General features: G+C 33.2%; 1 protein-coding gene across 1 annotated transcript; it reads right to left on the bottom strand.

The window, feature by feature from the left end:
* Nucleotides 1-50,847: 50,847 nt before the first annotated feature.
* LOC107944233 (GATA transcription factor 12) lies at nucleotides 50,848-52,405 on the bottom strand. Its single transcript, XM_016878054.2, has 2 exons — nucleotides 51,855-52,405; nucleotides 50,848-51,716 (listed from the first exon to the last, which is right to left on the bottom strand). Exons 1-2 carry the CDS (start codon nucleotides 52,152-52,154, stop codon nucleotides 51,048-51,050), a joined length of 969 nt encoding a protein of 322 aa, XP_016733543.1. The 5' UTR covers nucleotides 52,155-52,405; the 3' UTR covers nucleotides 50,848-51,047.
* Nucleotides 52,406-72,089: the final 19,684 nt, after the last annotated feature.

The raw sequence follows: 72,089 nt of genomic DNA, 5'->3' as shown, positions 1-72,089 counted from the left end.
ATATGATAGTTGTGATAGTAAATCAGTGAACTGTTTAATCGGAGTTGTGATTGTAAATCAGCAAACTCTTAATGAAGTGTTCGTGATCGTAAATCAATGAACTGAAGCTGTGATTGTAAATAAACGAGCCTTAAAAATGACAGTTGTGATCGTAAATCAGCGGATTGTAAGATTCATAAAATGCTGTAAATAGAAGGTCGTGATTGTAAACCAACTAAAGCTTTTCAGAAAGTTCCTTATTTTTTGGGCAGATCGATCCATTTCAAGCATCGTTTCAAACATACAATGAAGAGTAGTAGCTTTAGCATCACAAAGACAATGTAATAAAATTGATTCCTCTATCTTCGTTCTTTCACGGTCAGTTTTAAATTCTTCCTCAATACGCCTATATTTATTATTTCTACTTAGAGTAGAGAGGCCAGAATTAGCAAGTTTAAAATAATCTTTGGCATTACTTAGAACTAGTTTAGCAAATTTAAATTTCTTGTGAAAAATAAGTGTTAAAGATTGTAAAAGATTGGAAATCAACAAGCTTTAAAGATGACAGTTGTGATCCTAAATCAACAAACAATTTAATTGAAGTTGCGATCGTAAATAGGTGAACTATTATTGAAGTATTCATGATTATAAATCAAGGAACTGAAGTCGTTATTGTAAATTAGCGAGCTTTGAAAATGAAAGTTGTGATCGTAAATCAGCGAAGTGTTTAAAGTGGAGTTGCGATCATAAATTAGCGAACTCTTAATGAAGTGTTCATGATCGTAAATTAATAAACTGAAGCCATGATAGTAAATCAACAAGGCTTAAAAATGACACATGCGATTATAAATCAACAAACCGTGAGATTTATATAATCTTGTAAGTAGAAGGTCGTGATTGAAAATTAGCTGAAGCTTTTTAGAATGTTCATTATTTTTTTTAGCAAATCGATCCATTTCAAGCCTCATTTCAGATGTAGGGTGAAGAGAAATAGATTTAGCCTCACAAAGACAATGTAACAAAATTGATTCATCTATCCTCCTTCTTTCAAGGTCAGTTTTGAATTCTTCCTCAACAAACCTATATACATCATCTTTAACATCTAACTTGGTCTGAAGGGTAGAGAGATCAGAATTAGTTAGTTGAAAATTTTCTATTGCCTTCCTTAAAACTAGTTAAGCAAATTTACATTCCTTGTGAACAAGAAGTGTTCATGATCATAAATCAATGAATTGAAGCTGTGATAGTAAATCAACGGGCTTTAAAAATTACAATTGTGATTGTCAATCAATGAACTCTTATTGAAGTGCTCATGATTGTAAATCAATGAACTGAAGTTGTAATCGTAACAAGTTTTAAAAATGATAGTTTTGATCGAAAATAAGCGGACCGTGAGATTCGTAAAATCTTGTAAGTATGTTGTGATTGTAAACCAGCTGAAGCTTTTTAGAAAGTTCCTTATTTTTCTAAGCGGATCGACCCATTTCAAGCCTCGCTCCAGACATAAGATGAAGAGCAGTAGCTTTAGCCTCATAAAGAAAATATAACAAAATTAATTCTTTTATCCTCCTTCTTTCTAGGTCGATTTTGAGTTCTTCCTTAACACGCCTATATTTATCATCTCTAGCATCTAACTTGCTCTAAAGAGCAGAAAGGTTAGAATTTGCTAGATGAAAATCATCTCTGGCCATGCTTAGAACTAATTCAGCAAATTTACATTTCTTATGAACCTAGAAGTGTTCAAGATCATAAATCAATGAACTAAAGTTGAGATTGGAAATCAACAAGCTTTAAAGGTGGCAGTTGTGATCGTAAAGCAGTGAACTATTTAATTAGAGTTACAATCATAAATTTGTGTACTCTTAATGAAGTGTTCAATGTCAAAAATCAGCGAGCTCTGAAAATGATAGTTGTGATCATAAATCAGCGAACTGTTTAAGTGGAGTTGCGATTGTAAATCGGTGAACTCTTAATTTATTTTTTATGACTGTAAATCAATGAACGGAAGCCGTGTTCGTAAATTAGTGAGCTTTAAAAATAACAGTTGTGATCGTAAATTAGTGGACCGTGAGATTTGTAAAATCTTTTAAATAGAAGGTTGTGATCAGAAATCTACTGAAGCTTTTTAGAATGTTCATTGTATTTTTAAGCAGATCAATCCATTTCAAGCCTCGTTTTAGACTTATGGCGAATAGAAGTAGCTTCAACCTCACAAAGACAATGTAACAAAATTGATTTATCTATCCTCCTTCTTTCAAGGTCAGTTTTGAGTTATTCCTCAACAAGTCTATATTCATCATCTCTAGCATCTAATTTGCTCTGAAGGGCAGAGAGGTCAGAATTAACTAGTTGAAAATCATCTTTGACCTTGCTTAGATCTAGTTCAGCAAATTTACATTCCTTGTGAATAAGTAGTGTTCATGATCATAAATGAATGAATTGAAGCTGTGATAGTAAATCGATGAGCTTTAAAAATGATAGTTGCGATCATAAATTGGTGAATTCTTAATGTAGCTTTTATTATCGTAAATCAATAAACTGATGTCGTGTTTGTAAATCAACAAGCTTTAAAAATGACAGTTGTGATCATAAATCAAAGGACGGTGAAATTTTGTAAAATCCTGCAAGTAGAAGGTCGTGATCGGAAATCTACTGAAGCTTTTCAGAATGTTCCTTATTTTTTGAGTAAATCGATCCACTTCAAACCTCATTTAAGGCATAAGGTGAAAAGAAGTAGATTCAGCCTCACAAAGACAATGTAACAAAATTGATTACTCTATCCTCCTTTTTTTAAGGTCAGTTTTGAGTTATTCCTCAACACGCCTATATTCATCATCTCTAGCATCTAACTTGGACTGAAGGGTAGAGAGGTTAGAAGTAGCTAGTTGAAAATTATCTCTAGCCATGCTTAGAACGAGTTTAGTGAATTTACATTCCTTGTGAAACAAGAAGCGTTCAAGATCGTAAATCAATGAACTAAAGTCATGATTGGAAATCAGCAAGCTTTAAAGATGATAATTACGATTGTAAGTCAGCGAACTGTTTAATCGGAGTTGCAATCGTAAATCGATGAACTCTTAATGAAGTGTTCATGATTGTAAATCAATGAGCTATAGCTGTGATCGTAAATCAACAAAGTTTAAAAATGACACATGTGATCGTAAATCAACGGGCCGTGAGATTCAAAAATCTTGTAAGTAAAAGGTCGTGATTGAAAATCAGCTAAAGGTTTTCAGAATGATCCTTGTTTTTTTGAGCAGATCGATCCATTTCAAGCCTCGTTTCAGTAGTATGGTGAAGATAAGTAGCTTCAGCTTCGCAAAGACAATGTAACAAAATCGATTCCTCTATCATTTATCTTTCAATGTCAATTTTGAGTTCTTCTTCAACACGCCTATATTCATCATCTCTAGCATCTAACTTGCTCTAAAAGAAAGAGAGGACAAAATTGGCTAGTTGAAAATCATTTCTAGCCATGCTTAAGACTAGTTCAACAAATTTACATTCATTGTCAACCAAAAAGTGCTCAAGATCGTAAATCAATGAACTAAAGTCATTATTGGAAATTAATGAGCTTTAAAGATGACAGTTGTGATAGTAAATCAGCGAACTGTTTAACTGGAGTTGTGATTGTAAATCGGCAAACTCTAAATGAAGTGTTCGTGATTGTAAATCAATGAACTGAAGCCGTGATTATAAATCAGTAAGCCTTAAAAATGACAGTTGTGATCATAAATCAACGGACTGTGAGATTCGTAAAATCCTATAAGTAGAAGGTCGTGATTGTAAGCCAACTAAAGCTTTTCAGAAAGTTTCTTTTTTTTAGCAGATCTATCCATTTCAAGCCTCGTTTCAGACATACAATGAAGAGTAGTAGCTTTAGCCTCATAAAGATAATGTAACAAAATTGATTCATTCCTTCTTTCAAAGTTAGGTTTGAGTTCTTCCTCAATACGACTATATTTATTATCTCTATTTAGAGTAGAGAGGTCAAAATTAGCAAGTTTAAAATCATCTCTGGCCTTACTTAGAACTAGTTTAGCAAATTTACATTTCTTGTGAAAAAAGAAGTGTTAAAGATCGTAAAAGATTGGAAATCAACAAGCTTTAAAGATGACAATTGTGATCGTAAATCAACAAACTATTTAATTGAAGTTACGATCGTAAATCGGTAACTATTATTAAAGTATTCATGATTATAAATCAAGGAACTGACGTCGTTATTGTAAATCAGCGAGCTTTGAAATTGACAGTTGTGATCGTAAATCAGTGAAGTATTTAAAGTGGAGTTGCAATCATAAATCAGTGAACTCTTAATGAAGTGTTCATGATCGTAAATCAATAAACTGAAGCCATGACCGTAAATTAACAAGGCTTAAAAATGACACATGTGATTATAAATCAGCGGACCATGAGATTCATATAATATTGTAAGTAGAAAGTTGTGATCGGAAATCAGCTGAAGCTTTTCAGAATGTTCATTATTTTTTTGAGCAAATCGATCCATTTCAAGCCTTATTTCAGATGCAGGGTGAAGAGAAATAGATTCAGCCTTACAAAGACAATGTGACAAAATTAATTCATCTATCCTCCTTCTTTTAAGGTCAATTTTGAGTTCTTCCTCAACAAGCCTATATACATCATCTCTGGCATCTAACTTGGTTTGAAAGGTAGAGAGGTCAGAATTAGCTAGTTGAAAATTATCTATTTCCTTCCTTAGAACTAGTTAAGCAAATTTACATTCCTTGTGAACAACAAGTGTTCTTGATCGTAAATCAATGAATTGAAGTTGTGATATTAAATCAACGTGATTTAAAAATTACAATTGCGATCGTCAATCAACAAACTCTTAATAAAGTACTCATGATCGTAAATCAGCAATCTTTAAAAATAACAGTTTTGATAAAAAATCAGCAGACTATGAGATTCGTAAAATCTTGTAAGTAGGTCGCGATTGTAAACTAGCTAAAGCTTTTCAGAAAGTTCCTTTTTTTCTAAGCAGATCGACCCATTTCAAGCCTCGTTCCAGACATACGATGAAGAGCAATAGCTTCAGCCTTACAAAGAAAATATAACAAAATTAATTTCCCTATCCTCCTTCTTTCAAGGTCAAATTTAAGTTCTTCCTTAACACGCCTATATTTATCATCTCTAGCATCTAACTTGCTCTAAAGAGCAGAGAGGTTAGAATTTGCTTGTTGAAAATCATCTTTAGCCATACTTAGAACTAGTTCAACAAATTTACATTTCTTGTGAACCTAGAAGTGTTCAAGATCATAAATCAATAAACTAAAGCTAAGATTGGAAATCAGTGAGGTTGAAAGATGGCAATTGTAATTGTAAATCAGTGAACTGTTTAATTGGAGTTACGATCGTAAATTTGTGTACTATTAATGAACTGTTTATTGTCGACAATCAGCGAGCTTTGAAAATGACAGTTGTGATCATAAATTAGCGAACTGTTTAAGTGGAGTTACGATTGTAAATTAACAAACTCTTAATTTATTTTTTATGACTGTAAATCAATGAACAGAAGCCGTGTTCGTAAATCAATGAGCTTTAAAAATAACAGTTGTTCTCGTAAATTAGCGGGCCGTGCGATTCATAAAATCCTTTAAGTAGAAGGTCGTGATCAGAAATCTACTGAAGCTTTTCAGAGTGTTCCTTGTATTTTTAAGTAGGTTAATCCATTTCAAGCCTCATTTTAGACATATGGTGAAGAGAAGTAGCTTCAACCTCACAAAGACAATGTAACAAAATTGATTCCTCTATCCTCCTTCTTTCAAGGTCAGTTTTAAGTTCTTCCTCTACACGTCTATATTCATCATCACTAGCATTTAATTTGGTCTGAAGGCCAAAGAGGTTAGAATTAACTAGTTGAAAATTATCTCTGGCCTTGCTTAGATCTAGTTCAGCAAATTTACATTCCTTGTGAACAAGTAGTGTTTATGATCGTAAATGAATGAATTGAAGATGTGATAGTAAATCGACGAGCTTTAAAAATGATAGTTGAGATCGTAAATTGGGGAACTCTTAATGTAGTTTTTATAATCATAAAAAAATGAACTGATGTCGTGTTTGTAAATCAACAAGCTTCAAAAATGATAGTTGTGATCATAAATTAATGGACGGTGAAATTTTGTAAAATCCTGTATGTAGAAGGTCGTGATCAGAAATCTGCAAAAACTTTTCAGAATGTTCCTTATTTTTTGAGCAAGTCGATCCACTTCAAACCTCATTTCAGACATAAGGTGAAGAGAAGTAAATTCAACCTCACAAAGACAATGTAACAAAATTGATTACACTATCGTCCTTCTTTCAAGGTCAGTTTTGAGTTATTCCTCAATATGCCTATATTCATCATCTCTAGCATCTAACTTGGTCTGAAGGGTAAATAGGTCAGAAGTAGATAGTTGAAAATTATCTCTAGCCATGCTTAGAATGAGTTTAGAAATTTTACATTCCTTGTGAAATAAGAAGTGTTCAAGATCGTAAATCAATGAAATAAAGTCATAATTGGAAATCAGCGAGCTTTAAAGATGACAATTGCGATTGTAAGTTAGGGAACTGTTTAATCAAAGTTACAATCGTAAATCGATGAACTCTTAATGAAGTATTCATGATCGTAAATCAAAGAACTAAAGCCGTTATTATAAATCATCAAGCTTTGAAAATGAAAGTTGTGATCGTAAATTAGCAAAGTGTTCAAGTGTAGTTGCGATCGTAAATCAACGAACTTATAATTAAGTTTTTATGATCGTAAATCAATGAATTGAAGCCTTAATTGTAAATCCCCGAGCTTTAAAAATGACAGTTGTGAACGTAAATCAGCAGACCGTGAGATTCGTATAATTTAATAGGTAGAAGGTCATGATCCAAAACCAGCCGAAGCTTTTCAGAATGTTCCTTATTTTTTTTAGTAGATCGGTCCATTTCAAGCCTCATTTCAGACGTACGGTGAAGAGAAGTAGCTTCAGCCTTACAAAGGAAATTTATCAAAATTGATTCCTCTATCCACCTTTTTTTAATGTCAATTTTGAGTTCTTCCTCAACACATCTATAATCATCATCTCTAGCATCTAACTTGCTCTAAAGGGTAGAGAGGTCAGAATAGCTAGTTGAAAATTATCTCTAGCCTTACCTAGAAAAGTGTAGAAAATTTACATTTCTTGTGAACAAGACGTGATCATAAATCAATGAACTGAAGCTCTGTCAAAATTAGCTAGTTTAAAATCATCTCCGTCCATGCTTAGAACTAGTTCAACAAATTTACATTCCATGTGAACTAATAAGTGTTCAAGATCATAATTCAATGAACTAAACCCAAGATTAGATATCAACAAGCTTTAAAGATGACAATTGCGATAATAAATATATGAACTTTTAATGTAGTGTTCATTTTCGTAAATCAAAGAATTAAAGTTGTGATTGTAAATTGGCAAACTTTGAAAATGATAGTTGTGATCATAAATTAGCTAAGTGCTTAAGTGGAGTTGTGATCGTAAGTTGATGAACTCTTAATGAAGTGTCCATTATAGTAAATCAATGAACTAAAGTTGTGATCTTAAATCAGTGAACTTTAAAAATGACAGTTGTAATCGTAAATCACTGGACTGTGAGTGTAATACCCTGAAAATTTTTACAGTAAAATATTATCCGTGATTTAGTAAAATAAGGAAATAAAGTGACAAAAAGGGAATTTTTGAGTGATGTCAATATTGAGAAGTATATTATGATATATTAATTCAAGAAAGGACTAAATTGCAAAGATAAGAAAAGTCTTATTGCACAAGAGTAAATACTCAAAATTTAAGGGGTTGAAGTGTAAATATAAAAAAGTTGAAGGACTAATGGTGCAAATATTTTAAGGGTGGAATGATCTAGAAACCAAGAAAAATTGATGAATTAGGGCCAAATTGAATAGGTAAAAAAATTATGAGGGACTAAATAGTAATTTTACCAAATTAAGTGATGACTCAAGGATGGAATTCTAAAAGATCATGAAGGGCAAAATGGTCAATTAGTAAGAGAGAATTCTAGAATGTAATGATTATGTTGATGATATTTTAAATTAATTAATTAGATAAATATTATTTTATTAATATTTTATGAGATGTTTATTATTATTATTATATTATTATTTATTTAGTATAAAAGGAAGGAAAGATGAAGAATTATCAACACATTTCCTTTCCCATGCAAACTAACGTAAGATAAGAAGAAGAAAAGAAGTTTGCTTTCTTTAGAATTTAGTCCTTCCACCAAAAATTCATTATTTTCACCTAAAAATTGAAAGAATTTCCATAGCCATCAAGAGAGAAAGATAGCAAGGAGATGATGGGGAGCAAGAATATCAAGTTGGATTCAAGAAATCGAAGCTGGAGGAGAGAGAAAAATCAAGTTAAAGATTGAAGTCAATAAGAAAAGGTAAGTATATCAAGATTTCAATATGTTTTTAAGTTTGTTATTATTGATAAAGCATGGAAATAATGTTATAGTAGAGTTTTCTTACATAAGGTCCTATGTTCTTGATATGTTAGTGAAGAAAAAATAAGAGAAAGTGATGAGAAATGGTGTAGAAAAAGAAAATAAGGATGTTATAACATGGTAATTAATATCTTGTACTAAAACAGTTTTGGACAGCAGCAGTAGTCTAACTTTGAAAAATCATAAAAAATTTTAGAAATCTAATTATAGGATGAATAAAATATGAAATTAAATCTTATTAAGTCTAGTTTCTTATAGAAGAAATTATGTAAGCAATGGAATTCTAAATCATGAGATATGATAAATTTTGTGAGACAAGGTCAGATTGATTTTGGGTTCCCCTGTTCTGAATTTTTAAAATCATAAAAAAATTGGATAAAAATAATTAGGGGCTTAAATTTATATGTTTAGAATTCTTAATGAGTCTATTTTCAATAGAAACAAATATGAACATCATTCGAATTCTGTACAAGGAGATAATTAATTTTTAGTGATGAGAGTCACAACTGTCAGACAGCAGAATAGGGGTAACTTTAAAGAATAAACTGTAATTATTGATTAAACCAAAAATTCTGAAAATTTTATGGTAATAATATATATGAGTCTAGTTTTAGGGAAAATTAGCGGATCTTAATTTGGAGTCCTATAGCTCCAGATATAAATAATTTAGTGACTATGACACAGATGGACAGCTTGAATATTCATAAAAGTAAATAATAAAGATTATAGATAATGTTACTTACAAGTGTGTTACATACATCAAGGATGTGGAATGGAGAGGAGGAGGAGGAAAACATATATAAATATTCATTAAGCATGGCTAATTTGCATATTTTAGGCTTAGGGACTAAATTGAATAAAAGTAAAACTTTATGGGTAATTTTGTAAAGATGTCAGAAATGACCAAATTGCATGAAATGGATTATTTTATTATTTAAATTACAAAATTGAATGAAATTATTAATTTAGTTCAAGATCGGGGGAAAACATGTTTTAGGGATTAAATTAAAAAGTGTTGAAATTATGGAAAATTCTGATATTTTATAGAATTCATGGACTGTTATCAATATATATGAGAATAATAGCTGTAAATAAGGATTAAATTACAAGAATTCTATTTTCCTGACCCTAAGGATGAAATCGTCATTAATTAAAAGTTTAGGGGCAAAATGGTAATTTTGCCTAGAGCATTAATTAAATGCATTAGAAGATGAAATGAATGAAAATGATGATCAAATTTATTTATAAAGATCCGGACGACTCAAATATGAGACTTGATTGTGGAAAAGAAAAGATATCGGATTAATGAAATTATAAACACAAACAAGCAATGAAGTAAGTTTGTGTAACTTGAATTGTATTTTAAATACTTGAAATATGTGGTTATGTGATGAAAATATGATTTGAATGTTCAATTCATGATATTTGATGAAATATTGATAATACTCAATATAAATTGAAAATAAATCCCAGTTGAATGAAAGGAAAATTCGATGGATCTCTGAAAAGGAATTGACGGTAAAAAGGATCTAGCCCGGACGGGTGATCCTATTCTGATATAGCCCTCCCGAAGAATACGTGTAAAATGGATTTAGCCCGGGCGGGTAATCCGAATTAGGGTCTGAATTTAGCCTGGACTGGTAATTCAGATCCAAGCTCATTAGAGTAATTGTCGTTGCAGGGGATTTAGCCTGGACTGGTAATCCCGACAATACTCTATGAGTTTATATTACAGGGGATTTAACCTGGACTGGTAATCCCACTGTAAGGATGAGGTTCGCGGGAGTGTGCTCTCTGATATGAAATGTGTAAGACCATGGTTGAAAGATACCATGGCAACCTGATATGAAATGTGTAAGACCATGGTTGAAAGATACCATGGCAACGTGATGTGAAATGAACAAGACCATGGTTGAAAGATACCATGGCAACAAGACAGAAAATGAGTAAGACCATAGTTGAAAGACACTATAGCATCATGTCAAAGATAAATAAGACCGTGGATGGGAGACGCTCTAACATCTGTTGAACAATTGATATTCAGGTAATATGTATCAGATGACGAATGGTTATATGAAATAATTATGAAGATAGATAAATGAAATAAGTATAAGCACATGGAATATAATTTATGTTAAGTTTGATATAAGCTATTACCGGAATAAATATACATAAAATATATGGAAATGATGGAGCATGAAATATTGATATAATGAAATGAATGATATATGCTTATGAAGAAACGGTCAGAGCATGATATGTTTCATGACATGTACATATATGATTATCTTTGATATGTTGATACAAGGAAATTATGTAAGTTGAGACTATTATTAAACTCAAGTGCGATATGTCGAGAAAATAGATATATCAATGTTGAATTTATATGAGATATGTGCAAGTATACTAACAATGTTGCTGTTTGATGCTTATACAAGTGTCAAACTGTTGACTGAATGGTAATATATTTATTTATATGATGCATTGAATCGGTAAGTATTTAAATTTTTTTAGTGATCTGTAAATGGTAGTAATGCTCCGAAACTCTGTTCTGGCAGCGGATACGGGTTAAGAGTGTTACAGTGAGATTCTTAAAAGCATGGAAGAAGAAGTTCGTATCGTAAATCAACCAAAACTTTTCAAAAAATTTCTTTTTTTTTCAGCCGATCGATCCATTTAAAGCCTGATTCTAAACGTTCGGTGAAGATAAGTAGTTTTAGCCTCACAAAGACAATGTAACAACGTTGATTCTTCTATCCTCTTTCTTTGAAGGTTAGTTTGAGTTCTTCCTCAACACGTCTATAATTATTACCTCTAGCATCTAACTTGCTCTGAAAGGCAGAGAGGTCAAATTAGCTTGTAACACCCCTAGCCCGTGTCCGATCGCCGGTATAGGCTATGAGGTATTACCAAGCTAAACATTTAATTTCAATCACATAATCTACCAACACAAGTATAAATCAAACTGAATACATACAGATTTATAAGTCATAAGTGCCATTTTCATACGGCCAAGATAATTACAATTTCAAAACATATTTTTTGTTTTTTGTGTCAACAGTCCAACCTATACATGCCATATCGAGTCCAAAATATAACTGTACCAAAAGATCGATAGAATGAAGAACTGCTGACGATCCCCGAGTCGATAGCCAAAATCAACAATCTATAAAACAAAGAAATAAGAAACAGAGTAAGCTTTCGAGGCTTAGTAAGTTTTAAGCAATTCATACTATTAATGCTCATCATTAAAATTGAACATTGAGTATCACAAAACTTGTATTCTAATTGTAATTCACTTGACCAAATATACATCAGTACATTAGTTACAAACCCCTTGGCCGAATATGTATGTATGTATACACAAGACTTCTTGCACATATTTCACTATTTACATAGATTATACTAATACCTTTAATCACATTCTTTCATATGGAGACTTACATTAACCAATTATATTATTGTCTAATCCTCAAATACCGAATTCATTCGCACACACATATATATATATATATTTTGTGCTTTGATGCTATGAAATCACTTAAAAAAAATCAATTCAAATATAAGCACATAGCACGAACCTTAACATGTAAAACATATAATATTTATGCAACGATGTTTACCACTGATATTCGAAGTCAAAATCTTATTTAACTTACTGGCATCGGTTCTGTCAAATCTTAGAGCTCGGAATAAATTACTAGCGCAAGCCTGCGGGTCTTTAACCCGGATATTTTCCCAGCACGTAGCCTGTGGACCTCAAGTCCGGATATATTTCTAGCATATAGCCTGCGGATCTCATGTCCGGATATATTTCTAGCATATAGCCTGCGGATCTCATGTCCGGATATTTCCAATCTCATACTCATTTGATCATAACACATGTCAGTCACCTTATCACTTAATAGTCGTATATTACATTCGAGTATAAACTCGATACGCACATCATCATTCACATTTCAGCTCAATGGTTATATCTCATATCGCTCATTCTATTCATCATTTAATCTTAAATTCAAAGTGGCCATCAAACTATAAGTCATATACATGCATTATCTATTATACATCTTAATTCAAGTGCAAGCCAAAGATCACAATTTACCTACTATACTCTTATAGTGGTATCGTCAATTATATGCTAAAGGAAACTACTTAAAACTTACCTCGGATATATTTGAACGGTTGCGAAATGGTTACTCGGTTACTTTCTCTTTTCCCTTATTCGAAGTTGCCCTCCTATGCTCTTGAGCTTTAATTCAAAAATTTTAAACTAATCATGAATCGACTATTCAAATATTATTTTCAGAATATAATACATATATATTCGAATTTCACACATACAGATTATAGTAAGCTTATAAGAAATCAATAAGCAATTAATTAGCAAAATTTTTTTATCAATGTTTACAATATAATCACAATTTCACTATAAGCTGACTTCCTGAGCAACAGTTATTAAATTATTTATAACTGGAGCTACGAAACTCTAAATCAGTTTTCGTAAATTTTCCTTGAAAATAGACTCATTTAAATTTTATCCATAAAATTTTCAGGATTTTTGGTTTGGCCAATCAAAACCAGAATTTTCTTAAAGTTTCCCCTATTTCACTGTTTGACTATACTGACCACTCTTCACTACGAATCAAATTTCTCATTGTACAGATTTCAAAATATGTTCTTGTTTATTTCATTTGAAACTAGACTCATTAAGGAGTCTAAGAATATAAATTTTATCTTATAAAATTTTTTGTACTATTTATAATGATTTTCTAAAAACAGAACAGGGGATTTCGGATTCATTCTGACACTGTCACTCACAACTTTAAATATCTCTCCATAGGAAATTCCTTTGCTTGCACTGTTTATTTTATAAGAAACTAGACTCATTGAGATTTGATTACATATTTTATTCAGTCTCTAATTCCACTCCAAAAATTTATGGTGATTTTCAAAAATCACGCTACTGCTGCTGCCCTAAGCAGATTATTACAATTTGGTCTTAAATTTCCAAGTCCAAACACTTAAGAACTTACCATTTGAGTTTAGAGCATATCATCATATATAATTAGCTCAACCTTCAGTAATTCAATTTGCTAATTAAAACATAGAAATTTATAACCAATTCAAAATTCCTTAACAATGGCCGAATATCAAAAGGGCTATCAAAGGACATAATCAACTAACTAACAAGCTTCAATTGTAATTCAAAACTTAAGTTCACATTCGGCCATTATAAGCAAAACAACCATTCAAAGCTCACTTAAATTATTTAACAAATAATACTAATGTTTAATACTATCTCCCAATTTGGTATGAGTTACCGAATGATATTAAACTCCTAATTCATGCACTAAAATCACATTCGGCACAAGCAAACTTCATTTCAATTATGCCACTCTTAAACTTATCTATAATACCCTAAGTTCATTTAGTAGCTAGGCAACAATTATACAAAAACAACAAGCATTTAACAACAATGTACTTAACCAATTCCTTAAGCATACATTCGGCAATATATATATTAATGACTAAAACACTTAGGCTGATTCTAAAGCATCCATAAATCTTCATAATAGCACATGTAACTAGCTCAAATCTCAAACCATCTAATATACTATCAAAATATATATAACATTACAACCATTCTCTTTAACATCTTCCATAGCCGAATGTTCATATCACCGTCAACTTCAAAATTTTGGCATGGGCTAAGTAAGGAACTTAGGATCTAGCTTAAACTATGCTAAGATTTAAAAAGAAAACTAACTTGAATTTCTTACCTTAATTTCCAGCTCAAAGGTGACCGAAAGACTTAAGCTATTTCCTCTCTTTCTCTCTTATTTTCGGCTAGAAGGAAGTAAAGATGAATTCTTTTTTTTTTCTTCACCCATTTTCTATCTTTAATAACCTTATTCTATATTATAAAACCATATAATAGAAATAATGCTAATATAATATATATATGTTATATAATAATTAACAACATGACCGGCCACTAACTAAAATGGACAATTTGACATGCAAGTCCATACTTTTATAACATGCATTAATAGACCCTTACACATTAACCTATCACATTTTAAAAATGTCTCATATAAGTCCTATTAAATAAATTCACATTCAAATGAAAAAATTAAAGATTGGAACTTTCACACATGCATGTTCACGCACAATAAGCATAGAAAATAACGGTTAATTATTTTTATGACTCGATTTTGTGGTCTCGAAACCACTTCCCGACTAGGGTCAATTTAGGGCTGTCACAACTCTCCCCCACATAAGAAATTTTCGTCCCCGAAAATCTTACCAGTGAATAAGTTAGGATATCGTTCTTTCATAGAGTTCTCGGGTTCCCAAGTAGTTTCTTCGATCCCGTGCTTGAGCCATAATACCTTTACTAACGGAACCTTTTTGTTTCACAACTCTTTTACCTCGCGAGCTAGGATACGAATCGGTTCTTCTTCATAACTCAAATCAGTTTGGATTTCAACCTCTCTTGGACTAATTATGTGCGATGGATTGGATCTATAACGTCGAAGCATCGAGACATGAAAAACGTTGTGAATCTTTTCAAGTTCAGGGGGCAAAATCAATCTGTAAGCGACTGGCCCAAGTCGTTTGGATATTTCGTATGGCCCGATGAACCTCGGACTCAATTTGCCTTTACGACCAAATCTGAGCACCTTTTTCCAAGGTGAAACTTTAAGAAACACTTTGTCTTCGACCTGAAATTCAATGTCTTTTTGTTTTAAATCCGCATACGATTTCTGACGATCTGAAGTTGCTTTCAGACTTTCCCAGATTACTTTTACTTTCTGCTCAGCATCTTTAACCAAATCAACCCCGAAAATTTTATTTTCACTAAGCTCGGTCCAAAACAACGGTGTACGGCATTTACGACCGTACAAAGCCTCGTAAGGTGCCATCTTAATGCTTGATTGAAAACTATTGTTGTAAGCGAATTCAATCAAAGACAAATATTGTTCCCATGAACCACTAAACTCAAGGATGCAACATCTCAACATATCCTCGAGTATCTGAATGACCCGCTCGAATTGGCCATCAGTCTGAGGATGAAAAGCGGTGCTAAAATGCAACTTGGTACCTAATGCTTCTTGCAACTTCTTCCAGAATCGCGATGTGAATCTCGGATCTCTATCCGACACAATAGAAATAGGTACCCCGTGTAACCTCACAATCTAAGAAACATACAACTCGGCTAGTTTGTCAAGTGAAAAATCCGTACGTACGGGAATAAAATAAGCCGACTTTGTCAGTCTATCAATAACAACCCAAATTGCATCTTTCTTGCTTGACGATAATGGCAACCCAGATACAAAATCCATCGTGACTCAATCCCATTTCCATTCGGGTATCATGATCGGTTGAAGTAATCCTGAAGGCACTTGATGTTCCACTTTCACTTGTTGACATACCAAACACTTGGAAACAAAGTCAGAAATGTCTCGTTTCATACCAGGCCACCACAACTGACGTTTTAGATCGTTGTACATTTTCGTGCTACCAGGATGGATCGACATTCGGCTATCATGAGCTTCGTTGAAAATCATCGAAATAAGTTCTGAATTTCTTGGAACACACAATCGACTTTTGAACCTCAAACAATCGTTGTCGTCAATTTGAAACTCTGAATCTACATTCGAAACACATTCAGCTCGTTTAGCCACCAATTCATCATCGACTTTCTGAGTTTTACATATTTGATGAGTCAATAATGGTTTGACTTTTAATTCTGCTACTAACACATTATCGGATGAAACAGACAAGTGAACATTCATCGCTCTCAAAGAAAATAGTGATTTGCGACTCAAAGCATCGGCAACCACGTTAGCCTTTCCAAGGTGATAGTCAATAACAAGATCATAATCTTTCAACAATTCAAGCCAACGTCTTTTTCTCAGATTCAAATCTTTTTGAGTCACTAAATATTTGAGGCTTTTATGATCTGAATATACATGACATCTTTCTCCGAACAAATAATGTCGCCATATTTTTAAAGCAAAAACTATGGCAGCTAATTCGAGATCATGAGTCGAATAGTTTTTCTCATGTGACTTCAATTGCGTCGATGCGTAAGCTACAACTCGACCCTCTTGCATCAATACACAACCCAACCCATGTAAGGATGCGTCACTATAAATAACAAACTCTTTACCAGATTCGGGCTGCACTAACACTGGAGCTTCCGTCAAAAGCATTTTCAGTTGGTCGAAACTTTTCTGGCACTTTTCTGACCATTTCAACTTAATATCTTTCTGAAGTAGCTTCGTCATTGGTGTAGCTATCATCGAGAAACCTTTTACAAACCGTCTGTAGTATCCAGCAAGTCCCCAAAAGCTCCGAACTTCAGTAATATTTCTCGGGGGCTTCCAATCAAGTATGGCCGAATTTTTGCTCGAATCAACTCGAATTCCCGATGCAGATACTACATGTCCCAAAAAGCTAATTTCTCTTAACCAGAGCTCACATTTACTGAACTTAGCATATAACTGTTTATCCCGTAAAATCTGCAACACTAATCTCAAGTGCTCAGCATGTTCGTTTTCATCTTGCGAATAGACCAAAATGTCGTCGATAAACACAAATACAAACCGATCTAAATACGGTCTGAAGATCCGATTCATCAAGTCCATAAATACCGCAGGGGCATTAGTGAGCCCAAACGGCATCACTAAGAACTCATAGTGACCGTATCTCATTTTGAAAGCAGTTTTAGGTATGTTTGAGTCTTGAACTCGCAACTGATAATAACCCAATCTCAAATCTATCTTGGAAAACACTGAGGCTCCCTTTAGTTGATCAAACAAATCATCAATTCGCGGTAACGGATATTTATTCTTTACTGTCACTTTATTCAACTGACGATAGTCAATGCACAATCTCATGGTTTCGTCCTTCTTTTTCACAAACAATACTGGTGCACCCCAAGGTGAGAAACTCGGTCGAGCAAAACCTCTATCCGTCAATTCTTGCAACTGGGTTTTCAATTCCTTCAATTCCATTGGTGCCATACGATACGGTGCTATCGAAATTGGTGTGGTACTAGGTACTAGTTCGATGTCGAATTCTACTTCACGAACAGGTGGTAACCCTAGCAATTCCTCAGGAAAAACATCTGGATACTCGCAAACCACTGATACTGATTCAAGCTTCTTTTCTAATTCTTTACTATCAAGTACGTACGCAAGATACGCCTTACACCCCTTTTTAACATATTTCTGAGCCAACATCGAGGATATAACTGTCGGTAACCCGTTCATATCAATAGACTCAACTCGGATTATTTCATCATTTGCGCATGTCAAATCCGTAGTCTTTCTTTTGCAATTCACCACTACATCATAGATGGTCAACCAATTCATACCGGGAATAACATCAAATTTATTAAACGGTAGAAGCACCAAATCAGCCGGAAAATAGGAACCTCGGATTATCAGGGGACATTTCCTGCACACTTTGTCGACTAGCACATATTGACCCAAGGGATTTGACACTCGGATTATGAACTCAGTAGACTCAACAGGTAGAGTCTTACTGGATGCTAAAGTTTGACATACATATGAATGAGTAGAACCAGGGTCAATCAAAGCAATCACATCAGTATCAAAGAGAGTAAAAGTATCGGTAATAACATCAGGCGAAGAAGCATCCTCGCGTGCGCGTATAGCATAAGCTCTAGCAGGAGCACGAGCCTCGGATCTAGTTGCAGCATCTCTAGACCCTCTCTAACCGCCACTAGCATTCCCTGAATTCCTAGGTGGTCTACCTCGTGCTGTAATACTCGGTTTCCCACTCTGGTTCACATTTTGCTCCGATAATCTCGGGCAGTCTTTAATAAAATGGTCGGCTGACCCGCATTTATAACAGGAGCGGTCATGAAATCTACAACTCCCCGAATGCCATTTACCACAATACTTACACTCTGTCCTGTCCCGACGATCATTTCTAACACTAGCAACTGAAGTGGCTCGTGTACTCATAGGGGGTCGATCGTGGTCTCGTCTGGAAAAACCCGAAGTATTCTTTGATCGGCCTGAATCATCTCGAAATTTCTTCGATGATTGCTGAAAAGACTTTCCTGAAGATCTTTTACGAAATTCTCCAACTTCGACATCAGCTTTCCTTTTTTCTTTATTAAGTTCTTCGGCTTTGCAAGCTCGTTCGACAAGTACTACGAACTCTCATATTTCAAGAATGCCAACAAACATCTTTATATCTTCATTTAGCCCATCTTCAAAACGTTTACACATAATAGCCTCAGACGATACACATTCCCGAGCATATCTACTGAGTCTGACAAACTTCCGTTCATAATCAGTAACTGACATGGAACCCTGTTTAAGTTCAAGAAATTCTTTTCGTTTCTGATCAATGAACCTCTGACTGATATATTTTTTTCGGAATTCAGTTTGGAAGAACTCCCACGTCACCCGTTCTCTGGGTACAACAGAAACCAATGTGTTCCACCAATAGAAAGCAGAATCACGTAGCAAGGATATAGCACATTTCAGGCATTCATTGGGTGTGCAAGATAGTTCATCAAGTACTCGAATAGTGTTGTCCAACCAAAATTCAGCTTGCTCGGCATCATCACTATCTATAGCTTTAAATTCAGTAGCCCCGTACTTTCGAATTCTGTCAACCGGGGGCTTATTTAACCTCGTCTGATCAGTTACCAGAGGTATCGTAGGTGCAGGGGGCGTATTATTCGGGAGTGGGGGTTGTGGGACAGCCGTATTAGTTCGAATGTATTGGTTGAACCACTCATTCATCACACTATAAAAAGCCCATCTAGCCTTATCGTTCTGATTGCTTACAATAGGTTGAGAGTCCATCGGCGCTGTCCCATTCGCGGGAGCAGGCGCTACACTCTCAACATCAGCAGCTACCGCCCGATTGGGATCGGGATCCATTATTATACGGAAACACATATTTAATTGTCAGAATTTATCATACTATCGTATTAATACTATATAGCATGTATAGCTAGACTCAAACACTCTACGTTAGTCCTAGAATCGACTAAACCGTAGCTCTGATACCAATAAAATGTAACACCCCTAGCCCGTGTCTGATCGCCGGTATAGGCTATGAGGTATTAACAAGCTAAACATTTAATTTCAATCACATAATCTACCAACACAAGTATAAATCGAACTGAATACATACATATTTATAACTCATAAGTTCCATTTTCATACGGCCAAGATAATTACAATTTCAAAACATATTTTTTTGTTTTTTGTGTCAACCGTCCAACCTATACATGCCATATCGAGTCCAAAATATAAATGTACCAAAAAGATCGATAGTATGAAGAACTGCTGACGATCCCCGAGTCGATAGCCAAAATCAACAATCTATAAAACAAAAAATAAGAAACAGAGTAAGCTTTCGAGGCTTAGTAAGTTTTAAGCAATTCATACTATTAATGCTCATCATTAAAATTGAACATTGAGTATCACAAAACTTGTATTCTAATTGTAATTCACTTGACCAAATATACATCAGTACATTAGTTACAAACCCCTTGGCCGAATATGTATGTATGTATACACAAGACTTCTTGCACATATTTCACTATTTACATAGATTATACTAATACTTTTAATCACATTCTTTCATACAGAGACTTACATTAACCAATTATATTATTGTCTTATCCTCAAATACCGAATTCATTCGCACACACATATATATATATTTCGTGCTTTGATGCTATTAAATCACTTAAAAAATCAATTCAAATATAAGCACATAACACGAACCTTAACATGTAAAATATATAATACTTACACAACGATGTTTACCACTGATATTCGAAGTCGAAATCTTATTTAACTTACTGGCATCGGGTCTGTCAAATCTTAGAGCTCGGAATACATTACTAGCACAAGCCTGCGGGTCTTTAACCCGGATATTTTCCCAGCACGTAGCCTACGGACCTCAAGTCCGGATATATTTCTAGCATATAGCCTGCGGATCTCATGTCCGGATATATTTCTAGCATATAGCCTGCGGATCTCATGTCCGGATATTTCCAATCTCATACTCATTTGATCATAACACATGTCAGTCACCTTATCACTTAATAGTCGTATATTACATTCGAGTATAAACTCGATACGCACATCATCATTCACATTTCAGCTCAATGGTTATATCTCATATCGCTCATTCTATTCATCATTTAATCTTAAATTCAAAGTGGCCATCAAACTATAAGTCATATACATGCATTATCTATTATACATCTTAATTCAAGTGCAAGCCAAAGATCACAATTTACCTACTATACTCTTATAGTGGTATCGTCAATTATATGCTAAAGGAAACTACTTAAAACTTACCTCGGATATATTTGAACGGTTGCGAAATGGTTACTCGGTTACTTTCTCTTTTCCCTTATTCGAAGTTGCCCTCCTATGCTCTTGAGCTTTACTTCAAAAAATTTTAAACTAATCATGAATCGACTATTCAAATATTATTTTCAGAATATAATACATATATATTCGAATTTCACACATACAAATTATAGTAAGCTTATAAGAAATCAATAAGCAATTAATTAGCAAATTTTTTTATCAATGTTTACAATATAATCACAATTTCACTATAAGCTGACTTCTTGAGCAACAGTTATTAAATTATTTATAACTGGAGCTACGAAACTCTAAATCAGTTTCTGTAAATTTTCCTTGAAAATAGACTCATTTATCTTTTATCCATAAAAGTTTTAGGATTTTTGGTTTGGCCAATCAAAACCAGAATTTTCTTAAAGTTTCCCCTATTTCACTGTTTGACTATACTGACCACTCTTCACTACGAATCAAATTTCTCATTGTACAGATTTAAAAATATGTTCTTGTTTATTTCATTTGAAACTAGACTCATTAAGGAGTCTAAGAATATAAATTTTATCTTATAAAATTTTTTGTACTATTTATAATGATTTTCTAAAAACAGAACAGGAGATTTTGGATTCATTCTGACACTGTCACACACAACTTTAAGTATCGCTCTATAGGAAATTCCTTTGCTTGTACTGTTTATTTTATAAGAAACTAGACTAATTGAGATTTGATTAAATATTTGATTCAGTCTCTAATTTCACTCCAACAATTTATGGTGATTTTCAAAAATCACGCTACTGCTGCTGCCCTAAGCAGATTATTACAATTTGCTCTTAAATTTCCAAGTCCAAACACTTAAGAACTTACCATTTGTGTTTAGAGCATATGATCATATATAATTAGCTCAACCTTCAGTAATTCAATTTACTAATTAAAACATAGAAATTTATAACCAATTCAAAATTCCTTAACAATGGCCGAATATCAAAAGGGCTATCAAAAGACATCATCAACTGACTAACAAGCTTCAATTGTAATTCAAAACTTAAGTTCACATTCGGCCATTATAAGCAAAACAACCATTCAAAGCTCACTTCAATTATTTAACAAATAATACTAATGTTTAATACTATCTCCCAATTTGGTATGAGTTGCCGAATGAAATTAAACTCCTAATTTATGCACTAAAATCACATTCGGCGCAAGCAAACTTTATTTCAATTATGCCACTCTTAAACTTATCTATAATACCCTAAGTTCATTTAGTAGCTAGGCAACAATTATACAAAAACAACAAGCATTTAACAACAATGTACTTAACCAATTCCTTAAGCATACATTCGGCAATATATATATTAATGACTAAAAACACTTAGGCCGATTCTAAAACATCCATAAATCTTCATAATAGCACATGTAACTAGCTCAAATCTCAAACCATCTAATATACTATCAAAATATATATAACATTACAACCATTCTCTTTAACATCATCCATAGCCGAATGTTCATATCACCATCAACTTCAAAATTTTGGCACGGGCTAAGTAAGGAACTTAGGATCTAGCTTAAACTATGCTAAGATTTAAAAAGAAAACTAACTTGAATTTCTTACCTGAATTTCCAGCTCAAAGGTGACCGAAAGACTTAAGCTATTTCCTCTCTTGCTCTCTTATTTTCGGCTAGAAGGAAGTAAAGATGAATTCTTCTTTTTTTTTTCTTCACCCATTTTCTATCTTTAATAACCTTATTCTTTATTATAAAACCATATAATAGAAATAATGCTAATATAATATATATATGTTATATAATAATTAACAACATGGCCAGCCACTAACTAAAATGGACAATTTGACATGCAAGTCCATACTTTTATAACATGCATTAATAGACCCTTACACATTAACCTATCACATTTTAAAAATGTCTCATATAAGCCCTATTAAATAAATTCACATTCAAATGAAAAAATTAAAGATTGGAACTTTCACACATGCATGTTTACGCACAATAAGCATAGAATATAACGGTTAATTATTTTTGTGACTCGATTTTGTGGTCTCGAAACCACTTCCCGACTAGGGTCAATTTGGGGCTGTCACAACTCTCCCCCACATAAGAAATTTTCGTCCCCGAAAATCTTACCAGTGAATAAGTTAGGATATCGTTCTTTCATAGAGTTCTCGGGTTCCCAAGTAGTTTCTTCGATCCCGTGCTTGAGCCAGAATACCTTTACTAACGGAACCTTTTTGTTTCGCAACTCTTTTACTTCGCGAGCTAGGATACGAATTGGTTCTTCTTCATAACTCAAATCAGTTTGGATTTCAACCTCTGTTGGATTAGTTATGTGCGATGGATTGGATCTATAACGTCGAAGCATCGAGACATGAAAAACGTTGTGAATCTTTTCAAGTTCAGGGGGCAAAATCAATCTGTAAGCGACTGGCCCAATTCATTCGGATATTTCGTATGGCCCGATGAATCTCGAACTCAATTTGCCTTTACGACCAAATCTGAACACCTTTTTCCAAGGTGAAACTTTAAGAAACACTTTGTCTCTGACCTGAAATTCAATGTCTTTTCATTTTAAATCCGCATACGATTTCTGACGATCTGAAGCTGCTTTCAGACTTTCACGGATTACTTTTACTTTCTGCTCAGCATCTTTAACCAAATCAACCCCGAAGATTTTACTTTCACTAAGCTCGGTACAAAACAACGGTGTATGGCATTTACGACCGTACAGAGCCTCGTAAGGTGCCATCTTAATGCTTGATTGAAAACTATTGTTGTAAGCGAATTCAATCAAAGACAAATATTGTTCCCATGAACCACTAAAATCAAGGATGCAACATCTCAACATATCCTCGAGTATCCGAATGACCCGCTCGAATTGGCCATCAGTCTGAGGATGAAAAGCGGTGCTAAAATTCAACTTGGTACCTAATGCTTCTTGTAACTTCTTCCAGAATCGCGATATGAATCTCGGATCTCTATCCGACACAATAGAAATAGGTACCCCGTGTAACCTCACAATATGAGAAACATACAACTCGGCTAGTTTGTCAAGTGAAAAATCCGTACGTACGGGAATAAAATGAGCCGACTTTGTCAGTCTATCAATAACAACCCAAATTGCATCTTTCTTGCTTGACGATAATGGCAACCCAGATACAAAATCCATCGTGACTCAATCCCATTTCCATTCGGGTATCATGATCGGTTGAAGTAATCCTGAAGGTACTTGATGTTCCACTTTCACTTGTTGACATACCAAACACTTGGAAATAAAGTCAGAAATGTCTCGTTTCATACCAGGCCACCAAAACTGACGTTTCAGATTGTTGTACATTTTCGTGCTACTAAGATGGATCGACATTCGGCTATCATGAGCTTCGTTCAAAATCATCAAAATAAGTTCTGAATTTCTTGGAACACACAATCGACTTCTGAACCTCAAACAATCGTTGTCGTCAATTTGAAACTCTGAATCTACATTCGAAACACATTCAGCTCGTTTAGCCACCAATTCATCATCGACTTTCTGAGTTTTACATATTTGATGAGTCAATAATGGTTTGACTTTTAATTCTGCTACTAACACATTATCGGATGAAACGGACAAGTGAACATTCATCGCTCTCAAAGCAAACAGTGATTTGCGACTCAAAGCATCGGCAACCACGTTAGCCTTTCCAAGGTGATAGTCAATAACAAGATCATAATCTTTCAACAATTCAAGCCAACGTCTTTGTCTCAGATTCAAATATTTTTGAGTCATTAAATATTTGAGGCTTTTATGATCTGAATATACATGACATCTTTCTCCGAACAAATAATGTCGCCATATTTTTAAAGCAAAAACTATGGCAGCTAATTCGAGATCATGAGTCGGATAGTTTTTCTCATGTGACTTCAATTGCCTCGATGCGTAAGCTACAACTCGACCCTCTTGCATCAATACACAACCCAGCCCATGTAAGGATGCATCACTATAAATAACAAACTCTTTACCAGATTCGGGCTGCACTAACACTGGAGCTTCCGTCAAAAGCATTTTCAGTTGGTCGAAACTTTTCTGGCACTTTTCTGACCATTTGAACTTAATATCTTTCTGAAGTAGCTTCGTCATTGGTGTAGCTATCATCGAGAAACCTTTTACAAACCGTCTGTAGTATCCAGCAAGTCCACAAAAGCTCCGAGCTTCAGTAATATTTCTCGGGGGCTTCTAATCAAGTATGGTGAAAATTTTGCTCAGATCAACTCGAATTCCCGATGCAGATACTACATGTCCCAAAAAGCTAACTGCTCTTAACCAGAACTCATATTTATTGAACTCAGCATATAACTGTTTATCCCGTAAAATCTGCAACACTAATCTCAGGTGCTCAGCATGTTCGTTTTCATCTTGCGAATAGACCAAAATGTCGTCGATAAACACAAATACAAACTGATCTAAATACGGTCTGAAGATCCGATTCATCAAGTCCATAAATACCGCAGGGGCATTAGTGAGCCCAAACGGCATCACTAAGAACTCATAGTGACCGTATCTCATTTTGAAAGTAGTTTTAGGTATGTTTGAGTCTCGAACTCACAACTGATAATAACCCGATCTCAAATCTATCTTTGAAAACACTGAGGCTCCCTTTAGTTGATCAAACAAATCATCAATTCGCGGTAACGGATATTTATTCTTTACTGTCACTTTATTCAACTAACGATAGTCAATGCACAATCTCATGGTTTTGTCCTTCTTTTTCACAAACAATACTGGTGCACCCCAAGGTGAGAAACTCGGTCGAGCAAAACCTCTATCCGTCAATTCTTGCAACTGGGTTTTCAATTCCTTCAATTCCATTGGTGCCATACGATACGGAGCTATCGAAATTGGTGTGGTACCAGGTACTAGTTCGATGTCGAATTCTATTTGACAAACAGGTGGTAACCCAGGCAATTCCTCAGGAAAAACATCTGGATACTCGCAAACCACTGATACTGATTCAAGCTTCTATTCTAATTCTTTACTATCAAGTACGTACGCAAGATACGCCTTACACCCCTTTTTGACATATTTCTGAGCCAACATCGAGGATATAACTGTCGGTAACCCATTCATATCAATAGACTCAACTCGGATTATCTCATCATTTGCGCATCTCAAATCAATAGTCTTTCTTTTGCAATTCACCACTGCATCATAGATGGTCAACCAATCCATACCGGGAATAACATCAAATTCATTAAACGGTAGAAGCACCAAATCAGCCGGAAAATAGGAACCTCGGATTATCAGGGGACATTTCCTGCACACTTTGTCGACTAGCACATATTGACCCAAGGGATTTGACACTCGGATTACGAACTCAGTAGACTCAACAGGTAGAGTCTTACTGGAAGCTAAAGTTTCACATACATATGAATGAGTAGAGCCAGGGTCAATCAAAGCAATCACATCAGTATCAAAGAGAGTAAAAGTACCGGTAATAACATCAGGCGAAGAAGCATTCTCGCGTGCGCGTATAGCATAAGCTCTAGCAGGAGCACGAGCCTCGGATCTGGTTGCAGCATCTCTAGACCCTCTCTAACCGCCACTAGCATTCCCTGAATTCCTAGGTGGTCTACCTCGTGCTGTAATACTCGGTTTCCCACTCTGGTTCACATTTTGCTCCGATAATCTCGGGCAGTCTTTAATAAAATGGTCGGCTGACCCGCATTTATAACAGGAGCGGTCATGAAATCTACAACGCCCTGAATGCCATTTACCACAATACTTACACTCTGTCCTGTCCCGACGATCATTTCTAACACTAGCAACTGAAGTGGCTCGTGTACTCACAGGGGGTCGATCGTGGTCTCGTCTGGAAAAACCCAAAGTATTCTTTGATCGGCCTGAATCATCTCGAAATTTCTTCGATGATTGCTGAAAAGACTTTCCTGAAGATCTTTTACGAAATTCTCCAGCTTCGACATCAGCTTTCCTTTTTTCTTTACTAAGTTCTTCGGCTTTGCAAGCTCGTTCGACAAGTACTACGAACTCTCATATTTCAAGAATGCCAACAAACTTCTTTATATCTTCATTCAGCCCATCTTCAAAACGTTTACACATAATAGCCTCAGACGATACACATTCCCGAGCATATCTACTGAGTCTGACAAACTTCCGTTCATAATCAGTAACTGACATGGAACCCTGTTTAAGTTCAAGAAATTCTTTTCGTTTCTGATCAATGAACCTCTGACTGATATATTTTTTTCGGAATGCAGTTTGGAAGAACTCCCATATCACCCGTTCTCTGGGTACAATAGAAACCAATGTGTTCCACCAATAGAAAGCAGAATCACGCAGCAAGGATATAGCACATTTCAGGCATTCATCGGGTGTGCAAGATAGTTCATCAAGTACTCGAACAGTGTTGTCCAACCAAAATTCAGCTTGCTCGGCATCATCACTATCTATAGCTTTAAATTCAGTAGCCCCGTGCTTTCGAATTCTGTCAACCGAGGGCTTATTTACCCTCGTCTGATTAGTTACTGGAGGTATCGTAGGTGCAGGGGGCGTATTATTCAGGAGTGGGAGTTGTGGGACAGCCGTATTAGTTCGAATGTATTGGTTGAACCAGTCATTCATCACGCTATAAAAAGCATGTCTAGCCTCGTTGTTCTGATTGCTTGCAATAGGTTGAGAGTCCATCGGCACTGTCCCATCCGCGGGAGCAGGCGCTACCCTCTCAACATCATCGACTACCGCTCGATTGGGATCGGGATCCATTATTATACAGAAACACATATTTAACTATCAGAATTTATCATACTATCGTATTAATACTATATGGCATGTATAGCTAGACTCAAAAACTCTACATTAGTCCTAGAATCGACTAAACCGTAGCTCTGATACCAATAAAATGTAACACCCCTAGCCCGTGTCCGATCGCCGGTATAGGCTATGAGGTATTACCAAGCTAAACATTTAATTTCAATCACATAATCTACCAACACAAGTATAAATTGAACTGAATACATACAGATTTATAAGTCATAAGTGCCATTTTCATACGGCCAAGATAATTACAATTTCAAAACATATTTTTTTGTTTTTTATGTCAACAGTCCAACCTATACATGCCATATCGAGTCCAAAATATAAATGTACCAAAAAGATCGATAGTATGAAGAACTACTGACGATCCCCGAGTCGATAGCCAAAATCAACAATCTATAAAACAAAGAAATAAGAAACAGAGTAAGCTTTCGAGGCTTAGTAAGTTTTAAGCAATTCATACTATTAATGCTCATCATTAAAATTGAACATTGAGTATCACAAAACTTGTATTCTAATTGTAATTCACTTGACCAAATATACATCAGTACATTAGTTACAAACCCCTTGGCCGAATATGTATGTATGTATACACAAGACTTCTTGCACATATTTCACTATGTACATAGATTATTCTAATACCTTTAATCACATTCTTTCATATGGAGACTTACATTAACCAATTATATTATTGTCTTATCCTCAAATACCGAATTCATTCGCACACACATATATATATATATATTTCGTGCTTTGATGCTATTAAATCACTTAAAAAAAATCAATTCAAATATAAACACATAACACGAACCTTAACATGTAAAATATATAATACTTACGCAACGATGTTTACCACTGATATTCGAAGTCGAAATCTTATTTAACTTACTGGCATCAGTTCTGTCAAATCTTAGAGCTCCGAATACATTACTAGCGCAAGCCGGCGGGTCTTTAACCCGGATATTTTCCCAGCACGTAGCCTGCGGACCTCAAGTCCGGATATATTTCAAGCATATAGCCTGCGGATCTCATGTCCTGATATATTTCTAGCATATAGCCTGCGGATCTCATGTCCAGATATTTCCAATCTCATACTCATTTGATCATAACACATGTCAGTCACCTTATCACTTAATAGTCGTATATTACATTCGAGTATAAACTCGATACGTACATCATCATTCACATTTCAGCTCAATGGTTATATCTCATATCGCTCATTCTATTCATCATTTAATCTTAAATTCAAAGTGGCCATCAAACTATAAGTCATATACATGCATTATCTATTATACATCTTAACTCAAGTGCAAGCCAAAGATCACAATTTACCTACTATACTCTTATAGTGGTATCGTCAATTATATGCTAAAGGAAACTATTTAAAACTTACCTCGGATATATTTGAACGGTTGCGAAATGGTTACTCGGTTACTTTCTCTTTTCCCTTATTCGAAGTTGCCCTCCTATGCTCTTGAGCTTTAATTCAACAAATTTTAAACTAATCATGAATCGACTATTCAAATATTATTTTCAGAATATAATACATATATATTCGAATTTCACACATACAGATTATAGTAAGCTTATAAGAAATCAATAAGCAATTAATTAGCAAAATTTTTTATCAATGTTTACAATATAATCACAATTTCACTATAAGCTGACTTCCTAAGCAACAGTCATTAAATTATTTATAACTAGAGCTACGAAACTCTAAATCAGTTTCCGTAAATTTTCCTTGAAAATAGACTCATTTACATTGTATCCATAAAATTTTCAGGATTTTTGGTTTGGTCAATCAAAACCAGAATTTTCTTAAAGTTTCCCCTATTTCACTGTTTGACTATACTGACCACTCTTCACTACGAATCAAATTTCTCATTGTAAAGATTTCAAAATATGTTCTTGTTTATTTCATTTGAAACTAGACTCATTAAGGAGTCTAAGAATATAAATTTTATCTTATAAAAATTTTTGTACTATTTATAATAAGTTTCTAAATACAGAACAGGAGATTTCAGATTCATTCTAACACTGTCACACACAACTTTAAATATCTCTCTATAGGAAATTCCTTTGCTTGTACTGTTTATTTTATAAGAAACTAGACTCATTGAGCTTTGATTAATTATTTTATTCAGTCTCTAATTCCACTCCAACAATTTATGGTGATTTTCAAAAATCACGCTACTGCTGCTGCCCTAAGCAGATTATTACAATTTGCTCTTAAATTTCCAAGTCCAAACACTTAAGAACTTACCATTTGAGTTTAGAGCATATCATCATATATAATTAGCTCAACCTTCAGTAATTCAATTTACTAGTTAAAACATAGAAATTTATAACCAATTCAAAATTCCTTAACAATGGCCGAATATCAAAAGGGCTATCAAAGGACATCATCAACTGACTAACAAGCTTCAATTGTAATTCAAAACTTAAGTTCACATTCGGCCATTATAAGCAAAACAACCATTCAAAGCTCACTTCAACTATTTAACAAATAATACTAATGTTTAATACTATCTCCCAATTTGGTATGAGTTGCCGAATGAAATTAAACTCCTAATTCATGCACCAAAATCACATTCGGCACAAGCAAACTTCATTTCAATTATGCCACTCTTAAACTTATCTATAATACCCTAAGTTCATTTAGTAGCTAGGCAACAATTATACAAAAACAACAAGCATTTAACAACAATGTACTTAACCAATTCCTTAAGCATACATTCGGCAATATATATTAATGACTAAAACACTTAGGCCGATTCTAAAACATCCATAAATCTTCGTAATAGCACATGTAACTAGCACAAATCTCAAACCATCTAATATACTATCAAAATATATATAACATTACAACCATTCTCTTTAACATCTTCCATAGCCGAATGTTCATATCACCATCAACTTCAAAATTTTGGCATGGGCTAAGTAAGGAACTTAGGATCTAGCTTAAACTATGCTAAGATTTAGAAAGAAAACTAACTTGAATTTCTTACCTTAATTTCCAGCTCAAAGGTGACGAAAGGCTTAAGCTATTTCCTCTCTTGCTCTCTTATTTTCGGCTAGAAGGAAGTAAAGATGAATTCTTTTTTTTTCTTCACCCATTTTCTATCTTTAATAACCTTATTCTATATTATAAAACCATATAATAGAAATAATGCTAATATAATATATATATATGTTATATAATAATTAACAACATGGCCGGCCACTAACTAAAGTGGACAATTTGACATGCAAGTCCATACTTTTATAACATGCATTAATAGACCCTTACACATTAACCTATCACATTTTAAAAATGTCTCATATAAGTCCTATTAAATAAATTCACATTCAAATGAAAAAATTAAAGATTGGAACTTTCACACATGCATGTTCACGCACAATAAGCATAGAAAATAACGGTTAATTATTTTTATGACTCGGTTTTGTGGTCTCGAAACCACTTCCCGACTAGGGTCAATTTAGGGCTGTCACAACTCTCCCCCACATAAGAAATTTTCGTCCCCGAAAATCTTACCAGTGAATAAGTTAGGATATCGTTCTTTCATAGAGTTCTCGGGTTCCCAAGTAGTTTCTTCGATCCCGTCCTTGAGCCATAATACCTTTACTAACGGAACCTTTTTGTTTCGCAACTCTTTTACCTCGCGAGCTAGGATACGAATCGGTTCTTCTTCATAACTCAAATCAGTTTGGATTTCAACCTCTGTTGGATTAATTATGTGCGATGGATTGGATCTATAACGTCGAAGCATCGAGACATGAAAAACGTTGTGAATCTTTTCAAGTTCAGGGGGCAAAATCAATCTGTAAGCGACTGGCCCAATTCGTTTGGATATTTCGTATGGCCCGATGAACCTCGGACTCAATTTGCCTTTACGACCAAATCTGAGCACCTTTTTCCAAGATGAAACTTTAAGAAACACTTTGTCTCCGACCTGAAATTCAATGTCTTTTTGTTTTAAATCCGCATACGATTTCTGACGATCTGAAGCTGCTTTCAGACTTTCACGGATTACTTTTACTTTCTGCTCAGCATCTTTAACCAAATCAACCCCGAAGATTTTACTTTCACTAAGCTCGGTCCAAAAAAACGGTGTACAGCATTTACGACCGACTAAAGCCTCGTAAGGTGCCATCTTAATGCTTGATTGAAAACTATTGTTGTAAGCGAATTCAATCAAAGACAAATATTGTTCCCATGAACCACTAAACTCAAGGATGCAACATCTCAACATATCCTTGAGTATCTGAATGACCCGCTCGAATTGGCCATCAGTCTGAGGATGAAAAGAGGTGCTAAAATGCAACTTGGTACCTAATGCTTCTTCCAACTTCTTCCAGAATCGCGATGTGAATCTCGGATCTCTATTCGACACAATAGAAATATGTACCCCGTGTAACCTCACAATATGAGAAACATACAACTCGGCTAGTTTGTCAAGTGAAAAATCCGTACGAACGGGAATAAAATGAGCCGACTTTGTCAGTCTATCAATAACAACCCAAATTGCATCTTTCTTGCTTGACGATAATGGCAACCCAGATACAAAATCCATCGTGACTCGATCCCATTTCCATTCGGGTATCATGATCGGTTGAAGTAATCTTGAAGGCACTTGATGTTCCAATTTCACTTGTTGACATACCAAACACTTGGAAACAAAGTCAGAAATGTCTCGTTTCATACCAGGCCACCAAAACTGACGTTTTAGATCGTTGTACATTTTCGTGCTACCAGGATGGATCCACATTCGGCTATCATGAGCTTCGTTCAAAATCATCAAAATAAGTTCTGAATTTCTTGGAACACACAATCGACTTCTGAACCTCAAACAATCGTTGTCGTCAATTTGAAACTCTGAATCTACATTCGAAACACATTCAGCTGTTTAGCCACCAATTCATCATCGACTTTCTGAGTTTTACATATTTGATGAGTCAATAATGGTTTGACTTTTAATTCCGCTACTAACACATTATCGGATGAAACGGACAAGTGAACATTCATCGCTCTAAAAGCAAACAGTGATTTGCGACTCAAAGCATCAGCAACCACGTTAGCCTTTCCAAGGTGATAGTCAATAACAAGATCATAATCTTTCAACAATTCAAGCCAACGTCTTTGTCTCAGATTCAAATATTTTGAGTCATTAAATATTTGAGGCTTTTATGATCTGAATATACATGACATCTTTCTCTGAACAAATAATGTCGCCATATTTTTAAAGCAAAAACTATGGCAACTAATTCGAGATCATGAGTCGGATAGTTTTTCTCATGTGACTTCAATTGCCTCGATGCGTAAGCTACAACTCGACCCTCTTGCATCAATACACAACCCAGCCCATGTAAGGATGCATCACTATAAATAACAAACTCTTTACCAGATTCGGGCTGCACTAACACTGGAGCTTCCGTCAAAAGCATTTTCAGTTGGTCGAAACTTTTCTGGCACTTTTCTGACCATTTGAATTTAATATCTTTCTGAAGTAGCTTCGTCATTGGTGTAGCTATCATCGAGAAACCTTTTACAAACCGTCTGTAGTATCCAGCATGTCCCAAAAAGCTCCGAACTTCAGTAATATTTTTCGGGGGCTTCCAATCAAGTATGGCAAAAATTTTGCTCGGATCAACTCGAATTCCCGACGCGGATACTACATGTCCCAAAAAGCTAACTTCTCTTAACCAGAACTCACATTTATTGAACTTAGCATATAACTGTTTATCCCGTAAAATCTGCAACACTAATCTCAGGTGCTCAGCATGTTCGTTTTCATCTTGCGAATAGACCAAAATGTCGTCGATAAACACAAATACAAACTGATCTAAATACGGTCTGAAGATCCGATTCATCAAGTCCATAAATACCGCAGGGGCATTAGTGAGCCCAAACGGCATCACTAAGAACTCATAGTGACCGTACCTCATTTTGAAAGTAGTTTTAAGTATGTTTGAGTCTCGAACTCGCAACTGATAATAACTCTATCTCAAATCTATCTTCGAAAACACTGAGGCTCCCTTTAGTTGATCAAACAAATCATCAATTCGCGGTAACGGATATTTATTCTTTACTGTCACTTTATTCAACTGACGATAGTCAATGCACAATCTCATGGTTTCGTCCTTCTTTTTCACAAACAATACTGGTGCACCCCAAGGTGAGAAACTCGGTCGAGCAAAACCTCTATCCGTCAATTCTTGCAACTGGGTTTTCAATTCCTTCAATTCCATTGGTGCCATATGATACGGAGCTATCGAAATTGGTGTGGTACCAGGTACTAGTTCGATGTCGAATTCTACTTCACGAACAGGTGGTAACCCTGGCAATTCCTCAGGAAAAACATCTAGATACTCGCAAACTACTGATACTGATTCAAGCTTCTTTCCTAATTCTTTACTATCAAGTACGTACGCAAGATACGCCTTACACCACTTTTTGACATATTTCTGAGCCAACATCGAGGATATAACTGTCGGTAACCTGTTCATATCAATAGACTCAACTCGGATTATCTCATCATTTGCGCATCTCAAATCAATAGTCTTTCTTTTGCAATTCACCACTGCATCATAGATGGTCAACCAATCCATACCGGGAATAACATCAAATTCATTAAATGGTAGAAGCACCAAATCAGCCGGAAAATAGGAACCTCGGATTATTAGGGGACATTTCCTGCACACTTTGTCGACTAGCACATATTGACCCAAGGGATTTGACACTCGGATTACGAACTCAGTAGACTCAACAGGTAGAGTCTTACTGGATGCTAAAGTTTCACATACATATGAATGAGTAGAACCAAGGTCAATCAAAGCAATCACATCAGTATCAAAGAGAGTAAAAGTACCGATAATAACATCAGGCGAAGAAGCATCCTCGCGTGCGCGTATAGCATAAGCTCTAGCAGGAGCACGAGCCTCGGATCTGGTTGCAGCATCTCTAGACCCTCTCTAAACGCCACTAGCATTCATTAAATTCCTAGGTGGTCTACCTCGTGCTGTAATCTCGGTTTCCCACTATGGTTCACATTTTGCTCCGATAATCTCGGGCAGTCTTTAATAAAATGGTCGGCTGACCCGCATTTATAACAGGAGTGGTCATGAAATCTACAACTCCTCGAATTCCATTTACCACAATACTTACACTCTGTCCTGTCCCAACGATCATTTCTAACACTAGCAACTGAAGTGGCTCGTGTACTCACAGGGGGTCGATCGTGGTCTCGTCTGGAAAAACCCGAAGTATTCTTTGATAGGCCTGAATCATCTCGAAATTTCTTCGATGATTGCTGAAAAGACTTTCCTGAAGATCTTTTACGAAATTCTCCAGCTTCGACATCAGCTTTCCTTTTTTCTTTACTAAGTTCTTCGGCTTTGCAAGCTCGTTCGACAAGTGCTACGAACTCTTATATTTCAAGAATGCCAACAAACATCTTTATATCTTAATTTAGCCCATCTTCAAAACGTTTACACATAATAGCCTCAGACGATACACATTCCCGAGCATATCTACTGAGTCTGACAAACTTCCGTTCATAATCAGTAACTGACATGGAACCCTGCTTAAGTTGAAGAAATTCTTTTCGTTTCTGATTAATGAACCTCTGACTGATATTTTTTTTTCGGAATTCAGTTTGGAAGAACTCCCACGTCACCCGTTCTCTGGGTACAACAGAAACCAATGTGTTCCACCAATAGAAAGCAGAATCACGTAGCAAGGATATAGCACATTTCAGGCATTCATCGGGTGTGCAAGATAGTTCATCAAGTACTCGAATAGCGTTGTCCAACCAAAATTCAATTTGCTCGGCATCATCACTATCTATAGCTTTAAATTCAGCAGCCCTGTGCTTTCGAATTCTGTCAATCGGGGGCTTATTTAACCTCGTCTGATCAGTTACCGGAGGTATCGTAGGTGCAGGGGGCGTATTATTCGGGAGTGGGGGTTGTGGGACAGCCGTATTAGTTCGAAAGTATTGGTTGAACCACTCATTCATCACACTATAAAAAGCCTGTCTAGCCTCGTCGTTCTGATTGCTTGCAATAGGTTGAGAGTCCATCGGCGCTGTCCCATCCGCGGGTGTAGGCGCTACACTCTCAACATCATCGGCTACCGCTCGATTGGGATCGGGATCCATTATTATACGAAAACACATATTTAATTGTCAGAATTCATCATACTATCGTTTTAATACTATATGGCATGTATAGCTAGACTCAAACACTCTACGTTAGTCCTAGAATCGACTAAACCGTAGCTCTGATACCAATAAAATATAACACCCCTAGCCCGTGTCCGATCGCCGGTATAGGCTATGAGGTATTACCAAGCTAAACATTTAATTTCAATCACATAATCTACCAACACAAGTATAAATCGAACTGAATACGTACAGATTTATAAGTCATAAGTGCCATTTTCATACGGCCAAGATAATTACAATTTCAAAACATATTTTTTTTTGTTTTTTGTGTCAACAGTCCAACCTATACATGCCATATCGAGTCCAAAATATAAATGTACCATAAATATCGATAGTATGAAGAACTGCTGACGATCCCCGAGTCGATAGCTAAAATCAACAATTTATAAAACAAAGAAATAAGAAACAGAGTAAGCTTTCGAGGCTTAGTAAGTTTTAAGCAATTCATACTATTAATGCTCATCATTAAAATTGAACATTGAGTATCACAAAACTTGTATTCTAATTGTAATTCACTTGACCAAATATACATCAGTACATTAGTTACAAACCCCTTGGCCGAATATGTATGTATGTATACACAAGACTTCTTGCACATATTTCACTATTTACATAGATTATACTAATACCTTTAATCACATTCTTTCATATGGAGACTTACATTAACCAATTATATTATTGTCTTATCCTCAAATATCGAATTCATTCGCACACACACACACACACATATATATATTTCGTGCTTTGATGCTATTAAATCACTTAAAAAATCAATTCAAATATAAGCACATAACACGAACCTTAACATGTAAAATATATAATACTTACGCAACGATGTTTACCACTGATATTCGAAGTCGAAATCTTATTTAACTTACTGGCATCGGTCCTGTCAAATCTTAGATCTCGAAATACATTACTAGCGCAAGGCTGCTGGTCTTTAACCCGGATATTTTCCCAGCACGTAGCCTGCGGACCTCAAGTCCGGATATATTTCTAGCATATAACCTGCGGATCTCATGTCCGGATATTTCCAATCTCATACTCATTTGATCATAACACATGTCAGTCACCTTATCACTTAATAGTCGTATATTACATTCGAGTATAAACTCGATATGCACATCATCATTCACATTTCAGCTCAATGGTTATATCTCATATCGCTCATTCTATTCATCATTTAATATTAAATTCAAAATGGCCATCAAACTATAAGTCATATACATGCATTATCTATTATACATCTTAATTCAAGTGCAAGCCAAAGATCACAATTTACCTATTATACTCTTATAGTGGTATCGTCAATTATATGCTAAAGGAAACTACTTAAAACTTACCTCGGATATATTTGAACGGTTGCGAAATGGTTACTCGGTTACTTTCTCTTTTCCCTTATTCGAAGTTGCTCTCCTATGCTCTTGAGCTTTAATTCAAAAAATTTTAAACTAATCATGAATCGACTATTCAAATATTATTTTCAGAATATAATACATATATATTCGAATTTCACACATACAGATTATAGTAAGCTTATAAGAAATCAATAAGCAATTAATTAGCAAAATTTTTTATCAATGTTTACAATATAATCACAATTTCACTATAAGCTGACTTCCTGAGCAACAGTCATTAAATTATTTATAACTGGAGCTACGAAACTCTAAATCAGTTTCCGTAAATTTTCCTTGAAAACAGACTCATTTACCTTGTATCCATAAAATTTTAAGGATTTTTGCTTTGGCCCATCAAAACCAAAAACAGAAACACATATTTAACTATCAGAATTTATCATACTATCGTATTAATACTATATGGCATGTATAGCTAGACTCAAAAACTCTACATTAGTCCTAGAATCGACTAAACCGTAGCTCTGATACCAATAAAATGTAACACCCCTAGCCCGTGTCCGATCGCCGGTATAGGCTATGAGGTATTACCAAGCTAAACATTTAATTTCAATCACATAATCTACCAACACAAGTATAAATTGAACTGAATACATACAGATTTATAAGTCATAAGTGCCATTTTCATACGGCCAAGATAATTACAATTTCAAAACATATTTTTTTGTTTTTTGTGTCAACAGTCCAACCTATACATGCCATATCGAGTCCAAAATATAAATGTACCAAAAAGATCGATAGTATGAAGAACTACTGACGATCCCCGAGTCGATAGCCAAAATCAACAATCTATAAAACAAAGAAATAAGAAACAGAGTAAGCTTTCGAGGCTTAGTAAGTTTTAAGCAATTCATACTATTAATGCTCATCATTAAAATTGAACATTGAGTATCACAAAACTTGTATTCTAATTGTAATTCACTTGACCAAATATACATCAGTACATTAGTTACAAACCCCTTGGCCGAATATGTATGTATGTATACACAAGACTTCTTGCACATATTTCACTATGTACATAGATTATTCTAATACCTTTAATCACATTCTTTCATATGGATACTTACATTAACCAATTATATTATTGTCTTATCCTCAAATACCGAATTCATTCGCACACACATATATATATATTTCGTGCTTTGATGCTATTAAATCACTTGAAAAAAATCAATTCAAATATAAACACATAACACGAACCTTAACATGTAAAATATATAATACTTACGCAACGATGTTTACCACTGATATTCGAAGTCGAAATCTTATTTAACTTACTGGCATCAGTTCTGTCAAATCTTAGAGCTCCGAATACATTACTAGCGCAAGCCGGCGGGTCTTTAACCCGGATATTTTCCCAGCACGTAGCCTGCGGACCTCAAGTCCGGATATATTTCAAGCATATAGCCTGCGGATCTCATGTCCGGATATATTTCTAGCATATAGCCTGCGGATCTCATGTCCAGATATTTCCAATCTCATACTCATTTGATCATAACACATGTCAGTCACCTTATCACTTAATAGTCGTATATTACATTCGAGTATAAACTCGATACGTACATCATCATTCACATTTCAGCTCAATGGTTATATCTCATATCGCTCATTCTATTCATCATTTAATCTTAAATTCAAAGTGGCCATCAAACTATAAGTCATATACATGCATTATCTATTATACATCTTAACTCAAGTGCAAGCCAAAGATCACAATTTACCTACTATACTCTTATAGTGGTATCGTCAATTATATTCTAAAGGAAACTATTTAAAACTTACCTCGGATATATTTGAACGGTTGCGAAATGGTTACTCGGTTACTTTCTCTTTTCCCTTATTCGAAGTTGCCCTCCTATGCTCTTGAGCTTTAATTCAACAAATTTTAAACTAATCATGAATCGAATATTCAAATATTATTTTCAGAATATAATACATATATATTCGAATTTCACACATACAGATTATAGTAAGCTTATAAGAAATCAATAAGCAATTAATTAGCAAAATTTTTTTATCAATGTTTACAATATAATCACAATTTCACTATAAGCTGACTTCCTGAACAACAGTCATTAAATTATTTATAACTGGAGCTACGAAACTCTAAATCAGTTTCCGTAAATTTTCCTTGAAAACAGACTCATTTACCTTGTATCCATAAAATTTTAAGGATTTTTGCTTTGGCCCATCAAAACCAAAATTTTCTTAAAGTTTCCCCTATTTCACTGTTTGACTATACTGACCACTCTTCTCTACGAATCAAATTTCTCATTGTACAGATTTCAAAATATGTTCTTGTTTATTTCATTTGAAACTAGACTCATTAAGGAGTCTAAGAATATAAATTTTATCTTATAAAAAATTTTGTACTATTTACAATGATTTTCTAAATACAGAATAGGGGATTTCGGATTCATTCTGACACTGTCAGACACAACTTTAAATATCTCTCTATAGGAAATTCCTTTGCTTATACTGTTTATTTTATAGGAAACTAGACTCATTGAGCTTTGATTAAATATTTTATTCAGTCTCTAATTCCACTCCAAAAGTTTATGGTGATTTTCAAAAATCACGCTACTGCTGCTGCCCTAAGCAGATTATTACAATTTGCTCTTAAATTTCCAAGTCCAAACACTTAAGAACTTACCATTTGAGTTTAGAGCATATCATCATATATAATTAGCTCAACCTTCAGTAATTCAATTTACTAATTAAAACATAGAAATTTATAACCAATTCAAAATTCCTTAACAATGGCCGAATATCAAAAGGGCTATCAAAGGACATCATCAACTGACTAACAAGCTTCAATTGTAATTCAAAACTTAAGTTCACATTCGGCCATTATAAGCAAAACAACCATTCAAAGCTCACTTCAATTATTTAACAAATAATACTAATGTTTAATACTATCTCCCAATTTGGTATGAGTTGCCGAATGAAATTTAACTCCTAATTCATGCACTAAAATCACATTCGGCACAAGCAAACTTCATTTCAATTATGCCACTCTTAAACTTATCTATAATACCCTAAGTTCATTTAGTAGCTAGGCAACAATTATACAAAAACAACAAGCATTTAACAACAATGTACTTAACCAATTCCTTAAGCATACATTCGGCAATATATATATTAATGACTAAAACACTTAGGCCGATTCTAAAACATCCATAAATCTTCATAATAGCACATGTAACTAGCTCAAATCTCAAACCATCTAATATACTATCAAAATATATATAACATTACAACCATTCTCTTTAACATCTTCCATAGCCGAATGTTCATATCACCATCAACTTCAAAATTTTGGCATGGGCTAAGTAAGGAACTTAGGATCTAGCTTAAACTATGCTAAGATTTAAAAAGAAAACTAACTTGAATTTCTTACCTTAATTTCCAGCTCAAAGGTGACCGAAAGACTTAAGTTATTTCCTCTCTTGCTCTCTTATTTTCGGCTAGAAGGAAGTAAAGATGAATTCTTCTTTCTTTTTTTTTCTTCACCCATTTTCTATCTTTAATAACCTTATTCTTTATTATAAAACCATATAATAGAAATAATGCTAATATAATATATATGCTATATAATAATTAACAACATGGCCGGCCACTAACTAAAATGGACAATTTGACATGCAAGTCCATACTTTTATAACATGCATTAATAGACCCTTAGACATTAACCTATCACATTTTAAAAATGTCTCATATAAGTCCTATTAAATAAATTCACATTCAAATGAATAAATTAAAGATTGGAACTTTCACACATGCATGTTCACGCACAATAAGATAGAAAATAACGGTTAATTATTTTTATGACTCGGTTTTGTGGTCTTGAAACCACTTCCCGACTAGGGTCGATTTAGGGCTGTCACATAGCTGGTTAAAAATCATCTCTTGCCTTGCTTAGAATTAGTTCAACAAACTTACATTCCTTGTGAATAAGAAGTGTTGATGATCATAAATCAATGAACATAAGTTGTGATAGTAAATCAACGAGCTTTAAAAATAACAATTGTGATCATAAATCAACGAACTCGTAACGAAGTGTTGATGAATGTAAATTAATGAACTGAAACCATGATCGTAATTCAGCGAGCTTTAAAAATGATAGTTGTGAACATAAATCAGTGGATCTTGAGATTCATAAAATCCTAGAAATAGAAGGTCGTGATCATTAATCAATTGAAGCTTTTAAGAAAGTTCATTGTTTTTTTTAGCAAATCGATTTATTTCAAGCCTCGTTTCAAATGTATGGTGAAGAGTAGTAGCTTCAGCCTCACAAAGACAATGTGACAAAATTGATTCCTCTATCCTCCTTCTCTCAAGGTCAGTTTTGAGCTCTTCTTCAACACACCTATATTCATCGTCTCTAGCATCTAACTTGCTCTAAAGGGAAGAGAGGTCAGAATTAGCTAGTTGAAAATCATCTCTGACAATGCCTAGAATTAGTTTAACAAATTTACATTCCTTGTGAACCAAGAAGTGTTCAAGATTGTAAATCAATTAACTAAAGTTGTTATTGGAAATCAATGAGCTTTAAAGATGATAATTGTGATTTTAAATCAACGAACTATGTAATCAGAGTTGCGATTGTAAATTTGCGAACTCTTAATGGAATGTTCATTGTCGTAAATCAAAGAACTAAAGTCGTGATTGTATATTTGCGAGTTTTGAAAATTTTAGTTTTGATCGTAAATCGGTGAATTATTTTAGGTGGAGTTACGATCTTAAATCAGTAAACTTTTAATGAAGTGTTCATGATCATAAATCAATGAACTGAAGCTGTGATCGTAAATCAGTAGACCATGAGATTCATAAAATCCTGTGTAAATGGTCATGATATGAAATCAGCTGAAGCTTTTGAGAATGTTCCTTATTTTTTTAGCAGATTGTTCCTATTCAAGCCTTATTCCAGATATACGATGAAGAGAAGTAACTTCAGCCTCACAAAGGCAGTGTGACAAAATTGATTCCTCTATCCTCCTTTCAAAGTCAGTTTTGATATCTTCCTCAACACGTTTGTATTCATCATTTCTAGCATCTAACTTGCTCTGAAGGGCAGAGAGGTCAGAATTAGCTAGTTGAAAAATGATATTTGGCCTTCCTTAGAACTAGTTCAACAAATTTATATTCCTTATAAACAAGAAGTGTTCATGATCGTAAATTAATGAGCTGAAGTTGTAATAGTAAATAAGCGAGTTTTAAAAATGACAGTTGTGATCGTAAATCAGCCAACTATTTAAGTAAAGTTGTGATTGTAAATTTGTGAACTCTTAATGAAGTGTTTTTTATCGTAAATCAATAAACTGAAGCCGTGATCGTAAAACAGCGAGCTTTAAAAATGATAGTTGTGATCGTAAATTACCGAAACGTGAGATTCATAAAATCCTTTAAGTAGAAGAGAGTGATTGTAAATCAACTGAAGCTTTTCATAATGTTCTTTATTTTTTAGTAGATCGATATATTTCAAGCCTTGTTTCAGACGTACGGTGAAAAGAAATAGTTTGATCCTTCCAAAGACAATGTAACAAAATTGATTCCTCAATCCTCTTTCTTTCAAGGTCAATTATGACTTTTTCCTCAACATGTCTATATTCATCATCTCTAGCATCTAACTTACTCTGATAGGCAGAGAGGTCTGAATTAGCTAGTTGAAAATCATCTTTGGTCATTCTTAGAACTAGTTTAACAAATTTACGTTCCTTGTGAACTAAGAAGTGTTGAGGATCGTAAATCAATGAACTAAAGTCATGATTGGAAATCAACGAGTTTTACAAATGACAGTTGTGATCGTAAATCAGTGAATTGTTTAATCAGAGTTGTGCTCATAAATTGGTGAACCCTTAATGAAGTGTTCATGATCCTGAAGCCGTGATTGTAAATTAGCGAGCTTTGAAAATGATAATTGTGATCGTAAATCAATGAATTATGTAACACCCTTAACCCGTATCCATCGTCGAAACAGTTTCAGAGCATTACTAGAATTTGCAGATCACCTAAAAAAATTCAAATAAATACTTATCGATTCAATACATCATATGAATAAATATATTACCATTCAATCAATAGCTTGGCACTTGTATAAGCATCAAACAACAACATTGTTAGTATACTAGTACATATTTCATATAAATTTAACATTGATATACTTATTTTCTCGACATGTCACACTTGAGTTTAATAATTGTCTTTACCTACATGATTTTCTTGTATCAACATATCAAAGATAATCATATATGTACATGTCATGAAACATATCATTCTCTTACCGTTTCTTCATAAGTATATATCATTCATTTCATTATATCAATATTTCATGCTCCATCATTTCCATATATTTTATGTATATTTATTCCGGTAATAGTTTATATCAAACTTAACATAAATTATATTTCATGTACTTATACTTATTTCATTTATCTATCTTCATAATTATTTCATACAACTATTTTGTACATGTATTTCCATATGACCAGTTCTTGTAAACATTTCACACAACCATTTCATATAACCATTCGTCATCTGATACATATTACCTGCATATCAATTGTTCAACAGATGTCATAGTGTCTCCCATCCACGGTCTTATTTATCTTTGACATGATGCCATAGTGTCTTTCAACTATGGTTTTACTCATTTTCTGTCATGTTGCCATGGTATCTTTCAACCATGGTCTTATTCTTTTCATGTCATGTTGCCATGGTATCTTTCAACCATGGTCTTATTCATTTCATGTCACGCTGTCATGGTATCTTTCAACCATGGTCTTATTCATTTCCCGTCACATTGCCATGGTATCTTTCAACCATGGTCTTATTCTTTTCATGTCACATTGCCATGGTATCTTTCAACCATGGTCTTACACATTTCATGTCACGCTGCCATGGTATCTTTCAACCATGGTCTTATTCATTTCTCGTCACGTTGCCATGGTATCTTTCAACCATGGTCTTATTCTTTTCATGTCATGTTGCCATGGTATCTTTCAACCATGGTCTTACACATTTCATATAATGTTGCCATGGTATCTTTCAACCATGGTCTTACACATTTCATTTCAGAGAGCACACTCTCGCGAACCTCATCCTTATAATGGGATTACCAGTCTAGGCAAAATCCCCTATAATATAAACTCATAAAGTATTGTCGGGATTATCAGTCCGGGCTAAATTCAAACCCTAATTTGGATTATCAGTCCGCGCTAAATCCATTTTACACATATTCTTCGGGAGGGCTATAACAGGATAGGATCACCCGTCCGGGCTAGATCCTTTTTTATCGTCAATTCCTTTTCAGAGATCCATCGAATTTTCCTTTCATTCAACCGGGATTTCTTCCTCTTTTTATCAAATATATCAATGTTTCATCAATTTTCATACAATGAACATTCAAATTAAATTCACATCAATAACATACATTTTAAGCATTTAAGAATATAATTCAAATTACACGAACTTACTTGGCGAAATTGCAGAAATATCAAGATTCAGGGGCATTTTGGTAATTTACCATTTTCCCAATTTTCACCCGATCTTAAATTGATAATTTCATTAAATTTATTAATTTAAATAATAAAACAATTCATTCCCTTCAATTTGGTCATTTTTTACATTTTTACAAAATTACACCTTGAAGTTTTACTTTTATTCAATTTAGTCCCTAAGCCTAAAACATGCAAATTAGCCATGCTACCTGAATATTCATATATATTTTCCTCCTCCTCTCCATTCCACATCCTTAATGTATATAACACACTTGTAAGTAACATTATCTATAATTTTTATTATTTACTTTTTATGAATATTCCAATTATCTATCTGTATCATAGTCACTAAATTATTTATATTTGGAGCTATAGAACTCCAAATTAAGATCCGCTAATTTTCCCTGAAACTAGACTCATATATCTTCTTACCATAAAACTTTTAGAATTTTTAGTTTAGCCAATAAGTACAGTTTATTCTTTAAATTTACTCCTATTCTGTTGTCTGACAGTTCTGACCCTTCTTCACTAAAAATTAATTATCTCCTCGTACAGACTTCGAATGATGTTACCATTTATTTCTCTTGAAAATAGACTCATTAATATTCTAAAAATATAAATTTAATCCCATAATTATTTTTCTCCAACTTTTTATGATTTTTCAAAGTCAGAATAGGGAAACCCGAAATCATTCTGACCTTGTCCATAGAATTTATTATATCTCATGATTTAAAATTCCATTGCTTACATAATTTCTTCTATAAGAAACTAGACTCAATAGGTTTTAATTTAATATTTTATTCATCCTATAATTCGATTTCTAAAATTGTTGGTGATTTTTCAAAGTTAGACTACTGCTGCTGTCCAAAACTGTTTTAGTGCAAGATATTAATTACCATGTTTATAACACCCTTATTTTCTTTTTCTACACTATTTCTCATCACTTTCTCTTATTTTCTCTTCACTAACATATCAAGAACATAGGACCATATGTAAGGAAACTCTACATTAACATTAATCTCATGCTTTTTTTCAATAATATCAAACTTAAAAATATATTGAAATCATGATGTTCTTACCTTGTTCTATTGATTTCAATCTTCATCTTGATTTTCTCTCTCCTTCAGCTTCTATTTCTTGGATCCAACTTGATATTCTAACTTTCCATAGTCTCCTTAACATTTTTCTCTCTTGGTAGCTATGGAAATTCTTTTAATTTTTGGGTGAAAATGGTGAATTTTTGGTAAAAGGACCAAATTGTAAAGAAATGAAAACTTCTTTTCTTCTTCTTCTTGTCACGTTGGTTTTGCATGGAAAAAATGGATGAGAATTCCTCATCTTTATTTCTTTATCTACTAATAAAATAATAATAAAATATCTTATTAAAATATTAATAAAATAATATTTATCTAATTAATTAATTATAAAACATCAAAATATCTCTAGCATCATTATTACTTTCTAGATTTCTCTCTCTTCCAATTGACCATTTTTCCCTTTATTATCTTTTAAAATTCCATCCTTGAGTCGTCATTTAATTTGGTAAAATTACAATTTAGTCCCTCATAGTTCTTCACCTATTCAATTTGGTCCTAATTCATCCATTTTCCTTAGTTTCTAGATCATTTCACCCTTAAAATATTTACACTATTGGTCCTTCAACTTTTTCAATTTACACTTTAACCTCTCAAATTTTGAGTATTTACTCTTGTGCAACAAAGCTTTTCTCTCTTTTACAATTTAGTCCTTTCTTGAATTAATATATCATAATATACTTCCTAATATTGACATAACTCAAAATTTCCCTTTTTGTCACTTTATTTTCTTATTTTACTATATCAAGGATAATATCTTATTGTAAAAATTTTCGAGGTATTACAAATTATTTAAATGAAGTTGTGATCGTAAATTGGTGAACTCTTAATGAAGTTTTTATGATTGTAAATCAATTAACTGAAGCCTTGATCGTAAATTAGCAAGCTTTAAAAATGATAGTTGTGATAGTAAATCAGCAAACTTTTAATGTACTATTTATGATCGTAAATCAATGAACTTAAGCCATGTTTGTAAATCAGCGAGCTTGAAAAATGACAGTTGTGATCGTAAATCAGCGGACTATAAGATTTGTAAAATCCTATAAGTAGAAGGTCGTGATCAGAAATCAGCTGAAGCTTTTTAGAATGTTCCTTGTTTTTTTGAGTAGATGGATCCATTTCAATCGTTATTTTAGACATACGGTGACGAGAAGTAGCTTCAGCCTCACAAAGGCAATGTAAAAAAATTGATTCCTCTATGCTCCTACTTTCTAGGTCAGTTTTAAGTTCTTCCTCAACACGCTTATATTCATCATCTCTAGCATCTAACTTGCTCTGAAGGACAAATAGTTTAGAATTAGCTAGTTGACAATCATCTCTGACCTTGCTTAGGACTAGTTCAGGAAATTTACATTTCTTGTGAACAAGAAGTGTTCATGATTGTAAATCAACGAACTGAAGTTGTGATAGTAAATCAACAAGCTTTAAAAATGAAAGTGGTTATCGTAAATCAAAAAACTCTTAATGAAATGTTCTTATATTGACAAATCTTATATATGTACCATTATGCACTAAAACATGACTAAAAATTAAAAATTAAAAAACCAACACTACTTTCAAAAAAAAAATAATGAGGACAAAATAAAAACTAAAAAAATGTAAGCTTTACCAAATTTGAGTTTAAATACTAAATTCATATTAATTACTTAAAATTAATTTAAGATTAATATTTCATGTATCATAATATTTATAAATTTAAATATTATTTGATAAATAATATTTGATGCATTGTTGGTGTATAAGTTTCATGCATCATTAATGAATAATAATATGACACATCATGATTATATTAAACAAAAAAAATATGAAAGGCTTGTAAATAAATACTAACAATTTTATTTAAATATAATTAAATATCATCAATATTACTATTATAAATAAATATTAATAATTCTCAGAGGGTCTTGGATTTAAGAGTTTAGGATTATGGGTTTAGGGTTTAAAGTTTAGAGTTGGGGTTTTAGTGCTTATGTATAATTAGTTATTATTTAATTATGTTTAAATAAAGTTATTAGTATGTATTTATAAGTTCTCCAATAATTTTTATTTTGTTTAATGATGAAGTGTTATATTATTATTCACTGATGATGCATAAGAGTTATGCACCGACAGGACATTAAATATTCTTTCATTATTTAAATAATTTTATTTTTACTTTACAACTTTATATTTTAATTTACTATATTTAAAATTTTTGAAAATAGTTGTTATTCAGATAAAATCGAAAGATGAAATTATTTAAAAAATAGCACACTTAGAAATTAAATTTATGTATGGGTGCAATGAATATCGTGATATTTGTAAAGGGATTTGGAGCAAATCACTGAAAAAATGAAGAGTAGCATGCACCTCTCCTATAATAAGTTAATTTCCTTTTAGCCAAGCAATGTTTAAACTATCGTCTGTCATTACATTTTACCTACCAATTCTGACCCTTCCTAATAAAATGTAGTCAATTTATTTTTTCCAAAATATCTCCTTACCCTTCACTCAAACTCCCCAAAACTATATTTATAAACTTGTATCATACATTCACTTCTAAGCTGGGATAACGTAAATTATAATAAATAAATAAAAAGAGAGCCCACAAATTAGTACATATAAAGAGTCAGTAGAGAGAAGGGTTTAGGGGACAAACCCTATCATCTGATACAGAATATAACATGGAAAGATCCCTAGACAAAGGGCAGCAAAGCAAAGACAAGCCATTCTGAAATATTGGATATATATTATTATTATTATTGATGCACGTCTCAGTCACCTACAGCACCACATGTGCTCTTCTTTGAAACTCACATGCATGTTCTTGGTGCTTTCTTTTCCTATTCTTATATCCCACATGCCTTTGCCTTCCTTCTCTACCCATCCCATATTAATTGCCTATTGTACAAATACCATGTACTTTTACCTGTACTATCCATTTACTATTTCGTATTTATATTTATTGTCTTCTTTTTAGGCTTTTTATAAAGTCCCTCTTGCTTTCAGCAAGTTACTCGTGACAAAGTTAAAAGATGGTTTTAGGCATTTAATCAACAAAAAATATATAATAAAATAATAAACAATTTTAAGATATGACATTCAAATTTTAACATTTGTAATTGATTTTTTTATTTTATAAAATAATTTGGGTTTGTGTTTGGGGGCTTCCATATTTAAAATAAAAAATAAAATGCTAAAGCATTTAGTCAAGGCAAGCACAATGACATCAATTGAGTTTTGTTGCAGCAATTTGCCCATGAGACCAGTCAAGTTGACAACAAATTAACCATATCATTTTTTTTTTTGGTAATTAATATGAAGATACTCTGTGCCTAGTTAACTATCTTTGAGCTAATTTAATTACTTTTCGATGAAGATTGATTCCAATATTAAGAATTAACTTGTCTATAAAGGTTTTTTTTTATGAAGATTGATTCCAATATTAAGAATTAACTTGTCTATAAAGTTTTTTTTTATGAAAGAAATTAACTTGGAATTACATTTGTTTCGTTATAATTAGTTTTGCTTATTAGAAAATATTATCCAACCTTATATTTACAAATTTTAACTAAGTTAACCATTTGCGATTGAGTATTAGTTCGATTAATATGAGCATTGTATAGGAAAATGTGGATCCGAGTGCGTTAAAATACATTATCCTCCTATTTATGGATTGGAGAGGAGTTATGAGTAGTTTTAAATATTATGTTAAAAAGAACAGATATGCTTAAAATCTATAACGAGATATATCAAAGACTAAATTTTGATTTAAGATGAATTAAAATTGTGTTATAAACACATACAACAATAATTTTTTTTTTTAGAATTTGTATATTTAGTTATGAAGTTGGAATGGTTATAATAGATATTTGTCAACTTAAACTTAATAATATTATATATTTAGAATTTTAACTAATTTATATAATAAATGAAATTAAAATCTAATATTTAAACGAAGTAGAGTGGAACCCCTTGGAAGAGCAAATGTGCAGGACGGGGAGGACAGTTACGTATCACCCAGGCCGTAATGAACAAAAGACTGCAGTAGGCAAACATATATTTTGCCCTTCAAATAATAATCTATACTCATTTTAAATTTTTTAAAATTTAAGTTAACTGAGTATGATGATTATAAAAATGCTATATCTTTTTTATTTTTAAATTAAAAAAAAAACAAGATAATTGAGGAATGTCATTCATTCTGCACATTTATTGATGACTATTTAACGTTGATTCATGAAGATTAAATGATCGATGTGTTAACTATTTAGTAGAAGTGGTTTAAATATTTAGTGTGAGCTCGTAATGACTCGTTACTCCTCTAAAGAGTCTTCTATTCTTTTTTTGTAAGTTGAATATTGTGTGAAATTTAAGAATAAATAAAGAAAGTAGGTGATTTTTTATTTTTATAAAAGAATGATGGTATTGTTTTTATAAAATTCGTTGGTTCTCTAAAAAATTTTTGACCTCTTCACAGGAATAGTTTTTGAGGCTATAAAAATGGTACGTGCCAAAGACGATGTCTAATATGATTTTATTCCCATTTGATTATGATATTATTAAAAAATGAATCACTGAAATCCATGGCCAGTAGTTTCTTCTTTTCTTTTTCAAGCATGGCCAGTAGTTTGGATCCTTGAACTACTCCACAAGTTTAGTAAATAAATCACATATAAACATCAATCTTAGTAAAAGTTGGTTTATGGTTCATCATTTTTTATATATATATAAACAGTCAAATAACGAGATATACATATTTTTATAATTATGATTTGTTTTTAGATTTTGAATTTTTATTCAAAACTAGGCTTGCTTTGAAAATGCATTTCCATTCCCATTTGCATGTGCAAATGCAATTAGGTGCGGACATCCCCCCTTTTTTCTCACCCTCTCCCACTAGCTAGCGCTGGAAATGTGTTTCCACTCTTTTTCTTTTTCTTTTTTTTTTTGTCCATTTAAGAGAAAGAAATTAAAACAAAAAATCTAGTTGCATTTATGAAAATAAAATTAATTCTAAAATCTGCCAACTGGGCAAAATTCAATTATGACTAACTTCCTCTTTTTTTTTTTTTTTTTTTTGGGTTCCACGTAAAAAAACTACAGAATTTTCTTTTTCTTTGAAGATCAAATTTAGGAAAGAACTACTTTAAAAAAAAAGATTATATATTGCTAAATCATGTGGCTAAAATTGGGCCCACCATGATGGTGAATCAAGAAATCATCAGCACAACCACCGTTGGATATGCCGAAAATCGAAGTTTGACTGATAAGCTGTTGATGCTGTGCTCTTTGGAACTCCTTTTGTCTCCTAAGCTCCAAAACTTTCCTATGAGAATTCGAATGCTTTGCCGACACAAATGTCGGACTCGCTGCGGGTCGGTATTCCGGCACCAATCGGCCCGACTTGTACCTCACCCCACATGCATTACACAATGTTTTCGGACCCAACGGCCCAGTCCTCCATTGCGGCGTCTCTTCCGCCGCACAATGTAAACATTTCCGGACTGGCAACTCCGTATTGGCGTTCGGGCTCTCCCTTTTCTTCTGGGCCGCCGATTTCGGGTTGAGGTGGAGGAGTCGGGTGGACCAATCGCATGGGGCCACCCTTGAACGCTTGGATCGTGCCTTCCCCGGGAGCGGAGTTTCGTGTTGGAAATTTGGGTTGGAATTGGATGGGCTCTGGATTAAGGAATCGGGTCGGGTTGAGGAAGATGAGGATTCGGGTGTGAGTGATTTTGACGTGGCGAAAATCTGGAGGCTGCTTTGTAAATTCTGGTCCGTTGAGAATGAGTCGTCCACAAAATTTGAGAGCCATTCAAGCTCAGCCAATTCATCATACTGCACAAAATTTATATATATATATATATAAAACATTTATCGTCTACAATTTTATTATTTACCTACGTAAATAATAATTTTTTTCCATGCAGAAATAAGAAAAAAAAATAAAACAGAAGATTTTGTTTTGTTAATTACCGGGACGCAAAGTTCGCCGGAGAACTGAGAAGAGTGAGGGAGATTAACGGGAGAGAGGTGGTTATCGCATCCGGAAACGGAGAAATTGCAGGTGACAGTGGAGGAATCGGTGGAATTGCCGGCGACATTTTCTAAAAAGCCGTCATTTATAATGGCGTCTTCATTAGAAAAGTCGAGGAGATCGTCGACGGTGAAATTCTCTGGGAGCTTTCGCTCTGTGGACATCATCTTCAGCGGAGAGAAGTCATTGCCTGCAGCACCGCCATAAAAACCTCCGACGAAGAAGTCCCCCACCTCCATTCAACCTTACAAGCTACAATATACAGCTTCCTAGATACGAATAGTTATAGTGAAATATCTCTACTTGTGTAGAGAGAGAGAGAAGATGAAGAAATGGAATGAGATTTTGAAGAGAGAAAGGTTTGGTGTACGAAAGAGTGAGGAGAAAGGGTGGGTTTTGAGGAGTCAAGGGAAGGGCAGAATTGCAAATATGAGCAAATTGTAGCATCTTTTTAGTTTTTACATGCACTCTATTATTTAATTTAATTTACACTATATCACTTTTTTTTTTTTAAAGATAAGCATTTCTCTATTATCTATTTTATTATTATTAAAGTTTCTAACTGAGCTAAAGAGTTAATTCAATACTAACTGAATTAGAAAAATTACAAAATAATATACACATGTCATTTAATAATTATGTATCAATAATCATTAATTTTCAAGTGAATTGCAAGTTATTTAATTTAAAACGGATTCAAATTATTTTTTGCAAAGTGATACTTACTCCAAAGTACTTTAGGGTTTGTTTATTTCTTTATATTTATACTTGTTTTAGGGTTTTAGTAGTAACTCCTTTTTTATGGGTTGCTTGCTTTGTTTTTTTTTTTTTTTTTGTTATGATTTGGTGAAGTTATGAGTTGGCAACTGGTAAGCTTTCGTCTTATAAAGTAAAGTAAAGGTATAATTGCTTTAAACGAAGGTAAACAATTTTTGAATAATTGGTTAATTTAGGGGGGAAATAAAAGAATGAGCTAACTTTAAAAACTAGGTAATTAAACCATTTTTGTTACTCAAAATATTTTTATAACTTACCAGCTATATATATATATATAGTACTAGTATTTTCTTTTTTAAGTTTTCAATTTTAGTATTTTAAATTTTCTTGATTTAATATAAAAAGTTTTTTTGAATAATTTTATTATTCGTTTGTTCTTTTTGACACAATGTTTCTTCCTAACCAATAAATAGAATAATAATGTGTTTCAATGCATTTGAACTCATATATTTTTAAATTGACAATAATAATTATGCCAATCAAGTCTGTACTCAATCGACTATTATATAAATAGTTAAATATTTGATTTTTGTAACAAACATGTACTGAAAATGTGATTGGATATTTATAAAACATAAGTTAAAAAAAGTAGGCTTATTACAAAATCATGATATATATTAGAATTACCCATTATTTTAAAGGTGATTATTTTGGGAGGGTTGTTGACTGGGAAATGAGTAAAAAAAATGGTAGGAAGGTGGATGAGATCATGGCCGTAGTTGATCTGTAATCATCGTGCTTAGGAGGTAGAAAATGTCAATTATTTAAGCTAAAAAACAAATATGTTAAAAGGAAAATGAAGAATGAAGAATAAAATAAAAAAGGCAGAAGAAGTGGGTTGAGTTCCCAAGAGCAAAAATAATAGGGACAGAGGAATCGGGCTGTAAACTTGGAGAATAATGACGAAGGGGAATCACAGCGACAAAACCTGCAAAATAATCCATTCTTAATCCTTTATGGGGGTTGAATTTAGCTAATCGCTTCATTAATTGCCAACATTGTTTCTTTAATTAATTCCCAATTGTTAATAACAATCTATATTCATTACTGCAAATGGTTTCAGTTATTTTCATACCTCATGGGCTCATCTTTTGTTGGTTTGCACTTTTGATCAATTTTGCTTTGCCAACAAAGATATGAGATTTTGCAAATCCGAATTATCAAAATTCAATTACCTGACATAGACAGTGGGCTTGTGGTTATGCATCAGAGTTATTCATTTCTAACCATGACAATTCGAACTAAAGACTTATCTAGGATAACCTATGATAATAAGACACTTATAAACTGATTAATTTGTATGAAGCCTGAGAGCAAATTGTGGAGCATCAAGAACTATCAAAGAGAATCCTTTAAAAGCTTATAAAAACCAAAAAAATGGATCAAGACACTTTCCCTCTCTAACGAAGCTCTCTCCCAACATCCATACTTGATCACCCTAGCCTTTCTACGACTTTTTGTCCAATAGGTGAACCATTGTAACACCCCCATACCCGAGACCATCGCCGGAGTCGAGCACGAGGTGTTAACGGACTTCATTCATTAATTAAACAGCTCAAACAATTTATTTTTAAAATTTCCAGACAAGCTGGCTAACTGCATCACAGTCACTTAAAAATTTATATCTCAATTTTCGAAACTCTAAATTAAGATCCGTAAATTTTTTCTGAAACTAGACTCATATATCTATCTAATAATTTTTTTTTGAAATTTTTGGTCTGGCCAATTAGTACAGTTTATTAGTTAAATTCTCCCCTGTTTCAGGGTTCGGCTACTCTGACCCCTGTGCACTACGAATCAAATTTATTTCTATACAGAAATCCAATGACTATGCCGTTTGTTTCACTTAAACATATACTCAATAAGAAATCCATACATATAAATTGTAAGTCCTAATTATTTTTACACAAATTATGGTGAATTTCTAAAGTTAGAACAGGGAATCCAAAAATTACTCTCACCCTGTTTCACAAAAACGTAAATATCTCATAAAATACAACTCTTTTACCTATTTTGTTTCTTCCAATAGATTCATTAAGCTTAAATTACATATTTTATTCATCATCTAATTCTATCTCTACTATTTTTAGTGATTTTTCAAACTCACGTCACTGTTACTATGTGATTCTGTTTTATAGCCAATTTCACCATTTTATGGATTTCATAGATTAGTTAGCACATAAAGCATACGTGTTATCAAATATAATCTCGATTAGCCACTCCAATAGATAGTCATTCTCAAACATTTCCATGTCATCCATTAGCTATATCATAAGATTATATACATAAAAGGATTATAATGCTATACGTGCCATATTCCTAAAATATGCAAGCCACCATACCGAGATGGTCCGTTGATAGTTTGAGCGTGCCTCCGACCGTCCTGATCTCCAAACCGGCAAGTCAAAACTACAAGGAATGGAAGGGAAGGAGTAAGCATAAATGCTTAGTAAGTTCACATGCAAATAACAAATAACTTAACAAAGCAATTATACAAACCAACATTAGCATAATATCATCAAAACATAAATCACATTTCTATTCATCATTCATCGTCTTACTACATTATTGTTGTCGTATCAAGTCTCAACCCGAGGGTTAAGTACATACCTGTCCAAAGTGTCCATTCCATAACACTTACCAATACGTCACTTGCATCTTGAGTATTCTTCCATTTCACTAGAATTTTACCCGTTGAACACATCGGAATATAACTCGGATACATGGAAAGTTTGCACATAAGTGCCACATATGTAGCCAAGCTACCATGTAACCCGCCCATAAGCGAACTCGGACTCAACTCAATGAGCTCGGGCGTTTCCATCCATAAGTGAACTCGGACTCAACTCAACGAGCTCAGATGCCTAGTTACATCTCATGAACTCGGACTCAACTCAACGAGTTCGGACGTTCGCATCCATAAGTGAACTCGGACTCAACTCAACGAGTTCAGATGCCCAAATATCCTAATCTATTCCTAAGGTTCAACGGGACTTTCCTCATTCGTACTCCTTTACCATTCTCCTTGGAATACCCATGACGATACTTCAGTAGTCTTTCACATTTTTCACATAATTCATAAAATTTTTGCATGTTGTCCAACAATGACCACAAAGCATAGAATTGCATGATAACAATCATAATATCGTATAAATAGCATTAAATGATTTAAAATAATGGTTATATTACAATATTTACATTTGAACTTACCTCGTATGCAAAAATGGTCATTTTTACCATTTTGTCCACAACTTGGTATTTTACCGATTTTAGCCCGAATTTTGATTTTCCTTGCTCTATCATTTCAAATATAGGCTAATTAGGACTCATATTATTCAAATCAACCCAAAATCATCTTTTGGAAAAATTACAATTTTACCCCTAAACTTTCACATATTTACACTTTTTCCCCAAATCTCGTAAATTAAACTTCATCCTATTTTCTTATGTTTTATGATATGCTGATCATTTTTCCCTTTACAGCAACATCCAATTCTTACTCTAACATGTACTTATGAACATTAGGTATTTTTACCTATTATGTCATTTTAGTCGTTTTTACGTAAAATCACTTAGCAAAAGTTGTTTAACACAACCTCAAGCTTCATATTCTACCATAAAATATCAAAATTCATTCATATCATTCATGAGGAAATTTTAAATATAAACCCTAGCTCAAAATATTGGTAGAAACAGGTAAACCGAGCTATGAGGATTTCAAAAATGTAAAGAATATTAAAAACGGACATAGAAATCACTTACAATCAAGGCTTAAAAGTGTTGAAACCCTAGCTATGGTGGAGAGCAAAATTTGGAAGCAACTTATGGAGAACATGATCATTTTTGTGTTAATTTTCCCATTTTATTTCATTTAATATCAAAATAACCAAAATGTCCTTCCTTATTAAACTTTCAAAAATTCCATCCATGTCCAATTTTTGTCCATAAACTTAGAAATTGGTCAAATTGCTATTTAAGACCTCCTAATTAATATTTCAAAGCAATTTCATACTAGAAACTTCTAGAATGCAAATTTTGTAACTTATTCAATTTAGTCCCTAACTTCAAATTAAGCACTTTATGCATAGAATTTCTTCACGAAATTTTCACACAATCATGAAATCATATCATAGACCTCAAAATAATCAAAAAATAATTATTTCTATCTCGGATTTGTGGTCCCGAAACCACTATTCTGATTAGGCCCTAATTCGTGATATCACAACTCTCCCCCCCTTTAGGGATTTTCGTCCCCGAAAATCTTACCGGAAAAGTGGTCTTCATTTAGATTCCTCAATTTCATATTCGGTGCCGAAGAACTTTCACTCAGGCAGTGCCTCCAATATATCTCTTTAATTTCTCATATATTCTGAAAGCCTACAGACTCATCTCTAAATTGTTCTTAAATTTTCAACCCTTCTCAGTTTCCCTTGTCATCTTGACATAAAACTCAGATCTCAATTTGGTTAATGGAGACTAGAATTCCAAGAAATCCAACAATCAAAGGGACCTGCACTCTTCCAAAATAATCATACAAATTTTCATCATCGATAAATCACAATCCAATAACATCTGAATCAAATTACAGTACATGTCATTACTCTCTGAATGAATAGGCAAATTTTCACTGTAAGCTTCATACAATTCTTTCTGTATAAGCTTCAGAATAATGATACCATGAATCAGATCCAATCTGAAATTCAACATCAGAAGTTGATCCTCACTGTACTCTTTTAGTTTACTACTCACTATCACATTTTCCTCTTTCCGCTACGGAAATAATTCTGATATAGCCTCGAAAATAATCCTTCTCATTCTCATCCTAATAACAATACTAGCAAAGATAATTCTGGTAGATCCTGATACTCGGCTTTAACCCCATCAACAACTTAAATTTTCTGTGACATCAAATGCTCCAAACTATCACATTACTTTATTTTCATGAAACACATCACCATTCATATAACAGTGCATTACTGAAAATTAGGAAATCTTTACTCAATACAGACTAGTCTAGTTCAGACGCTTTGGTTAGCAATATTCTCATCTATTCAAACCTTGCTAACATGTAATAAAATTTTCAGCTTTCGTAAGATGAAAACTTTATCATTCTTAGTAGCTTCAACTCATATCAAAATTTTCTAAGAGATATACACTTCTCGTTCAGACTATTTGCCTTTTACTCGTAAAGAAATAAAATTCTATTATTAGACTTAAAAAAAATGATCCTGACATAATTGTCATATGAAATCTTTCAAATAAATAATTCACACAAATTAAACACCTGGGCCGATCTAAACACCGTTGAATGAAATTTCAAGTAATTCTTTCTTCTAGTTACTAAACAATTCATCATGCAGCCCTTTACTATTCATTTCTTACGCTAATCAAAAGCATCTCAATTGCATTAGCTCAAGTAACCAAAATATCTCAATTGAAGTCATTAATTATAATTGACTCACTTGAGATAAGTAATCCACCATACTGATTGAAACTCACACTTTTATCACTTATGCCTTTACTGTTGTGAAATCCTTACACAGAAATTTGAGAAATTCCAATATTAAAATCACGACATTACCAAGATCAAATCAAAAGTATAGTCATGCTTGTCATGATTATCATGAGCTGAAGAGCGCACTTCAAACATAAGTCATTATTGACAAATTATGGAATAAAGATAACAAGAAAACCGAATAAAAAAATCCAAGATTGAGAAACCCAGAATAAAGAAATCCAAGATACGATACTATGTTAGAAAATCAAAAACCTAACTCATAGGAAAATATAGAAGATCTCGAAAATTCCTCAGAGAAAAGAAGTCCAGAAGAAAACATCATTTAATCCCACCGGAATCAAATATAACAAGAACAATGTATCTTCCCATACATATATATCAAATGGAGCATTAAGTAGAAGAAACAGTATCATAATATCATACATATCCTCTCATCAATTCTTATCAGACGAAATGTAATAAAATGCTAGAGGAAATACAGTAATACAAATTATAAACCAGTCGGACTACCAATGCATCCATCTAACACCAGGATTAGAAAACATTCCCATATAACAAGAATTTGTTCAAAAGATCAACAGCCATAGAAATTTTTTTCTGAGAACGGATAAATACATAGAACATCTCAGAAGAAACTGTTAAATCTGTCCAGCCGTAACTGTCACACTCAGATATTACACATTTCAAATATCATTTCCCACAACTAGTTTTGCCATCACAAATTTCATGTTAGACCTTTCACTAAAGAAGACCAGTACTGAACAAATTTTAATTTACACTTTTCTCGACCTTATATCTGAGTAATTCAATTTACCAAAGTAAATTCCTTCTTTAACTGAGACAGTGCATAGCTCCAATAATCTTTATATCAACCTAATACTTTTCTAACTCTAACTTTATTTACCAACTCATTCTCAGTCTCTAATCATGTTTATGATTATTCTATCACTGAACTCTTTGGTTTCTCAACTGGAAACTTATTCAGTACAAATCTCATGAAATTCCATTATAAGCTCCACTTTGGTAAGGGGGAGGGGTTGTAGGGCCTCTGACTCGACTTTCTCATACATATACATATGACACAATTTCCATCATCATAACAACATCATCAAAATCATATCATTCATTCAGGCAATGCATCATTCATGTTGGCTTACACAAATTTTCTAGTTATCCCATTTAGACAAGTATACTTATGCATGCATCCTATGTTTTCTGGATAGCTTGACTTATCCATTCATTTACTCAAACAAATCATACTCATGACATCATATAAGGGCTAAACAAACATAGATATTTGTATCACAATCACAACTTTCATTTTTGTGCATTATCATATACATATCATTACAATCATATAATTCAGTCCAAACAATTTAACATAGATAAATTCATTTCATTATAATCATTTATCTCATAAAAAATATCATTGACATTCATCAACATTCAACGTTCAATCAAGGCAATGACATTTTCATTCATATCATGATATTAGGAACCTTTACTCCTCTACGAATTTCTCGTTATCCTGTTCATCTTATCAAATAAGCCAAGTGTACTACATCATATGAGCATTAAGTAAGTATGGATATTTATCACAACATGAACTTTCATCTCACGTGTTATCACATATATATATCATAAACTTTTATTCATACTTTTTTGAATCGAGACTCATCATAATCGTAATTTTATTCAAACACCTTCGTATCACATTGAACATGGTCAGTGCAGCTCGTTTGGAGAGTACCTCTGTCTAAACAAGACGGTGCTCATACGCGTCGGGAGGCATCACACTATCACGGATCCGTGGCATGTATAGCTAGACTCTTACACATGCTAGGTTAGTCCGAGAACCGACTAAACCATAGCTCTGATACCACCAAATGTAACACCCCCGTACTCGAGACCATCGTCGGAGTCGAGAACGAGGTGTTAACGGACTTAATTCATTAATTAAATAACTCAAACAATTTTTTTTTAAAATTTCTAGACAAGCTGGCTAACTGCGTCATAGTCGCTTAAAACTTTATATCTTGAGTTCCGAAACTCAAAATTAAGATCCATAAATTTTTCTGAAACTAGACTTATATATCTATCTACTAATTCTTTTTTGAAATTTTTGGTCTGGCCAATTAGTACAGTTTATTAGCTAAAGTCTTCCCTGTTTTAGGGTTCAGCTACTCTGACCCCTGTGCACTACGAATCAAATTTCTTTCTGTACAGAAATCCAATGACTATGCCGTTTGTTTCACTTAAAAATATACTCAATAAGGAATCCATACATATAAATTGTGAGTCCTAATTATTTTTACACAAATTATGGTGAGTTTCTAAAGTTAGAATAGGGAATCTAAAAATTGCTCTGACCCTGTTTCACCAAAACGTAAATATCTGATAAAACACAAATATTTTACCTATTTTGTTTCTTTCACATGAAAATAGATTCATTAAGCTTCAATTCCATATTTTATTCATCATCTAATTCTATCTCTACTATTTTTAGTGATTTTTCAAACTCACGTCACTGCTGCTGTGTGATTCTATTTTATAGCCAATTTCACCATTTTATGGATTTCATAGATTAGTTAGCACATAAAGCATACGTGTTATCAAATATAATCTCGATTAGCCACTCTAATAGCTAATCATTCTCAAACATTTCCATGTCATCCATGAGCTATATCATAAGATTATATACACAAAAGGATTATAATGCTATACATGTCATATTCCCAAAATATGCAAGCCACCATACCGAGATGGTCCGTTGATAGTTTGAGCGTGCCTCCGACCGTCCTGATCTCCAAACCGGCTTGTCAAAACTACAAGGAATGGAAGGGAAGAAGTAAGCATAAATGCTTAGTAAGTTCACATGCAAATAACAAATAACTTAACAAAGCAATTATACCAACCAACATTAGCATAATATCACCAAAACATATATCACATTTCTATTCATCATTCATCTCTTACTACATTATTGTTGTCGTATCAAGTCTCAAACCGAGGGTTAAGTACATACCTGTCCAAAGTGCCCATTCCATGACACTTACCAATACGTCACTTGCATCTTGAGTATTCTTCCATTTCACTAGAATTTTACCTGTTGAATGCATTGGAATATAACTCGGATACATGGAAAGTTTGTACATAAGTGCCACATATGTAGCCAAGCTACTATGTAACCCGCCCATAAGCGAACTCAGACTCAACTCAACGAGCTCGGGCGTTCGCATCCATAAGTGAACTCGGACTCAATTCAACGAGCTCGGATGCCTAGTTACATCTCACGAACTCGGACTCAACTCAACGAGTTCGGACATTCGCATCCATAAGTGAACTCGGACTCAACTCAACGAGTTCGGATGCCAAAATATCCTAATCTATACCTAAGTTTCAACGGGACTTTCCTCATTCGTACTCCTTTACCATTCTCCTTGGAATACTCATGACGATACTTCGGTAGTCTTTCACATTTTTCACATAATTCATAAAATTTTTGCATGTTGTCCAACAATGACCACAAAGCATAGAATTGCATGATAACAATCATAATATCGTATAAATAGCATTAAATGATTTAAAATAACGGTTATATTACAATATTTACATTTGAACTTACCTCGTATGCGAAAATGGTCATTTTTACCATTTTGTCCACAACTTGGTATTTTGTCGATTTTAGCCCGAATTTCGATTTTCCTTGCTCTATCATTTCAAATATAGGCTAATTAGGACTCATATTATTCAAATCAACCCGAAATCATATTTTGGAAAAATTACAATTTTGTCCCTAAACTTTCACATATTTACACTTTTGCCCCAAAACTCGTAAATTAAACTTCATCCTACTTTATTATGTTTTATGATATGCTGATCATTTTTCCCTTCTACAGCAACATCCAATTCTCACTCGAACATGTACTTATGAACATTAGGTATTTTTACCTATTATGTCATTTTAGTCGTTTTTACGTAAAATCACTTAGCAAAAGTTGTTTAACACAATCTCAAGCTTCATATTCTACCATGAAACATCAAAATTCATTCATATCATTCATGGGGAAATTTTAAATATAAACCCTAGCTCAAAATATTGGTAGAAACAGGTAAACCGAGCTACGAGGATTTCAAAAATGTAAAGAATATTAAAAACGGCCATAGAAATCACTTACAATCAAGGCTTAAAAGTGTTGAAACCCTAGCTATGGTGGAGAGCAAAATTTGGCAGCAACTTATGGAGAACATGATCATTTTTGTGTTATTTTTCCCATTTTATTTCATTTAATATCAAAATGACCAAAATGCCCTTCCTTATTAAACTTTCAAAAATTCCAACCATGTCCAATTTTTGTCCATAAACTTAGAAATTGGTCAAATTTCTATTTAAGACCTCCTAATTAATATTTCAAAGCAATTTCATACTAGAAACTTCTAGAATGCAAATTTTGTAACTTATTCAATTTAGTCCCTAACTTCAAATTAAGCACTTTATGCATAGAATTTCTTCACGAAATTTTCACACAATCATGAAATCATATCATAGACCTCAAAATAATCAAAAAATAATTATTTATATCTCGTATTTGTGGTCCCAAAACCACTATTCCGATTAGGCCCTAATTCGGGATATCACAACCATCTTAATTGACAGAACCTCCTCATTGAATCAACAACTGGTGCGACAAGTGTGGACTCGCTCTTGACCTTCAAAATCAGTCATAAAATATGGCTTATCCTAAATTTATGGCAAATCAAAACATACTTTTCCTTTTCCAAAAGAAGGTTGGTCAAATGATTATTTAAGATAAGTTTGACCACATCCCAACTTTACCCAATCACTTCATGAGGTATAGTATCCCTTGCATGCCCTTCGTCCTTTTAACCTGCTAACATAAGTTTGAAAAGGTTCTAAAAGTCAACTACACATGAAGGCTCCCAATGAGCACAACAATCCATGAAGAAAGCAATCAAATTCCACTAGGACATGCCTTTAAGTTGCCCAAGAGCTATATGATATGATTGGAGCACCTTGCAGAAAAAAGGATGTAGAGGCAAGTGAAACCCCATTTCAAAGACATACGATATGGTGAAGGTAGGACTCCTATTAGGACTGTGAGATAGGCCACTTTAAGTAGCATGTACCCTAAGGACAAATGAACTCGAATTCATAATTGTTGACATACAAATTGCAACATCATAATAAACCTCTTTAGCTCTATCTCCTCAATAATGCACTTTACAGTCAGATTAGTTATCATGACATCTTCCAACCTCTTCTACTTGGAACCCCATGAGATCAGAGTTGACAATTTCATACCCTTCCTCCTATTAATGCCTTTGTCTTGACCAACCATTATCATCAATAAATGTCATAAGTGGCAAAGAAGAGAAAAACAAAAGTTGAATGCGACACCATCATTCAAACTTTTTTTAGTCAACTCTTATCATTGGGAAATTTTTAACTCAAAAAGTTGAATGCGAGAAAATATTGAAATGAGAACAATAAGATGTTAAAGATAATAGGAAATTTGTTGAAGTGTGAAAGTTTCACAATCACACATTAACCCCTAACACGTGATAACACATTCCCATGTAAGTTGACCCTTAAACTAATAAAATAGTGACATGTGGCCCATCACTCAATAATGATTACCTCACATAAATTACACCAACTATAGCTCATGTCTTGTGTTAAACTACACTCCTATCAAATTAACATTTATTTCAAGTTTCAAATGCTTTCAAACTTTCAAACTCTTGAAATGTACTCAAAAGTTCTTTTCTAAGTCCAAATACCTACACTCTCTAAGGAAACTACACCTCACAACATTACTAGTCACCTTACTATATTCAAAGAAATCCTTATCATTCCAAATGACAGGTTGCAGAAGCCCAATGTCTTAAAGGTCACTTTATAACCTCCTCATTGACTAAAAAGAGATTGTTATACCCATACATTGTGTGTAACACTCCATACTAGACTCAGTTGTTGGGTCCGAGCTAGAAAATGCTACGATCATCGATTTAATAATGCAAAACATCATGGAACATATCATCGTTTAAATTCATGAATAAATAACATTCAAGTACATAATGTATTACACAATCATTTTTGTGTCTTACAGGAGCTTACAAAAGCTATTTTGTTAACCTGAGCTTAAATTAGATCAAATTGTAAAGTTTTAAAAATTCAGGACCAATGTCCTCATTTCACAATCTCCACATCGTGATGTCGTCAACTCAATAAGCCACGTCGTGGCTTTAAACACCCTGGCATCGTGATGTCACTCACTATCGCCATCATGTTGTGATGTTGGATGTTTGTGGTTGTGACAAGATCCCTATTTTTGGAAAAAATATCATTTTGGTTCCATTTTAATAAATGTAATGTTACTTATTTGATTCATACCATCTTATACCAACAAAACCAATTCAAATTCATATCATTTCATGTTAAACAAATCACCTAACCAATTTAAACTAAATCCAACTCAAACACGACCTCAATCTATTCAAAACCAATTCATGACATTACATGCCTCCAACACCAAAATTACCTATGTCAAAACATATTAAGACATGCCATTCAACTTTAATCCATACAATTTTGCACATTATACACATCAATAGCTCATAGGCCTTTGGCATGGACATCAACAATCAAGTATAAAACACACATTACAAGCATGCTTCTAGGTATCAAGTCCAAACATATATAATCATCTTAATCATTTATTAGCTAAGCTTCCTTTTCTACCTCAATCCATGCCATTCCACAAGCCAAACATATGATTATAGATCATTACTTATACTAGCATAAAATATAACCAATGCCATGTATGTACCAAATCACAAAAGCATTATAAAAAATGTCTATGTCATACTTGTTGAGTAGTAAATACTTTCAAATACTAAGGTACACACCAAGACACTTATATACATATCACAACTGAAGACTCAAAATGTTCACATAACTACAGATTTAGTGATAGTTTGAGCTTTGGAATGATCTGGCTTACGAGTTTCGCAAGGTATCAATCTACAAAAGAAAGAAAACAACAAGGATAAACATATAGAATGCTTAGTAAGTTCATATGTAAAATACAAAGCTTACTTTATTTTTCCCTAAACATTTAAGCTACCTTAACTTGGCATAACTTCGGCTAGACATGGCATTCAAACATCAACATAGTGAGTATTGATTTATAACCAAAATTATTCAATACTACAAGTGCTTAACATACAATTCATGTTACTTATCTCAATGGTACATTCAATCAACAATCATAAGGTATTAACAAGTATTCATAATTCGAACCAATCACTAGTGCTAATTATCAATCATAAAGATGTATCATTCTCAATTCAATGAATTTTAATTTGGATATCAAGTTCATTTATGCTGTTTCGCCTGATGAACCCTAGTAAATAAACTCGGATACACAAGTAACTAAATCATAGTAGTTGCTCATACGGGATGAGTGTTTTTGCATATATGGTTACCCGTCCGGGATAAACCAATATTACGACACATCAGGTTACTCGTCCAAGCTAAACTTGGGTTAGATAAATACCAAAAATCTGCAAAAAATGTTGGATCTCATTAATATTTGTAATAAATCTCGTACAAACCCTATTGGCATGTCAATTGCATCTTAACTCTTTACTAAGTTCACACGGTTATCTTTTACACGTATAAACGTCACGCTTCAATTCAGTCTAATTTTAGCCTTTCATACCAATTCACAAATAATCAAATCCATATCAAACATACATATAAAAAACCAAGTACATGGAAATATAAAATAATAAATACCATATGAACTTACCTATTCAAAATACCAAACAAGTTAATTCTTCAAGGACTAATCAACAAGTTTAGCATTTCCTCAGTTAACTCCACTTTGGTTCGATTCTTGATCTATACAATTATTTTATACGATCAATCAATACTAAAAATTTTCTTATTATTTCATGACATGAATGAATCTATATAGACTCATATTTTGATACCCTTAAAATTTTACATTTTATTCAATTTAGTCTCTGAATTCGAAATAGCTCTAACTTCCAATTTTGAACCTCGATTGAAAATCTGATTTCACATGCATTCATTAGGAACTATCTACTTTCTATTCCTATCAAAATTTTATAGCAGTTTTGTGTTTTATTCACTTTAGTCTATATGTACAAAACTAACAATTAAACTTTACAATCTAGTCCTTTTCATAATCTAAGCTTAAAATATATCAATTTCAAGCCTCATTCTTCAAGAAATCAACAATGAAAACTTTCTAAAACTTTAGCAGTTTTATAAATTTGTACATAAACTAGCTAAATCAAGCTCCCATGACCTTAAATTCATAAATTTAAAAGAAAATGACTTGAAATTACTTACCAAATCATGCCCGAATGTTGGCGAAATTTTGCTAAGCTTTTCTACTCCCTTGGATGACAATGAAACAAACAAATGAAAAGATGACACCATTCCACTATCTTAACTTATTTATACTTAGATTAAAAATGAATTAAGTTAGTTTAATTAATTTAAACATAATTAAACTTAATCTAACTACACATAATATATTTTACCATCACTTTCCACTAACTTTTATTAATAAATGATTCAATTGCTATTTAGGACCTTTGGCTAATTGCAATTTAAATCCCTAAGCATTTGGCCAATTGAAAACCTATAATAGATGGTTTTTTACAATTTAGTCCTTATACCTGAATTAACTATTTAATTGACAAGATTGATGGGCCAAACATCTATATACTTTTATATTAATCTTGTAAATATTCATATTTAATATTTACGAACTCGATTACAAAAATGGGGTTCCGAAACTGCCTTTTTAGGTACTACTGAAAATCGAGTTGTTACAATTGTGAGCCACCTTGCGAGCTCATGCCTTGTTGGTTAGCTCTTTTTACTAAGATCATGTTGTGAGCTAAGACACTTGAGAGCCCGAGACCTTACAAGCTTGAATGATCAAAACCACTTACTTGATATAGATGAGAGGTCCTTATATTAACCCCGTAAATATTCATATTTATATTTACAGACTCAGTTACAAAAATAGGGTTTAAAAACTGCCTTTTTCAGTACTACTAAAAATTGAGTTGTTATAATTGTGAGCCACCTTGCGAGCTCATGCCTTGTAGGTTAGCTCTTTTGACCAAGATCACGTTGTGAGCTAAGACACTTGAGAGCCCGAGATCTTACAAGCTTGAACAATCAAAACTACTTACTTGACATAGATGAGAGGTCTGCCATTCAAACATCACATTGTTCATTTCCAAACATGATAGCCCATATTGAAGACTTGCCTAGGACAACCTACGATGACAACATACTTATAGATCAATTAACTTCTAGGGGAACCAAACCAAAGCATGGGTGAAACGTGGCACGTCGAGAACTAAGAAAAGAGACCGAGACATTTTCCCTTTCTGAGGAAACTCTCAATGCTTTTCTACTTTATTGTCCTCTACAATCATCTCCTGTCATCCATATTTTAATTATCTTGGTCTTTTTACAACTCCCGCCCTTTGAATGAAATGTCTTGAATCGCCATAGCCTTATTGAATCCTTGGGTATGGAGCAACTTTCAAACTCGTGGCCAACATTTACCCCTTTAATGGGCCTACAGAATACAAAAGACTAATTACTGGGCTCGCTCTGGTAGATACCTTGATAAATTAAAAAAAAATTCAGTTTACAATCCAAGTGTTCACAAAGTCCTAACATTTAATTCAATAATAGTGTATTTATATATTTAAGTTAGATCTATTAATGAATTAATTTAGTAATCTAAGGTTATTTGATATTTAAAAGGAGTTAAATATTATGATTGGAAAATAGGTTTGATAAAAAGGTAAAAGCTTTTATATTATAGAAAACAACAAGCCCTCTCCTTGATTTTCAGTAGGTTTAATATATATATATATATATGGCTCTTGTACTATAGTTAAACCATCATTTCTGCACTTGTACTACTTTTTTTTTTATCAATTTGTCCCATGTAGTTTCATTCTGTAATCCATGTTACAACACCTATACTTTTCATTAAAAAAGGTTAACTTAACTAATGACATATTGCCATGTGTCAAACAAAAGTAAAAAAGAAATTATAAATTTAAAAAATATTAGAAAAATTAAAAACATTAAAAATTAAAAAAAAATCATTAAAAATCCAAATCCTTCAAAAATCATAAAACTTAAAAAAAATAAAAACTAAAAAATTCATAATCTATTATGAAATTATAAAAAAAATTAAATTAGTAAAAATTTCTTAAAAATATAAAATTTCATTAAAAACTGCAAAAAAATTCCTAAAATTTCAAAGAAAAAAAAAACCCATAAAAGTCTAATTTTTTAAAAAAGTTACGCATACTTAAAATTTTTAATTTTTGATGGCTACACCGTGGTATGATTTCAAGGTTAGAGCCTTCCAAGACACTCCATCTACTTCTGGAATCTACAAATTTCATTTTCTTTTTCAAAATGGACTAGTATTTCATGTATTCTTAGCTTAAAGAAATTAATTTATTAATATGTATTCAGTAAACTTGTATAGAATGTATTTTTCTAAATTTTAGGTATTTTAAGAAGATTTTAGAATTTTATAACAACTTTTTAGAAGTTTCTGGTATTTTTGGAAATTTTAGGAATTTTTTTGTTTGCAAGTTTTAATTTTAATTTTTTTATATGTTCAAGGAATTGAGTTTTTTCCATTAATTTAAATATATATTTTTTATAATTTTCAAAAAGTAGATTATGAATTTTTTAGCTTTATAAGTTTTAAGACTTTTTTATGAATTTTTAATTTTCTAAACGTGTCAGCATGTCATTTGGTTACAAAAAATGATACTAATGGAAACTTTTAACAGTTTTTGTAATAGAAATTCAGATTGGATAATGATATACAAAATGGTAGTGTAAGGGTCAAATTGATGTAAATATCAAAATGATAATTTAGCTATAATACAGGAGTCAAAAGAGGTATTAAACCTTTTTAGCATTGTGCGGCAGGATGAAAATAATGTGAATAAAAATTATATTTTGAAAAAAAAAATAAAAAATTAATATTTTTTTAATTGTGCAATTTGTGTTATATAGAATTTAACCTATAAATCTTTTCAAATAATATTATTATATTTTTTAATGTCATAATTATAAAGCAGGTGTATGATAGTATGATACCCTCATTAATAAAAATTGGTTGTGACAGCAAACTTGAGAGCTAAGATGGTTGAGAGTTTCAATTTAAGTCCTGAAGAAAGTAAGTTTTTATTTAAAATTAAATTAGATATATCATATTAAAAAATATATAGGAATACAATAAAAAGAGCAAAATCCACACCAAAGTCATTCATTTTTACAAGTGGGATGGGCCCCATTCACCCGCATCGCTAATCCCCATTTTTATCCACTGTTAAAAATATAAATGGATAAGGTTTGTTTGTTTGTTTGTTGTTGAATTTATTTAATTAGTTAATTAAAATTAATTCTCATTTTCCTATTTTCAACTGAAATATCAAATAGTACTCGTTTCTGGTCCAAACTAATAAAAGAAAGTCTGTTAAATCAACTCTTTTAACGTTAATTATGTAATTAAGTGGTGGGGTCCATGACCCACGTGACGAAAGATGTAGAGTTTGTCTGACATCATGTGAGGGTGGGGGGTTTTTAGGAAACCTTAATCACCAATGGGGTTCGAGGGCTTAATACCACGTGCCTTTAATTAATTGGGTTTCTTTTGATGAAGCCACCCACACTACTTTCCTTTCATGCTTCTTCTTCCTACCCTTTCCATTTATTGAAGAGTCAAGACTAACATGGCAGCACGTGCAACTTAGTGCCATGAATGCCAACTTTTGCACGTGATATTTAAGATATTTGTAAGAATTATTTGTCTGAAAAATTCCTTAATTCAATGATTTTTATTTTCTTGCTGGTAGTAAGTGTTTTCAATATATAATCATATTATATCAAGTGCAAAAACTCATAACTGTATATATATATATGTAATTTTAAGGAATATTTAAATATCAAATTAAAATTTAAATGTATAAGGACATTTTGATATTATAAATTATATGTATATGGTCAATAATTTATTCCTATATTATTATAGCATCTTTATTATTTTTCAGTCATATATCTTCTTCCCTATACCTACAACTGTTCATGGGGTTATCTTGATAGAATCTGAAGCAAAAACGAGGAATTATGAATGAAACAAAAGGGAACTCTTCTTCCCTATACCATCAATGGAGTTTAACAAGGTTGGAATGAACCAATGAAGCACTACCGGCTCCATTTTATGTTCATGTTAAAACATATTGTCCAATAAATAATTATTGGTATGCTAAGATCTCCAAGAAAGGTGGAAAAGATGAGTGAAAAAGCTTCAAAATGAACATATATACAAGTTAAAAAGGAAAGAGAGGTGACAGTTAAAAAGAAGAAAATTTTATTTATACATGATAAATGAAAGGGCTTTGATTGAATTACATACAGCTAGTGTACATAGCTTTGACTTTCAACAAAGAGTTAAATCAATTTGATCCTACACTAAACTTAAGAAGGGCTTCAAAAGAGACTTGGTATCAGGATGATACCATTCTACTGTTTCCCACCACTCCTTTGGCTTTAAACAGAGAGTGAGACGGAGATGGTTGGAAATTATGAAGCTGGGAAAGATAAAGAGGCATCCTTTTTAGTTTCAGACAATTGGCCACAGATATATAATCAAGAGAATCGCAAACCACTACTCTGTCGACGCTCAAATACTCTTTTAATTCTGGTAGTTTCTTCAAAACCAATCTTTTTAATTGTAAAAAACAAAATCCTACGGGAACCATTGCTCTTTTCTCCAATTCTACTCCTGATGATGCTATTATTTCCTCTAGTTCATCACACTCTGTAACCAAAAGCCCTTGTAGATTTGCCGGCACGCAGTTTGCAGAGAACAACTTTTTATATTTTTACAACGGTGTATATAAAGAAATTTAAGAAAAGCAAAGGTGGGAAGTGGGACCTTAATAAACTTGGAAAAAAAGGAAGTCTTCTTCTCTGCAATGGAGATAACACTCTTCAATACACAATTCCTCAATGTTAGGTGGAAGCATAATCTGGTTGATATAGAAATCATAACCACATAACTCGATATATTTTCTCGAATAAATTGCATTTCGACATCCCTTTTTACCCACATGGATCACATATTCACGGGGCTCTTCTTGATAATGTAAAGATTGCACATATATATTGAAGCTTTGCAAATCATAAAATGTACCTTTAAGGATTTCCAGCTTCTTCAATCCATGTAACTCTTCTCCCCTTATCAACATTTCACCAATAATCAAGTTTTGAAGGCAAGAGAGGTTTGATAATATTCCAATGGGGATCTCATCTAGCTCAACATGATTCATATTTAGGTATTTGAGTCTTGACAAGTTTTCCATCCCATGAGGTACTTGTCTGATATTTGTTGCGTGAAGATCCAACTCCTTTAAAAACTAAAGTTTTGACAACGATGGCACCTTCTCTAAATTTTGACAGTCACCAAGTAACAATGCAGTCAGATTCTTCAAATTTGCTATGGAAATTGGGAGGCTCATGATAGGATTTCTAGAAAGATCAAGAATCTTAAGTGCATGCTTATGCTTGAAGAAGCCTTCTGGAATACTCGTTATACGACAATTAGACAATAAAAATGTTGTAAGGATCGGACACTTTGGTGGTGACATTTGCAAAGGCTAAGGAAGTTGTAACCCCCAATTCTCCATCAATGAAACCTTCTCCAGGTCCTTGTTCCATTCCTGCACATTTGGTGGCTCCATTAATCTTACACCAGCTTTT

Source organism: Gossypium hirsutum, chromosome A10, assembly GCF_007990345.1.
Source record: "Gossypium hirsutum isolate 1008001.06 chromosome A10, Gossypium_hirsutum_v2.1, whole genome shotgun sequence".
In the NCBI taxonomy this organism is placed as follows: domain Eukaryota; kingdom Viridiplantae; phylum Streptophyta; class Magnoliopsida; order Malvales; family Malvaceae; genus Gossypium; species Gossypium hirsutum.
Note: the sequence above shows the minus strand (reverse complement) of the source record. Positions and strands in the feature narration are given on the sequence as shown.

Bases quoted from the DNA above. Each gene is read 5' to 3' on its own strand.
- LOC107944233 (XM_016878054.2), bottom strand. From the start codon at position 52,154: ATGGAGGTGGGGGACTTCTTCGTCGGAGGTTTTTATGGCGGTGCTGCA. The intron at 51,717-51,854 runs GTAATTAACAAA...AATTTTGTGCAG, and splicing joins CCGGCGAACTTTGCGTCCCG to TATGATGAATTGGCTGAGCT.